This window comes from Lathyrus oleraceus, chromosome 6 (assembly GCF_024323335.1).
Source record: "Lathyrus oleraceus cultivar Zhongwan6 chromosome 6, CAAS_Psat_ZW6_1.0, whole genome shotgun sequence".
NCBI lineage: Eukaryota > Viridiplantae > Streptophyta > Magnoliopsida > Fabales > Fabaceae > Lathyrus > Lathyrus oleraceus.
This window is the reverse complement of record NC_066584.1, coordinates 73,930,171-74,002,259: the sequence shown is the minus strand read 5'-3', so window position 1 is coordinate 74,002,259 and position 72,089 is coordinate 73,930,171. Positions and strand designations below refer to the sequence as shown.

The 72,089-nt window shown below is 40.0% G+C and overlaps 1 protein-coding gene across 1 annotated transcript; it reads left to right on the top strand.

Moving 5' to 3' along the window:
- The first annotated feature begins 45,813 nt into the window (after positions 1–45,813).
- On the top strand, positions 45,814–46,335 carry LOC127094093 (uncharacterized). Its single transcript, XM_051032961.1, has one exon. It carries the CDS (start codon positions 45,814–45,816, stop codon positions 46,333–46,335), a length of 522 nt encoding a protein of 173 aa, XP_050888918.1.
- Positions 46,336–72,089: the final 25,754 nt, after the last annotated feature.

Here is a 72,089-nt window from a genome sequence, read left to right as displayed (position 1 = left end):
TAAAACCCAGGCCCGAGTATACACCTAGGATTAGTGTGGTCTCACGTTCCTCACATGTTGGTTGGGCATGTTGTTGCGACGTGACATACCACAAGCCGGACGAGGTTCATCTGAGAGTACTCTTCCTCAACGGGGTTTTCCACTTTGGTTGGGTTACCTCTTTTGAGCTATTGACTTCGGTGACCGATCATTTCCCGGATCTTTGGTTTAGACGATCTCAAGGGAGCTACAATGGCACACCCGAAAGGGCAAACCCATTGAGTATCTCTGCCCGATTGTCGAGACTATTATCCGCCTTAGGATGACCTGATTAGAATTTACCTGTGAGGGGAGGGTGATTCTTTCAGATGCATGTTCTGTTGGTGATTTTGATGGTGACTATTGGTTCTGTGGATCAGAGTCCTATTTATAAGTCGGATTTATGGACCTTTGTGTCGGAGACGCCGGAGTTCTGTCCGTGTTATTTATCAGTGGGGATCCGTTTATTTCAGGATTCCCCGGGCCGATTCAGAGGATTGTGGGTATCTGTTCAGAGATTGTTTGATGATGATGGTGATGTATCTTCCGTTTATTTCGGAACCCTCGAGTTGGATTTGTGGTTACATATTCTCGCAGATGGTTGTGATCAGTTCAGAAATCAGGGTTTCAGTGCAACAAATGATCAGACGACTTGGAGGATGGCACAATGCATTGCATTCATTCATCAGCATCATCACATTCTGCATTTATCTGCATCTAACACATGTTTATCCATATGCAGGGACATTTTTGATCGAGATCCTGGTTGAAAGACTTCTTAGACATGAGGAGGCCCGGTTTAAAGGACGATGTTGCATATAGCTTCTTTGACCCAGAGATCAGTGTGCTGAAGGATATGATAGCTTTGATTACACCCGACCATGTGGGGATGTTTCGTGAGGCATATGGGGGTATTCTGAAGATGGTTTTCAAACTCACAGACAGTGACAGAAGCGCCATTCATACTCTTCTCCAGTTCTATGACCCGGGTTTGAGATGCTTTGTGTTCCCGGACTATGTGTTAGGGCCTTTGATGGAGGATTATGCTGGTATATTGGGCATTCAGATCAGAAATCAGGTTCCTTTCTATGCTACTAAGGAAGAGCCTGATATTGGAGGGATTTCCCGTGCTCTTTATTTGAGTCCGGAGATGGTTAAGGGGAGTCTGAAAGAGAAGGGGAAGTTGCCTGGTTTTCATATGAGTTTCCTAGAGGCTAAGGCCAAGGAGCAGGCGGAGTTGGGTAATTGGGAAGCTGTTTGTGCTTTGATTGCTGCGGGCATTTATGGGACCATTCTGTTTCCTAATCAGAAGGGCTTCGTGGATATCAATGCCATCCGTTTGTTTGTTCACAGGAATCCCATTCCTACTCTGATTGGAGATGTCTATCATTCGGTCCATAACAGGAACGAGAAGCGGCGTGGGGGATTGATTCGATGTTGCACTCAGTTGCTATACAAGTGGTTTATGGGATATTTGCCTACCAGGGGTGCTTTTGTTCTTCTTGGCCAAAATGTCAATTGGGCGACCAAGCTGATGGGTTTGAGGGACATAGCTTGGACTCACAGTAGTGGGGTTGGACAAGACTTCATTTGCAGTTGTGGGGGTTTTCCCAATGTGCCACTTATAGGAGTTCAGGGTTGCATTAATTATAACCCGACACTTCTGAAGAGACAAATGGGATTCGTTATGGAGCTTCCTCCGTTCAAGAGTGAGGTTCAGGAAACTTTGTACTTCCCGGTTGAAGGCAATCAGGCCAAGTTAAGACAAGTATCTGAGGCATGGCGCCGTATTCAAAGGAAAGGCAAGTTTTCTTGGGGCAGAGCCAATAACAGGTCTTTTCCTCCGTTTGATGACTGGCTCAGTAAGAGAGTGGAACTCACTTGTCTACCGTTTCCTATGGTTGATCCTTGGTATCCGTTGATTGAGGAATCTCCTTCTTCTGTTGGTATGGAAGAGTTCCTGGAGATGAAGCGGGAGAGAGATCAGTTGCTTGCGGAGAAAACGGAATTGGAGATGAGTGTCGCTCGGATTCAGACGGCTAATCAGGAGATCAAAGTGAAGATGGAAGATCAGGACAAGCGACATGCCTTGGAAGCAAAGCGCTTTGAGATGGATACTGCCTACTATGGGAAGGTCAGTCAGGCTTTGGAATCTTCAACAAAGGAGCACGACATCACCAAAGAGAGATTGGCTAGGGCTTCAAAGGTCATTGAAGATCAGAAGAGGAGGCAAATTCTCGTGAAGGATCAAAGGGATGACAGAGTCAGAGTTCTCATTGCTGAGTGGGAGGCAAAGCTGAAGATCAAGGAAACAGAGAATGTGAAGATCATCGCCAAGAGAGATCATTACATGGCTGAGAGAGATCATTACTTCAGGCAGATGAAGATTCATCAGAAAGAGGTGGGGAGATTACAGTAGGAGAACACCGAGCTCAGGTTCGCCGCAGAGTTCGCGAAGATGGTTGATGAGATAGGGCCGTCTGGGGGACCCTCATCAGGCTAGCTTTATCATTTGTGTGGATTACCGTCAGGCTTGTTGACGGAATTCATTTTGCTTGTATTTCTTTCCCGATTCTGGAAGATTGTATCTGATTTGTATTAGCTTTGATGTATGACTATGGCACTCTTGTGCAATTTTGCTATGTGATGGTTATTTTCATTCAGTGATCAATCTTCAAGCTTTATTTGCTTTACCGTATGCACTCACACAGCACACACATGGTTGGGTGGTATTTTGCTAAATCATATATCTCCGATCTGTATGATGAAATCGAATGCTGAATGTCAGAATATTGCTGCCGGATTATCATTTGTCTCGATGAAACCAGGATCGAGAGACAAAGTGTTCCTCATATGGATAAATACTGCATTCATGCATGATCACAATGGCGTGTTTTTATTTTGCAGGTATCAGTTCTAACGTGCTTGATTGTTTCAGGAATCATTGCTCGCGCTCGTAGAGTTGTACCTTTGCACTCAACCCGTCCTCACAGATACTTCACGCGACGCAATACTCCCAGATTGATGGATCTCCCAAATTCAGATATCCTCGAGTTGAAAGACAAGATGACCGAGCTGATCAACATCATGCAAGGTTTTGTAGTTGGTCAGAAAGCTCTAGCTGACAAAGTCGAGAAGCTCGAGCGGGCTTTAGCGGCAAATAGTGGTGTCAACCTGGATGGTGTCTCCAACCAGGGGCTGGGTGGTTCCAGAGATGGTGGAAAAAGAACAACCGTGGGTATAGTGAATAACGCTGCTGGTTTTGGTGCTGCTGGTGGTCAACCTGGGCAGAACTTGAAGGACAATCTGTTCCCGCCTTTCTTCGGGGTTGATGACGACAGAGAAGAAGACAGAGAGGCTGATCAGTTCTCGATGCACAATGAACCGTTTGGACAGTACGGTGCCCCACCACAGAACAAAGAGATTCAGCTGCTGGCTGAGAAGATCCGAGCTTTGGAGAGTTATGCCACTCCTGGGGTGGTCAACATGTCAAATATGGGGCTAGTGGAGGGGATCGTGATCCCGCAGAAATTTAAAGCGCCCACATTTGATAGGTACAATGGGAGTTCCTGCCCCGAGACTCATCTGCAAGCGTTTGTCCGTAAGATCTCTGCATATACCATGGACCAAAAGCTGTGGATGTACTTCTTCCAGGACAGTCTGTCCGGAGGCTCACTGGAGTGGTACACCAAGCTGAAGTCCTCTGATATCAAGAATTGGTAAGATCTTGGGGACGCTTTCTTTAAACAGTATCAGTTCAACGCTGATATGGCTCCGAGTAGTACCCAGCTGCAGGGTATGTCTCAGAAGAATAACGAAGGGTTTAAAGAATACGCTCAAAGGTGGAGGGAGTTGGCGGCCAGAGTGCAACCTCCACTGGTGGACAGAGAGATGTCTGATCTCTTCATGGGGACCCTACAGGGGGCATTCGCCGAGAGAATGGTTGGTTGTCCGGTCACCAATTTCTCAGATATAGTTGTGGCTGGTGAAAGGATAGAGAGCTGGCTGAAGCTCGGGAAAATACAGGGTGGCAATGCTTCGTCGTCTGGGTCGAAGAAGCCTTTCAGTAATGGCCAGAGAAAGAAAGAGGGTGATACCAGCGCGGTTTATGCTCAAAGAGGACCCAGTAGGGATCGTTACTTTCAGCACACTGCTGTGGTAACTATTCCTGCTGACAATCAACCTGCACAGTAGCAACAACAACAACCTCAACAGCAAAGACAACCCTTTCAGCAGAGGCCTCAGAGGGCTGGGTACCAAGTCAGGGGGAGAATGAACGACCGGCAGTTTGACAGGCCTCCTGTAACCTATTCCTTTTTGCTGAAGAAGTTGATGGATTTGGGGCTGGTACAACTCAGGACTTTGGCACCGTTGAGACCTGATCAAAGGCCAGCCAATTGTGATGAGAGTGCAAAGTGCGAATTCCATTCGGGTGCTCCCGGACATAACGTAGAGAACTGCAAAGCTTTTAAGCACGTGGTTCAAGACCTGGTGGATTCGAAAGTTATCAACTTCGCACCATCTCCCAATGTCAATGCTAATCCCATGCCCGCGCATGGTCAAAGGGGGGTGAATGCTATCTCTGAGGAGAACCGAGTGGGGATGTGGTCTGTTGATCAGTTGAAGACTCCTCTGGCTGAGGTCAAGCGGCAATTATTGTTGAATGGGGTTTACCCGGGCTGCGGTGTTGATTGTGCTGAGTGCACTGTTACCCCTGATGGGTGTGAATTATTGAGGAGGACTGTCCAGGGTTTGATGGACGATGGAAGTATTCTGATTGAGAAGAAGGCTGATTTGGGGAAAGATGAAGTCTCCACCATAACAATTTATTTTGATCCGGTGGATTTGTCTACTCTTGCTGAGGCGGCTCCAGTTACCATCACGGTACCTGGACCAATTCCGTATGACAAAGATGATGCCGTGCCTTGGCATTATGGTGGAGAGGTATATTGCAATGGAGAGAGAGTAGAAGATCAGACTGCAAGTGAAACCACCGTTTCAAAGGTGGATAATGCCGGTCCCAGCGGTTTCACTCGCAGTGGAAGATTGTTTGCTCCTGATGCGTTGAGGAGAGAAGAAGGAGAGAAGGAGAAAAAAGAAAAGGCCGAGGCTTTAGCCAGGGCGAAAGGGAAAGTAGTGGTGAGTGATGGTACTCCAGTGGTGACACCGACGCCTGTTGGGTCGGAAGAAAAGCTTGATGATGATGCAGAGGAGTTCTTAAGGATCATCAAGAAGTCTGAGTATAAGCTGGTGGACCATCTGCAGCAGACTCCTTCCAAAATTTCGATTCTATCTTTGCTGTTAAGCTCTGAGGGGCATAGAGAGGCTCTGTTGAAGATTTTGAAAAAAGCCTATGTTCCTCAAGAGATAACCATTAACCAGTTGGAGACGGTCGTGTCTAATGTGCATGCCAGCCATGGGTTGGGTTTTACCGACATGGACTTGACTGTGGATTGGAGGAATCATAACCGGGCATTACACATCGCAATGGAGTGTAAAAGAGCTGTGCTTTCGCATGTGTTGGTTGATACCGGCTCCTCTTTGAATGTGCTGCCAAAGAAGGCTCTGGCTAAGCTAAATTGTGACGGGTTGATCCTGACTCCCACCGATCTGATAGTGCGGGCATTCGATGGGTCGAAGCGGGCCGTGTTTGGAGAAGTTGAGCTTCCTGTGAAGATAGGCCCAGAGGTGTTCAAGTCAACTTTCTATGTCATGGATATTCAGCCGGCATACAGTTGCCTGTTGGGTCGTCCATGGATCCATGCTGCTGGGGCAGTGACCTCGACTTTGCACCAAAAGCTGAAATATATCTGGGAAGGACAGGTTGTCACAGTCTGCGGAGAAGAGGACATCTTTGTCAGCCACCTGTCCTCATTCAAATATGTTGAAATGGACGGTGAGATATGGGAGACGCCGAGTCAAGCGTTCAAAACCGTTAAGGTGGAGAATGCTCTGTTTGCAAAGGAAGAGGAAAAACCGTCCATTGCTTCGTACAAACAGGCCGCCGAGGTGGTGAAGAATGGAGAGGCTCCTGGTTGGGGTAGAATGATGGATATCTCCGCAAAGAAGGACCGCTTCAGAGTGGGGTATCAGCCTGGAAGAGGCTCATCTGGACAAGGAAGAGGACGCCGTACGTCCGTCACCTTCACTAGTGCCGGAATGCTGGATCCGGATCACATCTGCATGATGAGTGGGGAAGCTGATAGTGACTGCGAAATTGACCGATGGATAAAGCCGTGCGCACCAGGGATGGGAATCCAGAACTAGAAGGCTGAAAAGATCATCACGGTCACTCTGCTGGAAGAGTAATATTTTTCTGTTTTTGATTTTATATGCATGAAAGCCATACGTGTTGCCCGGCACGTAATGGTTCATTGTAAGGGCCACCTCATGTTTAAATTTGCAAGTTTGCATCATTAATAAAAGGATGTTTTTCAGTTAAAAGCGGTGTTCCCTGTTTTTCATTTATTTTTGCAGTTTAAAAATAAACAAAATAAAAATGGCAATGTTTTCGTTTTTCTTTTTCGATTTGACTTGTTCCGGTTCTAAGCAATGCATGAATCCACATTCATGCAGATGCGATCACTCTCCGGATCTCATTGATAACAATCCTGTTACACCCTCATATGACTTCGACAATCCAATCTATCATGCTGAAGAAGAAGACGAAGAAGATTGTGAACTGCCAGGGGAATTAGCCAGGTTGTTGAAACAAGAGGAGAAGGTGATTCAACCGCATGAGGAATCGATTGAGGTTGTGAATCTGGGTACCGACGAGGTCAAGAAAGAAGTGAAAATCGGGGCTGCTTTGGAGGAAAGTGTCAAAAGCAGAATGGTGGCGTTGTTAAAAGAGTATGTCGACATCTTTGCCTGGTCTTATCAAGATATGCCAGGGTTGGATACCGATATTGTTATGCACAAGCTACCGTTGAGAGCAGATTGTCCTCCGGTGAAGCAGAAGTTGCGCAGAACCCGACCTGACATGGCGATGAAGATTAAAGAGGAAGTGCAGAAGCAGTGGGATGCTGATTTCCTTGCGGTCACGAATTATCCGCCATGGGTCGCAAATATCGTGCCGGTCCCGAAGAAGGATGGGAAGGTGAGAATGTGTGTGGACTACCGAGATCTGAATAGAGCTAGTCCGAAAGATGATTTCCCACTACCTCACATTGATGTGTTGGTAGACAATACAACTCAATTCTCGGTGTTTTCCTTCATGGATGGCTTTTCTGGCTATAATCAAATTAAAATGTCGCCAGAGGATATGGAGAAAACAACGTTCATCACACCATGGGGCACCTTTTGTTACAAGGTGATGCCATTTGGTCTCAAGAACGCCGGTGCAACTTATCAGAGAGCCATGGTGACTTTGTTTCACGATATGATTCATCATGAAATTGAATGCTATGTTGATGACATGATAGCAAATTCCCAAACAGAAGAGGGGCATTTGGTAGATCTGGCCAAGTTGTTCGACCGGCTGAGACAGTTCAGACTGAGGTTGAATCCGAACAAGTGCACGTTCGGAGTGCGGTCCGGTAAATTGCTGGGGTTTATTGTAAGTGAGAAAGGAATCGAGGTTGATCCTGCTAAAGTAAAAGCAATAAGAGAAATGCCTGAACCGAGAACAGAGAAGGAGGTTCGTGGTTTCTTAGGTAGATTGAATTACATTTCACGGTTCATATCTCACCTAACAGCCACGTGTGAACCAATATTTAAGTTGTTGAGAAAAGATCAAACGGTCAGGTGGAATAATGATTGCCAAGCGGCATTTGAAAAAATAAAAGAGTATTTGCAGGAGCCTCCGATTCTGATGCCTCCTGTGGAGGGAAGACGGTTAATTCTGTACTTGACGGTCCTCGAGGGGTTTATGGGGTGTGTATTGGGGCAGCATGACGAGTCTGGTCGAAAAGAGCATGCCATATACTACCTTAGCAAAAAGTTTACCGACTGTGAAACAAGATATTCACTGCTCGAGAAAACTTGCTGTGCTTTGGTCTGGGCTGCTCGCCGACTAAGGCAGTATATGCTGGTTCATACCACTTTATTGATTTCCAAGATGGATCCAATCAAGTACATTTTTGAGAAGCCAGCATTGACCGGACGGGTTGCGAGGTGGCAAATGATTTTGACAGAATATGATATACAGTATACCTCTCAGAAAGCAATCAAGGGGAGTGTATTGTCTGATTACCTCGCCCAGCAACCCATTGATGATTATCAACCGATGAAGTTTGAATTCCCTGATGAGGACATCATGTTTCTCAAATCGAAAGATTGCGAGGAACCAATCCCGGAGGAGGGGCCTGACCCTGAATCCGAATGGATTCTGATGTTTGATGGGGCCGTTAACGTGAATGGTAGCGGTGTTGGTGCTGTTTTGGTTACGCCGAAAGGATCCCACATTCCTTTTGCTGCCCGGCTAACATTTGAGTGCACCAACAACGTGGCTGAATATGAAGCTTGCATATTGGGGATTGAAGAGGCGATTGATTTGAGAATCAAGAACCTTGTCATATATGGAGATTCAGCTCTGGTGGTAAATCAAGTTAACGGAAAATGGTATACGCATCAATCTCATTTAGTTCCATACCGGGATTATACGAGGAGATTGTTGACGTTTTTCACCAAGGTGCAGTGGTGGAATCAGTTCCCCAATGTCGAGGTGGGTCGTCTGGATAGACCGGCTTATGTGTTTGCTGTTGATACAGTGCCTAATGATGAGAAGCCGTGGTATTACGATATCAAGCGCTATCTGGAGACGCAAGAGTATCCTGAGGGAGCATCGAAGAAGGACCGAAAGACTCTGCGGAGGTTGGCCATGGTGTTCTACCTGAATAAGGATGGGGTTCTGTACAAGAGGAATTTCGATTGGGTCTTGCTCAGATGTGTTGATGATAAAGAAGCAAGCCAATTGATGAAAGAGGTTCATGAAGGATCGTTCGGTACCCATGCCAGTGGGAATGCGATGGTGAAGAAGCTGCTGAGGGCAGGTTATTATTGGATGACAATGGAGGCCCAATGTTTCAATTACGTGCGGAAGTGTCATAAATGCCAGATTTATGCTGACAAGGTGCACGTACCTCCAAACCCGTTGAGTTTGATGTCGTCTCCATGGCCGTTTGCTATGTGGGGCATTGATATGATTGGAAAGATAGAGCCTACGGCTTCGAATGGGCACAGATTCATATTAGTGGCTATTGATTACTTCACCAAGTGGGTTGAAGCAGCCTCTTATACGAATGTGACGAAGCAGGTCGTTGCCAGGTTTCTCAAGAGAGACATCATTTGCAGATATGGGGTTCCCGAGAGAATCATTACTGATAATGGTTCTAATTTGAACAATAAGATGATGGCAGAATTATGCCGGGAATTGAAGATTGAGCATCACAATTCTTCTCCCTATCGTCCGAAGATGAATGGGGCGGTTGAGGCAGCCAATAAGAATATTAAGAAGATTGTGCAAAAGATGGTGGTGACCTACAAAGACTGGCATGAGATGTTGCCGTTTGCATTGCATGGGTATCGAACGTCGGTGCATACATCTAGTGGGGCAACGCCTTTCTCCTTGGTATATGGAATGGAAGCGGTGCTACCAATTGAGGTTCAGATTCCCTCTTTGAGAGTCCTGATGGACGTGAAATTGCAAGAGGCTGAATGGGTAAGGACCCGATATGAGGAGTTGAGCCTGATTGAAGAAAAGAGGCTGGCAGCCATTTGTCATGGGCAGTTGTACCAGCAGCGAATGAAGCGTGCTTTTGACAGAAAGGTACGACCTCGGGTATATCACGTAGGTGATATGGTGTTGAAAAGGATCCTTCCTCCTCAAAACGATCGTAGGGGCAAATGGACACCCAATTATGAAGGTCCATTCGTGGTCAAGAAGGTTTTCTCTGGCGGAGCCTTGTTGTTAACGACCATGGATGGCGAGGATTTTCCATCCCCTGTGAATGCGGACGCAGTTAAAAAATACTTCGTATAAAGAGACCCGCTGGACGAAAAGAATAAAATAGTCCAGGCAAAAATGGGCATCCCGGCGAACCAAAAAACAGAAAGAAAGGTTCGGGCAAAAATTAGGGATAAGAAAGAAGAATGTACACCCAGCAAGTCGAAAACCTGAAAAGGCGACTTGGGCAAAAAAGGGTATCCCGGTGGACTGAAAACCCGAAAGGGCGGTCCAGGCAAAAGAGGGATTGAAACGAACAACTGCGTCCAGCATGATCGTTTGTGCTTTGGTTATGGCATCATGGATAATACCCGATAGGGATCAATCAGAAGCGTCTTTTTCAGAAGGCAGAAAGCACGGAGAGTCTGAGGACATATGGGGTGTAACCGAGTTGGAACTCGATGAGATCACGGGTTTCACATTGCCATTAGGATAGATTTTTCCTTTTGTGCGCAATTACCTCTTTTCAGGAATTGCTTCCTTTGTATTGCTCAATTTGAGCCACACTTTTCAATCAATAAAATGCATGTTCAGTCAAATAATTTTGTTTTTGTTTTTCATTACCGCTTTGATTGCAAAAACATCCGATTATTTTGATAACGAATCTTTGCATTTTAAGACATACAGGTCCCTTCCAATGCATGTTTATAAGATTGAAAGCTTGAAATCTTATTTGGAAGGATGAGTGACCCAAGTGTTGAAATCTTGACACGCCTGGGGCACGGTTTCATCTAACGATCTTTTTTGCAGGAACTGTTAGGTATTTTCCCTCACTTGCAGGTTGTGATGTGGAAGCTTTTGACGAAACAAATCCCCATGGAGTCCAATCGGGGACGAATGAATAGAAGAACGGTGAAAAGACGGCGAGACGTACGACGATCCTGAGAATTAATCAAGAAGACTCTTCAAAGTCGGAAGATTGGAAAGTCTGTATAAATCCCAGGAGTTCGTTCTCCGTCGAGTACGGAGCGGTTTGGAATACAAGATGATGGAGCAGAAAAGTCCAGACGAGTCTGGGAGTTCTCAAAATTGGAAAGCTGACATGGGAGTTGGATATGAATACCAAGGGGTCGACGAGTCAACGGGTGTTCGGTATCAGATTTTCCTCATCTCTCCAAGCAGAGTCGTGAGGGCTAATTCCCCAGCAGATCCAAGGTCTGTGGCTTCCCTAGCAGGGTCAGGATGGTTATCCCCAGCAGGTTGCAGATTGATGCTTCCCCATTCGTCAGGCCTGAAGGTTGCTGTTTCCCAGCGGAGATATCTGTGTGTGGTGCTATTCATATCGACAGGTTCACAGTGGATTGAATAGGGGCAGCTGTAACACCTCAAAATTTGCCCTCCTCTCTTGGGATTAGCTTTGCATTTTTGCATATCATTCTTAGGTCATTAGGCATTGCATATTTACATATCATATGGCTACATTGAGCAAGTCATCCTCCTAAGTCTTGGTCAGAAGATAAGAGGTTGAGATTCAAGCCTGAGGGTTTATTGGGCTGATCACTAGCCATCTGAGGATGTGTGGTACAAATTAGGGTTTCTTGGTTGTCAAGGAGATTAAGCTTGATCTTGGTTGCAATGATGCATCATCATCATCATGGTCTTGATATCATCCAAGAGATTGATCAGATACCTTGGGATTAGGGTTTTGACCACTGCTCAACCCTAATCAGTTGAATCATCTGCATTGGGCCAATCAGGGCTTGGCAAGGAGATGAGGTTTTCAATGGATATGGGGATCATTTTATGATTGTATTGAGCTTATGGAAGCTAGGGTTTCATCATTGAGCCATTTCATCAGGATTTTGAGGCTCAACTTGATCAGTGCATAGCCAGATTCATCTATCAATCAGAAAAGTCAACTGTGGTCAACTGTGCCTAAATTGATGGATTTGGAGGTAGGAGAGGGTTAGAGACACTTCATTCATGGCTAAGCAAGTTTCATTTGGCATTTCAAAGATCAAGAATGAAGAAAATAAAGTCAGATGGAAACTTTCCAAAAATAGCAGGTGACCTGTAATTGGAAATTGCCAAAAATGGAAAGTTTTTCACCTCAAAATTACGTGTCCAAAAATGCTTCAAATGAAATTTTGTCGAACATGAAAGTTGTAGATCTTGCTCTCACCTTTCCAAAAAGTCCAAGAACACTCATTTCTCATGTGTGGTTGGCAAGTTATGATCAAATCATTTTCAGAAAATGTTGATATTCAAAGTGCCATAACTTTTGAATGGAATGGCCAAATTGGGTGATCTTTCTTTGAGAAAACCACATTTGATGTGTACTTTCATGATGCATTATCACATCTCATCAAAAATCATCATAGCAAAAAGTCATTTTTCAAGTGATTCATTTTGAAAATTGGTGGGAAAAAAGGTGATTTTGTGAAATACATGGTTTTTGCATACAAGACCAATTCCAACACATTCCAAATGACAAATATGACTTGTTCCAACTGGTTTTGTACTGTTACATTGGCTGAATTGGAAAAGGACATTTTGGCCATTTGACATAAAACTCACTTTGCTAATATCACTTGAATTTGCTAATTGTGATTAGCACTTGGATTAAGGCATGGTATAAAACATTAATCATAACAGAAAATGCATAATCACAAATCACAATTTCAGATCTAACAAACTTTTTCATCAAAAACCTCTCAATTTCCTTCAAACTTTTTCAAACTTTTTTCCACAATTTCCATTGAAATCATCATCTATTGTGCTGTTTCTTGCTAGATCCTTCTTCTGCAGGACCTTGTGTACATCTGTTTCAACAAAATCGTGGCCATAGCATTGAGGAATTGGACTGTTGAAAGCTTGATCATCCATGGCAAATTGAAAGTTCTTCGAGCTGGAGTTGCTTTGAGCTACAAGAACTCTTCCATTCACCTTCCTAAGCATCAAGCATCATCTGTTTTGGCATTTTGGACTTGGAAACACACTGATTCATCACTGCCATCATCATAAGGTCAGATTTCGATTTCAGTAATTCTCTAAATCATGATATGGCTTTGATAGATCTCCTAGTGTAGAGTGTAACACCCCGATAAAAAATAAGATAATTATTTAATTTAAGTTAATATTATATTTATTAATTTAATTAAATAATTGGAATTTTTGGATTATTATTATTATTATTATTATTATTGGAATAATAATTATTGGAATATATATATAAGTTGGAAATAAGGAAAAAGAGTTCCATTTTGGTAAAAAGGGTTTCACGTGAAAAGCAGAGAAGCGGCTGAAAAGAGGAAAAGGGCAAAGAGACAGAGCAAGAGGAAGAAGGTTGGAGAAGAGAAAAGCTTGGAGCTTAAAGATTTCCGGATTAATTCAGGTAAGGGGGGTTTATCGTCGTTTAATGGGTATTATGGATTAACATGTAATGGGTAGTGATAAGCCGTTGATTTGACCCTAATTGGGATGTTGAATGCTGAAAAATTGTGATGAATAAACTATGTTAAAGCCGTAATTGAATCTGTAATTGGATGGGTAGTGATTTTCCGAACGTATAGCTTTTTACGGAATCGGAATCGGAGGTCCGGAAGTCCTCCAACGGCGGAAAATGCGGAGAATTCTGCATTCTGCTTCGTGTTAGCGCAGAAACAACTTTCTGTCTTGCGTTAACCGGTTAACCCAGGGTGTTAACCGGTTAACACTGTTAGGAATTGTGAGGTATTGCTGTTTTGCTTGCGTTAACCGGTTAACCCAGGGCGTTAACCGGTTAACACTGTTGTGAGTCGTGAAAATATTGCTGTTCTGTCTGCGTTAACCGGTTAACCCAGGGCGTTAACCGGTTAACACTGTTGAGTTTTGCCAGAAAGCGTGTTATGTGTTGCGTTAACCGGTTAACCCAGGGCGTTAACCGGTTAACACTGTTGGAAATTGGAAAAATTGATATTTTAATGTTGTGAACATAATTGGTGATTGGCCTATATCGGTGTGTGATATAGTAGGGATTATTTCCCGTTGTTTTGAGTAGGATAGGTATTAGTAGAGTGTGCTAATACTGTGATTGAATTATTTGGCATGACATGATATGATTATGTGATAAATATGCTGATGATGTGTGAAAATATGCATAATGTCGTGAATGTATATATTATGTATGTAATTGTGGATGGACTGTTTTATGGCTTAGAGTGTGAGCATATGTCCATTGTGGATTGTTGTTGATGTTGCATTGCTAGGTGAATTAGCATGCATATTGTGGCCTTTATGGTGGTAGCTAATTCCCATGGTGAGGAATTAGTGAGTGAATCATTGTGGATTGTTGTTGATGTTTGCATGCTAGGTGATTAGCGTGCATAGCATAGCCCTTGGGGTGGTAGCTAATTCCCGTGGTGAGGAACTAGTGAGTTGGTGGTAGCTAATTCCCGTGGTGAGGAATTAGTGAGTGAGTCACTAGGTCTCAAATGAGTGGGACTAGTGGGCTTGGTAGCCGTATCTGGATTTGATCGGTGAGGTGAACTATATGTTCACGAATAGTCGGTACCGCATGCATGGAGTCTCATTGCATAATGTATGTATGACGTATAATATGAATGGATGTATTCCAATATTATACGTGTGTTTGTGTTGGCATTGGGTATGAGTATGAATTGTGTTGGTATTGAGTATGCCATTTGAGTTGATGTGCCGTTACCGAATGTGTGATATGATTAGGGTGATTAATGTGTTAAATTACTTAACATTGCATGATATTTTATAATGCTTATTATATCGATTGAGGAACTCACCCTTACAACTATTTTTCAGGTAACGAGCAGTGATTGAGTAGGAGCTAGTGCTTGGAGTCTAGTGTAGTTCCTTAGTGGGTCATGCTCTGGTAGATGTAACATCGGGATGGGATGTTTTAATTGTTTTATTGTTGGTTGTTGAACCAGTTTACATGTAATGTGTTACATGTTTTGCATGATTGATTTGATTTCTATCCGCTGCGAATTATGCAATGTTTATTTTGATTAAATAAAGAGCATGACAGTTATTTTGGTGAATGGTGTGAAGTGATTGTGTGACACCCTTAATTGCATATCTACTCTGATATATATTTGTTGTTTTAATTAAATATTTGGGGTATTTTAGAAGGGTGTTACATTAGTGGTATCAGAGCATAGTCGGTCGAGTCGAGTCGTAATTATTCTGTTCCCCTGTACGTGATAGGTGTTGTGTAACCCTATCAGTACTTATTGTTTTAGCTTGTTGGGTTTTCAGAATAGAGATGGCTGGAAGAGGTAGAGATGATGCTGCGATTGCTGAGGCTCTGGGTATGCTAGCTGGAGTACTTGGAGGGAATCCGAATGTTGTGGGAATGGGAGCTGCTCGTCAACTGAGTGAGTTCCAGAAGAACAATCCTCCAATGTTCAAGGGAGCATACGATCCAGATGGTGCTCAGAAGTGGTTGAAGGAGATCGAGAGGATCTTCCGAGTGACTGAGTGTGCCGATAACCAGAAGGTCAGGTTCGGTACGCATATGCTGTCAGAAGAAGCAGATGATTGGTGGGTTGCTACCCGCACTGAGTTGGAATCTGCTGGGAATGCTGAGATCACTTGGGCTGTGTTCAGAGAGAGATTCCTGAGGAAGTATTTTCCAGAGGATGTTAGAGGAAAGAAAGAGATAGAGTTCTTGGAATTGAAGCAGGGCAACCGGTCTGTTACTGAGTATGCTGCTAAGTTCACAGAGCTGTCAAAGTATTACACTCCCTATGATGAGGCTACTGGGGAATTTTCAAAATGTGTGAAGTTTGAGAACGGGTTGCGTCCCGAGATCAAGCAGGCTATTGGATATCAGCGGATTAGAGTGTTTTCTGATATGGTTGACTGTTGCAGGATTTTTGAACAGGATACCAAGGCCAGAGCGGAAAGCTATCAGCAGAGGGTTGATAGGAAAGGCAAGAATCAGAATGATCGTGGGAAACCGTATGCAGCTGGCAAAGGTTTCCAGAGACAGAGTGGAATGAAGAGGCCTAGTGGGGGAGACTCCAGTGCCCCTGCTAAGTGTTACAGATATGGTCAGGCTGGACATCGTGTCCATGAGTGTACCAGTGCTGAGAAGAAGTGTTTCAAGTGTGGCAAAGGTGGTCACTTGGCTGCAGAGTGTCGGTTGAAGACTGTGACTTGTTTCAACTGTGGAGAGGTGGGTCATATCAGTCCACAATGTCCTAAGCCGAAGAGAGAGAACCAGTCGGGAGGCAAGGTCTTTGCTTTATCGGGTTCTGAGACTTCTGCAGATGATCGTTTGATCCGAGGTACGTGTTATATTAATGACTTTCCTCTTGTAGCTATTATTGACACAGGTGCGACTCATTCCTTTATATCTTTGGATTGTGCTGTGAAACTTAAGTTAGAGATATTTGAGATGCATGGAAGTATGGTGATTGATACTCCTGCGAAGGGTTCAGTGACTACTACTTCAGTTTGTTTAAATTGTCCTTTGAGTATTTTTGGTAGAGACTTTGGGATGGACCTAGTGTGTCTTCCACTAGTGCAGATTGATGTTATTCTGGGTATGAACTGGTTGGTGTCTAACCGAGTTTATATCAATTGTTTTGATAAGACTGTGATCTTTCCTGAGATTGAGGAAGGGAAGAGTTTGTTTCTATCAGCAAGGCAGGTGAATGAGGAAGTAACAGATGGGGCAGAGTTGTTTATGCTGTTAGCGACTTTGGAGGCTAAAGATAAACTGGTGATTTGCGATCTAGCTGTGGTGTGTGATTTTCCTGATGTGTTTCCTGAAGAAGTGAATGAATTACCGCCAGAGCGTGAAGTTGAGTTCTCGATTGATTTGGTACCTGGTACTAGGCCGATGTCGATGGCTCCGTACCGTATGTCTGCTGTTGAGTTAACTGAATTGAAGAGTCAGTTGGAAGATCTGTTGGATAAGAAATTTATTCGTCCGAGTGTGTCACCGTGGGGTGCACCAGTGTTATTGGTTAAGAAGAAAGAAGGTACTATGAGGTTGTGTGTGGACTACAGGCAACTGAATAAAGTGACGATCAAGAATCGATATCCTTTGCCGAGGATTGATGATTTGATGGATCAGTTGGTTGGTGCGAGTGTGTTCAGTAAAATAGATTTGAGATCGGGGTATCATCAGATACGTGTGAAAACTGAGGATATTCAGAAGACTGCTTTCAGAACAAGGTATGGACATTATGAGTATTCTGTAATGCCTTTTGGTGTGACTAATGCGCCTGGAGTGTTTATGGAGTATATGAATAGGATTTTCCATCCGTACCTAGATCAGTTTGTTGTGGTGTTTATTGACGATATTTTGGTGTATTCGAAATCTGAAGAAGAGCATGCTGAGCATTTGAGAGTGGTTTTAGGAGTTCTACGAGAAAAGAAGTTATTTGCTAAACTGTCTAAGTGTGAATTTTGGTTAGAAGAGGTTAGTTTTCTTGGTCATGTGATTTCAAGAGATGGTGTTGCTGTTGATCCTTCTAAGATAGAAGCGGTATCTAAGTGGGAAGCTCCGAAGTCAGTTTCTGAGATAAGGAGTTTTCTTGGTTTGGCTGGTTATTATAGGAAATTCATCGAGGGATTTTCTAAGTTGGCGTTACCGTTGACGATGTTGACTAGAAAGGGGCAAGCGTTTGTTTGGGACTCAAAATGTGAAGAAGGTTTCCAAGAGTTAAAGAGAAGGTTAACTACTGCTCCTATTCTGATATTACCGAGTTCGTCGGAATCATTTGAGGTTTACTGTGATGCTTCATTGTTGGGTTTGGGTGGTGTGTTGATGCAGAATAAGCAGGTTATAGCTTATGCTTCGAGACAACTGAGGGTTCATGAGAGGAACTATCCGACACACGATTTAGAGTTGGCAGCTGTGGTTTTTGTTCTGAAGTTATGGAGACATTACTTGTACGGGTCAAGATTTGAGGTTTTCAGTGACCATAAAAGTTTAAAGTATTTGTTTGATCAGAAAGAGCTGAATATGAGACAGAGGAGATGGTTAGAGTTTCTGAAGGATTATGACTTTGGTTTGAATTACCATCCGGGTAAAGCAAACGTAGTGGCTGATGCATTGAGTCGGAAATCATTGCATATGTCTATGTTAATGGTTAAGGAATTGGATTTAATTGAGCAGTTTAGAGACTTGAGTTTGGTGTGAGAGTACTCACAATAGTGTTAAACTGGGAATGTTGAAGTTAATGAGTGGTATTCTGGATGAGATTAGAGAGGGTCAGAAATCCGATGTGCTTTTGGTGGACAAGTTGACTCTAGTGAATCAAGGTTAAGGTGGTGAATTCAGAGTTGATGAGAATGGTGTTTTGAAATTTGGTAATCGGGTGTGTATTCCGGATGTTACCGAACTTAAGAAGAGTATTCTTGAGGAAGGACATCGTAGTGGCCTGAGTATTCATCCTGGAGCTACGAAGATGTATCATGATTTGAAAAAGTTATTTTGGTGGCCGGGAATGAAAAGAGAAATTGTGAGTTTTGTTTATTCTTGTTTGACTTGTCAGAAGTCAAAGATTGAGCATCAGAAGCCGTCTGGGCTAATGCAACCGTTGGCTATTCCAGAGTGGAAGTGGGATAGTATCAGTATGGATTTTGTTTCTGGTTTACCGAGAACGATTAAGAATTTTGAAGCTATTTGGGTGATTGTTGACAGATTGACAAAATCGGCTCATTTCATTCCGATCAGAATGGATTATCCGTTAGAGAGATTAGCCGAGTTGTATATCGAGAAGATTGTAAGTTTGCATGGTATTCCGTCGAGTATTGTTTCGGACAGAGATCCTAGATTTACATCGAAGTTCTGGGAAGGTTTGCAGAGGGCTTTGGGAACTAAGCTGAGATTGAACTGGACAAGGATGACACAGTCTATGCCTTGTGTTCAATATAGACATAAAGGCAAAAGGGTAATTATACACATAAGTATTATCACAGAAGGATTTGTCAGATCACATGACATTTTCGTGTCTTGGGTAGCAGTGATGTGTTGCTAGATATTGCTCACTGTTTATTATGTTAAATGCGTGATTTAATATAATTGCCAATGTCGCGAAAACCTACAGGGTCACACACAAAGGACGGATTAATGAGAGATAAAGTAACTAAGGAACACCGTAAGGTACGGTGCACTTAAGTGAATTGTAAAACATTGTAAGGTACAGTGTACTTAAGTAGAATGCGAAATATGGTAAGGTACCACAAGCTTAAGTGATATTGGCATATTATAAGATATGGGCCACATACACTTGAGTGGGCTTTTTAGCTTGCAGCCCGCACAAGTGGTTCTATAAATAGAACCCTTGTGTAGAAGCATTTGAGCAGTTGCAATTTCGTTTCTCTCTCTCTCACTCAAAGCCTTCATTCGTAGCAGCTAGCACTGAGATTGAAGGAATCCGTTCATGTGGACTGAGTAGAGGCATTGTCATTGTTCAACGTTCGTGATCGCTCCATAGATCTGCATCAAAGGTTACAATCGCCACAAGAGGTAACTATTCTATCACTGATCATGCCCATTCGTAAGGATCATTAAAGGAGAAATCTTAAATTCTGCTGCGTTTTGGATCGCCCTTCTCTTTCAGTGGCATCGGAGCCACTTACGAAACCATGCATCTGATAGCTGTTTATTTTCTCCATTTTCTGTATTAATACGATTAAAAGACAGAATGAATCAAAGAATAAACGAGTAATTAAATTGAGATCGATCAAGTTATATATATGATATAAGTAATCCTGATGCAAAATACGGTATATATGATATTCTGTTTCTGTTTCATTCATTCAAACACTTAATGGTTGTTTTCCTTTGAGCGATCAATGGTCGTTTGCTTCTTGATCCGACATTAGTATGGTGAAGCAATGACGTATTGATCAATCATACTGAATCAACAATCGAGATGTGTTTGATGGTATGAAATTGGTGCATTAGGGTTAATGACGGCACAAGGGTTGTGTTGTCAAAGAGTTATGCGATTAGGGTTGTGACTGCGCAAGAGTTGTGCTTTAAAGTATCAAGTGTTGATGCGAAAAACGACGTCGATTTCAAATGATACGGGCAGCGGACCCCCGGCTAACTCTGCATAGTGTGATCGGTCGCCGAAATTTAATTTGGTTTTAATTAATTAAAAGAATTAAAATTAATAATAATAATGTGTTTATTATTATTGTCTTGTGGTGATCAGTTATGGCCTTAGTTTTCCTTTATTTTGTTTTGGGTTTTAAAATACGACCTGCGTGTCGTGCCTCTCTTTTAATCTCTTAATGTAACTTATTTTCTCATCTCACTCCCTCGTATGTAAAAAGAGTTTCTTTTATGTAATGTAATGTTATGAAGAAAGAGAAGAATTCAATATCAAAGGAGGACAACCTTGAAGATCTTGCTTGGAGAAGCTTAGATCGTTATTACGTTAGCTTAGGTTCTCTCATTGGCTTGGGAGAACAATTGCGCTAGGAGCCATAACTATTTCATTATGTATGTATGTATGTTGATGCATGTGAATGTATGTCGATGCATGTGAGAGACGATTTATATGATAAATAAGCCGGTGAGATAAGAATAATTGCAAATTCCCTCAAATTAAATATTAAGTTTATGCTTTCCAAGTTTTAGCACTCATCAAGACTAGTATCAGATAATGTAGGTTTCTCCTACGCGAGGTGCATGTTCTATATTAGTAAGGTGCGATGGGATAATTGTAATATCCAATTGCTAAAACATTGTGTCAAACTTAACTAAACAAATTATAATAAGATTATATATCTTTAGAAGCAAGAGTTGGAAATGATCCATGTGATGGATTGGAATAAGGAGTTATTCACCCAACTAAAATATTCGAGAGTTGTATTAGATACAATTGGAAGGAGTTCCTACCTAAATAACCTAGTTTTGTGTAATCCTCCTACGCGGACTTAAAAAAAAGTGAAATATGGATCCCGACCCACTAGAAAATATTCCAACAGGATTTTCCGAATCAAATGGCGAGGGTCATTTGTTTTGAGTAAAATAGTGGGAGCATATTTAATTAAAGGCCTAATTAAATATATTATTGATACTTATATTTTCATTATTTTCATGTAGATTACCATGACAACAAACACCTCTAACAACATTTTGCGATCAATCCTTGACAAGGAAAATTTGTCTGGGACAAATTTTCTGGATTGACACCGAAATCTGAGGATTGTCCTCAAACATGATAGAAACCTGTATGTCTTGGAGAAACCTGTTCCTGAAGAGGAACCTCCAAGTTCTGCACCTAAGGCAGAAAGATATGCTTATAAGAAGCATGTCGATGATGCCAATGAAACTGCTTGTCTCATGCTAGCTACCATGACCTCAGAGTTGCAAAAGCAACATGAGAACATGACAGCGTTTGATATGATCGAACACCTCAAGATGCTCTATCAAGAGCAAGCAAGGCATGAAAGGTTTGAAGTTTGAAAATCCCTTTTTCAAGGCAAGTTAGCTGAGGGAGCCCCTGTAGGTCCCCATGTGCTCAAGATGATTGGGTATGTGGATAACCTTGAGAGGTTGGGTTTTCCCCTAGAAATGAACTTGCGACTGATTTAATCTTGCAATCGTTGCCAGATAGATTCTGTCAATTTGTCCTAAATTTCAAATTGAATGATATGGACAAATCTCTTTCTGAACTGCTAGCCATGTTAAGAACTGCTGAGAAGAATCTAAAGTCAAAAGGGAAGTCCATTCTGATGATCGGAAATGGAAAGAGACAGAACAAAAGGCCCACCAAGCAGGGTGATAAAGGGAAAGGCAAGGAAGTTGCCAAACCCAAACCCGCTGTTGCTGCTTTGAAGCCTAGTGGAGGCATAACAAAAGAAGGCACCTGCTTCCATTGCGGTAAAACCGGACACTGGAAGAGAAACTGCCCAAAGTACCTAGAAGATAAGAAGAATGGAGTAGAGACTTCAACTTCAGGTATTTTTGTTATTGAAATTAATTTATCTATTTTTGCATCATGGGTATTAGATACTGGATGCGGTTCTCACATTTGTACCAATTGGCAGGGACTAAAAAGGAGTAGAGATTTGGCAAAAGGTGAAGTTGACCTACGAGTTGGCAATGGAGCAAAGGTTGCTGCTTTAGCCGTAAGAACTTATGTATTGACTTTACCTAGTGGTTTAATAATTCAGTTAGAGAACTGTTATTATGTACCTGCAATTAGCAGGAATATTATTTCCATTTCTTGTTTGGAAAAGTTTGGTTTTTCATTTATAATAAAGAACAAGTGTTGCTCCATTTATTTGAATGATATATTCTATGCTACTGCACAAATGAACAATGAACTATATGTCCTTGATCTTGAAATGCCTATTTATAACATTAATACTAAAAGGATGAAACCTAATGAGTTAAATCCAGTTTACCTTTGGCATTGTCGATTAGGCCACATAAACGAGAAACGCATTTCCAAAATCCATAAAGATGGACTGTTGGACTCTTTTGATTATGAATCATATGAGACATGCAGATCTTGTTTAATTGGAAAGATGACAAAGTCTCCATTCACAGGAAAAGGTGAAAGAGCTAATGATCTTTTGGCCCTCATACATACTGATGTATGTGGACCACTGAACATACCAGCCAGAGGAGTTTTTCAGTACTTCATCACATTTACTGATGATTTCAGTAGATATGGTTATGTGTATTTAATGAAACACAAATCAGAGTCCTTTGAAAAGTTCAAGGAATTCAAGAATGAATTACAAAACCAAATAGGTAAGAATATTAAAACTCTTCGATCAAATCGAGGTGGTGAGCATTTAAGCCTAGAGTTTGATGACCATCTGAAAGAGTGTGGGATCCTATCCCAACTTACTCCTCCTGGAACACCCCAATGGAATGGTGTATCTGAGAGAAAAAATTGAACCATGTTACACATGGTCCGACCCATGATGAGTCACGCCGATCTTCCAAACTTCTTTTGGGGACATGCACTATTGACAGCAGCTTACACGCTTAACTGTGTTCCATCCAAAAAGGTTGAGAAGACACCATATGAGATATGGAGTGGTAAGAAACCACATATGTCTTACATGAAGATTTGGGGTTGCGAAGTTTATGTGAAACGAAAAATTTCGACTAAGCTTGCGCCCAAATATGACAAATGCTTATTTGTGGGGTATCCTAAAGAAACAAGAGGGTATTACTTCTACAATCCTTCTGAGGGTAAAGTGTTTGTCGCTCGAACTGGAGTTTTCCTAGAAAAGGATTTTATTTCCAAAGGAATCAATGGGAGGAAAATAGAGCTTGAAGAAGTTCAAGAATCACAAAGCATCGATACACCTATGGAGGAATTAGAGAAGGAAACACAAGTAGTTGTGGAAGAGCAACCTGCTCAAGTAGAACAAGACCAGCGTAGGTCAAGCAGGATACATCACCAACCTGAGAGATATGGATATCTCATAACTGATCAAGGTGATGTATTACTCATGGATCAAGATGAGCCTGTGACCTACCAAGAGGCCATAACTGGTCCCGAGTATAAGAAGTGGCTAGAAGCCATGAAATTTGAAATGGATTCCATGTACACAAACCAAGTTTGGACCTTGGTAGAGCCTCCTGTAGGAGTTAACCCTATAGGATGCAAGTGGGTCTTCAAAAAGAAGACTGACATGGATGGTAAGGTACATACCTATAAGGCAAGACTGGTTGCAAAAGGATATAAACAAATTCATGGGGTTGACTATGATGAAACCTTTTCACCAGTTGCAATGCCTAAATTTGTTCGGATTTTACTTGTTATCGCTGCATATCATGATTAGGAAATATGGCAGATGGATGTCAAAATTGCTTTCCTTAATAGGAATCTTCTTGAGGATGTGTACATGACACAGCCTGAAGGATTAGACATACCAGAAGAAGCCCAAAAGATATGTAAGTTACAAAGATCAATCTATGGATTGAAGCAAGCTTCCAGAAGCTGGAATCTTCATTTTGATGAAACAGTAAAACAATATGGATTCATCAAGAACGAAGATGAGCCTTGTGTCTACAAGAAGGTTAGTGGGAGCATGATCGTTTTCCTGGTATTATATGTAGATGACATATTACTCATTGGAAACGATGTCCCTACCCTGTAACAAGTAAAGTCTTGGTTGGGGAAATTCTTTTTTATGAAGGACCTAGGTGAAACAACCTATATATTAGGAATCATAATCTATAGAGATAGATCATAAAAACTGCTTGGCCTAAGTCAGAGTACGTACATAGACAAAGTGTTGAGACACTTTAATATGCATGATTCCAAGAAAGGATTCATACCTATGCAACATGGCTTGTGTCTATCAAAAACACAACCCCCTTCAACTAAGGAAGAAAGGGACCGCATGAATAAGATTCCATATGCAATTGCAATAGGATCTATCATGTATGCCATGTTATGTACTCGACCAGATGTCTCGTATGCTTTGAGTGCAACGAGTAGGTACCAATCTGATCCTGGTGATGCTCATTGGGTAGCTGTCAAGAATATCCTTAAGTATTTGAGAAAGACTAAGGACTCATTCTTGATATTTGGAGGTCCAGAAGAGTTGGCTGTAATTGGATACACCGATGCTAGCTTCCAGACAGATAAGGATTACTTTAGATCGCAATCTGGTTGTGTGTTTTGCTTAAACGATGGTGCTGTGAGCTGGAAAAGTTCAAAGCAAGATACAGTTGCTGATTCTACAACCGAGGCCGAGTATATTGCTGCCTCAAGTGCAGCAAAGGAAGCTATTTGGATAAAAAAGATCATTAGTGAACTTGGCATAGTTCCTAGCATTGTGGATCCCATTGGTCCCTATTGTGATAACAATGGTGCTATCTCACAAGCTAAGGAGCCTAGATCTCACAAACAATCCAAACACATACTTAGGCGTTATCACCTCATTCGAGAGATAATAGATAGAGGAGATGTGAAAATATGCAGAGTACCTACACTTGACAATATTGCTGACCCACTGACAAAGCCTCTTGCGCAGTAGGAGCATGATGGCCATACTAGATCTATGGGCATTATGGGTATGCCTGATTGGCTCTAGTGCTAGTGGGAGATTGTTGGTGTAAGCCCTAGAGGCCAATACTTTTGGTACTTGTATCAAATTATTTATTAATAATAAAAGGCTTTTTCTTTATTATGTTTGTTTAATAGAGTCGCTAGAATAGCTAGTACGTCTTATGTATCAAGTATGACCTAATCATGAGATCACATTAAACATAAGGACACTATTCTTAAAGTATCTGTAGTCGAGCTTTATTGTGAAGTGGGATAACATTAAAGCATGAAGACTATTATGTTTATAGACTGATGATCACATCTCATGGATCATGGATAAGGAGTTATCAAGTCTTAAACATAGGTATGAATATTAAGAGTAATATTTATACTGGATTGACCCGCTATGAGAATACTATATAGAATGTTATGCAAAGTGTCATAAGTTATTTTCATGGTGATAATGGTGTATACCACCCTTCGACCTGAAACCATTATGGACCCTAGATGTAGAGTCGAGTGCCTTATTGCTGATCAAACGTTGTCCGTAACTGGATGACCATAAAGACAGTTGATGGGTACTCCACGAAGCATGCTAAGGGACATGAGTGACCTAGATGGAATTTGCCCATCCTGCGTAACAAGATAAATGTCTATGGGCCCAATATTGAACTGGACAAGGATGACACGATCTATGCCTTGTGTTCAATATAGACATAAGGGCAAAAGGGTAATTATACACATAAGTATTATCACAGAAGGATTTGTCAGATCACCTGACATTTTCATGTCTTGGGTAGCACTGATATGTTGCTAGATACCTCTCACTGTTTATTACGTTAAATGCATGATCTAATATAATTGCCAATGCCGCGAAAACCTACAGGGTCACACACAAAGGACAGATTGATGAGAGATAGAGTAACTAAGGAACACCGTAAGGTACGATGCACTTAAGTGAATTGTAGAACATCGTAAGGTACAATGTACTTAAGTAGAATGCAAAATATGGTAAGGTACCCCGCGCTTAAGTGATATTGGCATATTATAAGATATGGGCCATATACACTTGAGTGGGATTTTTAGCTTGTATCCCACACAAGTGTTTCTATAAATAGAACCCTTGTGTAGAAGCATTTGAGTAGTTGCAATTTCGTTTCTCTCTCTCTCTCTCTCTCACACACACACACACACACTCAAAGCCTTCATTTGTAGCAGCTAGCGCTGAGATTGGAGGAATCCGCTCGTGTGGACTGAGTAGAGGCGTTGTCATTGTTCAACGTTCGTGATCGCTCCGTAGATCTGCATCAAAGATTACAATCGCCACAAGAGGTAACGATTCTATCACTGATCATGCCCATTCGTAAGCATCATTAAAGGAGAAATTTTAAATTCCGCTGCGTTTCGGATCGCCCTTCTCCTTCAATATGCACATCCTCAAGAAGATTCCCATTAAGGAAAGCACTTTTGACATCTGTAACACCTCAAAATTTGCCCTCCTCTCTTGGGATTAGCTTTGCATTTTTGCATATCATTCTTAGGTCATTAGGCATTGCATATTTGCATATCATATGGCTACATTGAGCAAGTCATCCTCCTAAGTCTTGGTCAGAAGATAAGAGGTTGAGATTCAAGCCTGAGGGTTTATTGGGCTGATCACTAGCCATCTGAGGATGTGTGGTACAAATTAGGGTTTCTTGGTTGTCAAGGAGATTAAGCTTGATCTTGGTTGCAATGATGCATCATCATCATCATGGTCTTGATATCATCCAAGAGATTGATCAGATACCTTGGGATTAGGGTTTTGACCATTGGTCAACCCTAATCAGTTGAATCATCTGCATTGGGCCAATCAGGGCTTGGCAAGGAGATGAGGTTTTCAATGGATATGGGGATCATTTTATGATTGTATTGAGCTTATGGAAGCTAGGGTTTCATCATTGAGCCATTTCATCAGGAGTTTGAGGCTCAACTTGATCAGTGCATAGCCAGATTCATCTATCAGTCAGAAAAGTCAACTGTGGTCAACTGTGCCTAAATTGATGGATTTGGAGGTAGGAGAGGGTTAGAGACACTTCATTCATGGCTAAACAAGTTTCATTTGGCATTTCAAAGATCAAGAATGAAGAAAATAAAGTCAGATGGAAACTTTCCAAAAATAGCAGGTGACCTGTAATTGGAAACTGCCAAAAATGGAAAGTTTTTCACCTCAAAATTACGTGTCCAAAAATGCTTCAAATGAAATTTTGTCGAACATGAAAGTTGTAGATCTTGCTCTCACCTTTCCAAAAAGTCCAAGAACACTCATTTCTCATGTGTGGTTGGCAAGTTATGATCAAATCATTTTCAGAAAATGTTGATATTCAAAGTGCCATAACTTTTGAATGGAATGGCCAAATTGGGTGATCTTTCTTTGAGAAAACCACATTTGATGTGTACTTTCATGATTCATTATCACATCTCATCAAAAATCATCATAGCAAAAAGTCATTTTTCAAGTGATTCATTTTGAAAATTGGTGGGAAAAAAGGTGATTTTGTGAAATACATGGTTTTTGCATACAAGACCAATTCCAACACATTCCAAATGACAAATATGACTTGTTCCAACTGGTTTTGTACTGTTACATTGGCTGAATTGGAAAAGGACATTTTGGCCATTTGACATAAAACTCACTTTGCTAATATCACTTGAATTTGCTAATTGTGATTAGCACTTGGATTAAGGCATGGTATAAAACATTAATCATAACAGAAAATGCATAATCACAAATCACAATTTCAGATCTAACAAACTTTTTCATCAAAAACCTCTCAATTTCCTTCAAACTTTTTCAAACTTTTTTCCACAATTTCCATTGAAATCATCATCTATTGTGCTGTTTCTTGCTAGATCCTTCTTCTGCAGGACCTTGTGTACATCTGTTTCAACAAAATCGTGGCCATAGCATTGAGGAATTGGACTGTTGAAAGCTTGATCATCCATGGCAAATTGAAAGTTCTTCGAGCTGGAGTTGCTTTGAGCTACAAGAACTCTTCCATTCACCTTCCTAAGCATCAAGCATCATCTGTTTTGGCATTTTGGACTTGGAAACACACTGATTCATCACTGCCATCATCATAAGGTCAGATTTCGATTTCAGTAATTCTCTAAATCATGATATGGCTTTGATAGATCTCCTAGTGTAGAGTAGAATGAAACTTGAATCGTGCATTTTGGTTGAGTATTAAGGAAGAAATCTGGAATTAAAGTTTGGTGTTCGAATGTTGTTTTGCTCGATCCGTGAAGTATGATTAGAGTAAGGTCAAATGCTTGTTAGTTCCATGATCTAGGTTGAAAGACGAATCCAATGATATAAGGCACGATGATTTTGGTTGAGATTTGTCCATGTTGAGTTTCTGGAAATTCTGATTGATGAACATGAGGAAGAACGATGCCAAGACGCGTTTTGATCCGAATTTGTCCATTTCATTTTTGAATTGGTGTTTCCCGCTCCCATAGGCCAATCAGATGGCGCCACCGCGTTTAATGAAAACGCGGCGTTTTACCCTGGCTTCTCAGAATTACAAAATTGCCATTGTGACATTTAATTTGTATTATTTCATTTTTCTTTTTTCCATTTTATTTCACTTTGATCATTCATCTTAAAAAATTCATAAGTAATTCATTTTTAATCCAAATTTGATGAGACTTTTTTCACCATTCTCCTTGTGATGTGTAGTTTTTTATGGTGATTTTTAATATTTTTGTGCACGTGTGGAAAAATAAAATGCCTAGGGTTTGATTGAATGTGTCATTTGTGTGTATGTTTTGCCATATTGATCATGAAATAATGATGCCTTATCCAAAATTGGTGAAATTTTACATGCATATTCTTGACTCTTTTCTGGTGATTTTGATGTATAGTTTGCTAATTTTGCTTTTCTGGATTGAAAGATATGATGTGATCAAGTTGAGTGTGACAATGTGTGTCACACTATGTTATTCCATGTTCATGAATTTTGTTTCCATGCCTATGCTATGTCGTTTGCCCTGGATTTTTGCATGTGATTCCATCTGTATGTTAGGTTTAACCATGATTTTTTGTAGGATTTGTTGATACATTTCCTATTTGATTGGTATTTTTGTTTGCTGTTTAGTCATTTTAGGGTTTTTCTTGAGTGATCAACTTACATGACTTGTAAAATTCTCATTCCTTATCATATGAAGATGAAATTTGGTGGATTGGTTCTTAACATGTTTAACTTCATCTTGGCTTTGGTCCCATTCATTTATCATTTGTTTCCACTGTTTGGCATTCATTTGAAGTTGGCACATGATTTGTGGTCTTGTTTGAAGTTGTATTTGCATACCATGACTTCCTGATTTTAATTTCCCTACTTCCACTTGTCCAAATAGCCTGAAATTTTATATGCTACTCATTCAATGTGTTCTGTTTAGGCTTGAATTTTTGTAGAATTTATTGAGCTGTTTTGATATTGATTTGATTGTGATCATTCTGTTTTCTCCAATGTGTTTCCAAAGTGCATAGTTTGGCATGTTTTGTATATGAAATGGATTTGGTGCATAGTTTTGGTGTGAGACCAATTGGATTCTCTTCTTGCTTGATAAATCTTGGTTTTGATCAATTTTTAGTTGCTTTTTTGAATTTTTCATCTCCTTTTGACCCTAGGCTTGTCCTAGTGGTCTTGTTTCTCACGTTTGGATGTGATTTTCAGGTTGAAGAAGCAAATGCTTTGAGGATGTTAATTCAAGTTGATTGAATTTGGTTAATTGTTGTGAACTAACTTGTGTGTTTTGTAGGATGCTTGGCTCACTTGCTTTGAGCTTGTGCTTGGCTCACTTGAGTTGATTGTGCTTTGCACATTGCATTGTTTGATTGCACATTGTCTGTTGGTTTTTATACTGTTTGTTTTGACTTTGTGATTGGTATACTGACTGTATTTGATTGATTTCAGGTACATTAGTTGCTAATAGTTCTTTGAGAACTTGTTGTGCTGCTGCTTGGTTGTATAAACCAATTGAGGTAGACTCTCTTGTCTCCATGTAGTCTGGAAGACCTGGCTTGTTATTTAGCCAGGCAACTGTCTGAAGTCCTCCTTAAGAGGCGATGTTTGTGATTGTTTAACTTTGTCCCCAAGCAGGAAAAGACCTTGATTAAGGCAATTGGCAGAACCCAAGGGATGTCCAATCCATCCCCTGCTATTCTTGTTGAGTCGTCCCTCTGCTCACACCACTGTGTTGATGCATTGGGACATTAACCCAAGATCAGTTGAGTCAGAGTCATGAGTGTAGAAGGGTTCCTACTTTTTGAACCCACACTCCTTTGTCTGAAGCTCTCCCTGGCCAGGGATAAGAGCTGTGAAGTCTAATCTTCACTCACCTTTCATCTGGCTTCACCCTGACTCTCAATGTCAGGGTTAAGAGCTAATATCACCTGACACAGTTGTGTTGCTTTTGCAACTTAACCCTTGATTGAGCCCACCTTGTCTGGATATAGCGTGTGCTAACTGTGAATGTTTGATTTGTTTTGTTGATGCTTGCATGCTTTGCTTTTTCCTGGTTAGGATTAGCTTGCTGTTGTGCAAGTAGATAGAAACCATAACATAGGGCAAAGATGCATGATAACATCTAGGCTCGAGTCCAGCTCCCTAGTAGTGTGTCTCCCTTTGTATCTGGTTAGAATTTCTTTCCCATCCAGGGGAACTACGTCGCCCTGATCCTCATACCAGATGAGGTACGTAGGCAGGAGACCGTGCGAGGTCTCTCTGGGCACTTTTTTCTTTCTTGTGTGTGTTTGCTTGTTAACCCTTTTGTGTGTCAGGACATGGATGTAAGCCCAGCGATTGGCTGTCCGTATCCTGAGTGTGTTTGTTTGGTTCGGAAGCCGATGTAAGTCCAGCGATTGGCGTTCGGGTTCCAAGTTTGCTTGTGTTTGTGTGTGTCCTGTTTGGCGTGCGTGAGCCGAACTACGGCAGCTCTGATTCTCGTTCCAGATGAGATACGTAGGCATAGGATACGATATCCTAGCGAGCCCTCTTCCCTCCCTCCACCTGTGTTGTCTCCTGTGGTGTGTGTGTGTGATGTCTGTTTTAGCAACCTTTTTCTATCTTTGAGCGTGGATCCCGTCGAGTACGACGGACGTGAGGGGTGCTAATACCTTCCCCTTGCGTAACCGACTCCCGATCCCATTCTCTTTGGTCGCGAGACCATGCTTTTTCCAGGTTTACTTCGAGCGTTTCCTTTCCCTCTTTTGGGATAAATAACGCACGGCGGCGGCTCTGTGTTGTGTTTGTTTCAGCCCGCCGGTTGTTTTTCGCGGATGCGACAACATCCATCTTCCATTTTCATAATCGTGTTATGCAACGATAGCAAGTAAAGTCTGAACAGATTGAAGCATTGCAACTGGTGAAAAGGTTTCATCATAGTCAACCCCATGAATTTGTTTATATCCTTTTATAACTAGTCTTGCCTTATAGGTATGTACCTTACCATCCATGTCAGTCTTTTTTTTAAATACCCACTTGCATCCTATAGGGTTAACTCCTACATAAGGCTATACCAAGGTCCAAACCTGGTTTGTGTACATGGAATCCATTTCAGATTTCATGGCTTCTAGCCACTTCTCATACTCGGGACCAGTTATGGCCTCTTAGTAGGTCATAAGCTCATCTTGATCCATGAGTAACATATCACCTTGATCAGTTATGCGATATCCATATCTCTAAGGTAGGTGACGTATCCTTCTTGACCTACGCTGGTCTCGTTCTACTTGAGCAACTTGCTCTTCCACAAACTACTTGTGTTTCCTGCTCTAATTCCTCCATAGGTGTATCAATGCTTTCTGATTCTTGAATTATTTTCAAGCTCTACTTTCCTCCCACTGATTCCTTTGGAAATAAAATCCTTTTCTAGGAAAACTCCAGTTCGAGCGACAAACACTTTGCCCTCAGAAGGATTGTAGAAGTAATACCCTCTTGTTTCTTTAGGATACCCCACAAAGAAGAATTGTCAGATTTGGGCTCAAACTTAGTTCAAATTTGTCGTTTCACATAAACTTTGCAACCCCAAATCTTCATGTAAGACATATGTGATTTCTTACCACTCCAAATCTCATATAGTGTCTTCTCAACCTTTTTGGATGGAACACGGTTAAGTGTGTAAGCTGCTGTCAATAATGCATGTCCCCAAAAGGAGTTTGGAAGATCGGCGTGACTCACCATGGATCGGACCATGTCTAACAAGGTTCAATTTCTTCTCTCAGATACACCGTTCCATTGGGTTATTCCAGGAGGAGTTAGTTGGGATAGGATCCCACACTCTTTCAGATGGTCATCAAACTCTAGGCTTAAATACTCACCACCTCGATCTGATAGAAGAGTTTTAATATTCTTACCTAGTTGGTTTTGTAATTCATTCTTGAATTCCTTGAACTTTTCAAAGGACTCTGATTTGTGTTTCATTAAATACACATAACCATATCTACTGAAATCATCAGTAAATGTGATGAAGTACTGAAAACCTCCTCTGGCTGGTATGTTCAGTGGTCCACATACATCAGTATGTATGAGGGCCAAAAGATCATTAGCTCTTTCACCTTTTCCTGTGAATGGAGACTTTGTCATCTTTCCAATTAAACAAGATTTGCATGTCTCATATGATTCAAAATCAAAAGAGTCCAAGAGTCCATCTTTATGGAGTTTGGAAATGTGTTTCTCATTTATGTGGCCTAATCGACAATGCGAAAGGTAAGTTGGATTTAACTCATTAGGTTTCATCCTTTTAGTATTAATATTATAAGTAGGCATTTAAAGGTCAAGGACATATAGTCCATTGTTCATTTATGCAGTAGCATAGAATATTCATTCAAATAAATTGAGCAACACTTGTTCTTTATTATAAATGAAAAACCAAACTTGTCCAAACAAGAAACGGAAATAATATTCCTGCTAATTGCAGGTACATAATAACAGTTCTCTAACTGAATTATTAAACCACTAGGTAAAGTCAATATATAAGTTCCTATGGCTAAAGCAGCAACCTTTGCTCTATTGCCAACTCGTAGGTCAACTTCACCTTTTGCCAAGTCTCTACTCCTTTTTAGCCCCTGCACATTGGTACAAATGTGAGAACCGCATCCAGTATCTAATACCCATGATGCAGAAGTAGATAAATTAATTTCAATAACAAAAATACCTGAAATTGAAGTCTCTACTCCATTCTTCTTATCTTCCAGGTACTTTGGGCAGTTTCTCTTCCAGTGTCCGGTCTTACTGCATTGGAAGCATGTGCCTTCCTTTGCTATGCCTCCACTAGGCTTCAAAGAAGGAGCAGTGGGTTTGGGTTTGGCAACTTCCTTGTCTTTCCCTTTATCAGCCTGCTTGGTGGGTCTTTTGTTCTGTCTCTTTCCTTTTCTGATCATCAAAATGGACTTCCCTTTTGACTTCCGATTTTTCTCAGTAGTTCTTAACATGGCTAGCAGTTCAGGAAGATATTTGTTCATATAATTCATATTGAAATTAAGGATAAATTGACTGAATCTATCTGGCAAAGATTGCAAGATCAAATTAGTCGCAAGTTCCTTTCCAAGGGAAAAACCCAACCTCTCAAGGTTCTCCACATACCCAATCATCTTGAGCACATTGGGACCTACATGGGCTCCATCAGCTAACTTGCCTTGAAAAGGGGCTTTTGAAACTTCAAACTTTTCATGCCTTGCTTGCTCTTGATAGAGCATCTTCAGGTGTTCGATCATATTGAACATTGCCATGTTCTCATGTTGTTTTTACAACTCTGAGTTCATGGTAGTTAGCATGAGGCAAGCAATTTCATTGGCATCATCGACATGCTTCTTATAAGCATCTCTTTCTGCCTTAGGTGCAGAACTAGGAGATCGCTCTTCAGGAACAGGTTTCTCCAAGACATACAACTTTCTATCATGTTTGAGAACAATCCTCAGATTTCGGTGCCAATTCAGAAAATTTGTCCCAGACAATTTTTCATTGTCTATGATTGATTGCAAAATGTTGTTAGAAGTGTTTGTTGTCATGGTAATCTACATGAAAATAATGAAAGTATAAGTATCAATAACATATTTAATTAGGCCTTTAATTAAATATGCTCCCACTATTTTACTCAAAACAAATGACCCTCACCATTTGATTCGGAAAATCCCGTTGGATGATTTTCTAGTGGGTCGAGATCCACATTTCATTTTGTTTTAAGTCCGTGTAGGTGGATTACACAAAACTAGGTTATTTAGATAGGAACTCCTTCCAATTGTATCTAATACAACTCTGAATATTTTATTTGGGTGAATAACTCCTTATTCCAATCCATCACATGGATCATTTCCAACTCATGCTTCTAAACATATATAATCTTATTATAATTTGTTTAGTTAAGTTTGACCCATTATTTTAGCAATTGGATATTACAATTATCCCATCACACCTTACTAATATAGAATATGCACCTCGCGTAGGCGAAACGTACATTATTCGATACTAGTCTTGATGAGTGCTAAAACTTGGAAAGCATAAACTTAATATTTAATTTGAGGGAATTTGCAATTATTCTGATCTCACCGGATTATTTATCATATAAATCGTCTCTCACATGCATCAACATACATTCACATGCATCAACATACATAATGAAACAATTATGACCCCTAGCACAATTGTTCTCCCAAGCCAATGAGAGAACCTAAGCAAACCTAACAACGATCTAAGCTTTTCCAAGCAAGATCTTCAAGGTTGTCCTCCTTTGATATTGTATTCTTCTCTTTCTTCATAATATTGCATTATATAAAATAAACTTGTTTTACATACAAGGGAGTGAGATGAGAAAATAAGTTACATTAAGAGATTAAAAGAGAGGCACAACATGCAGGTCGTATTTTAAAATCCCAAAACAAAATAAAGGAAAACTAAGGCCATAACCGATCACCACAAGACAATAATAATAAACACATTATTATTATTAATTTAAATTCTATTAATTAAAATCAAATTAAATTTCGGCGACCGATCACACTACGCAAAGTGAGCCGGGGGTCCGCTGCCCGGTCAGCGGACAGGGGTTAAGCGGGAAGCGCCCCCTTGTGGGGTTGTTAGGGGCAGCGCCCCGACGCAAAATATTAATGAATAATTCATTTGAAATCGACGTCATTTTTCGCATCAACACTTGATACTTTAAAGCACAACTCTTGCGCAATCACTATCCTAATCGCACAACTCTTTGACAACACAACCCTTGTGCCGTCATGAACCCTAGTGCACCAATTTTAGACCGTCAAACACACCTCGATAGTTAATTCAATATGATTGATCAACACGTCATTGCTTCACCATACTAATGTCGGAATAAGAAGCGAATAACCATTGATCGCTCAAAGGAAAACAACCATTAAGTTTTTGAATGAACGAAACAGAAATAATATATCATATATACCGTATTTTGCATTAGGATTACTTATATCATATATATGACTTGATCGATCTCAATTGCGTAACCTATGGACGATGGATGTATCACTGCTTCACCATACTAACGTCGGATTCAGAAGCATGGTCAACATCAATCATCCAAATCATACACACATGATGCCAAATTTAATTACTCGTTTATTCTTTGATTCATTCTGTCTTTTAATCATATTAGTACATAAAATATAGAACATAAACAACTATCAGATGTATAGTTTCGTAAGTGGCTCTGATACCACTGAAGGAGAAGAGCGAGCCAAAACGCATCGGAATTTAAAAATTTCTCCTTTAGTGATCCTTACGAATGGGCATGATCAGTGATAGAATCGTTACCTCTTGTGGCGATTGAAACCTTTGATGCAGATCTACGGAGCGATCACGAACATTGAATGGTGACAACACCTCTACTCAATCCACACGAACGGATTCCTTCAATCTCAGTGCTAGCTGCTACGAATGAAGGCTTTGAGTGTGTGTGTGTGTGAGAGAGAGAAATGAAATTACAACTGCACAAATGCTTCTGCACAAGGGTTTTATTTATAGAACCACTTGTGTGGGCTGCAAGCTAAAAAGCCCACTTAAGTATATGTGGCCCATATCTTATAATATGCCAAAATCACTTAAGTGCATGATACCTTACCATATTTCGTATTCTACTTAAGTACATCGTACCTTACGATGTTCTTCAATTCACTTAAGTGCACCGTACCTTACGGTGTTCCTTAGTTACTCTATCTCTTATCAATCCGTCCTTTTGTGTGTGACCCTGTAGGTTTTCGCGGCCTTGGAAATTATATTAAATCACGTATTTAACATAATAAACAGTGAGCGGTATCTAGCAACACATCACTGTTACCCAAGATACGAAAATGTCATGTGATCTGAAAAATCCTTTTGTGATAATACTTATGTGTACAATCACCCTTTTGCCCTTATGTCTATATTGAACACAAGGCATAGACCGTGTCATCCTTGTCCAGTTCAATATTGGGCCCGTAGACATTTATCCTGTTACGTAGGATGGGCAAATTCCATCTAGATCACTCATGTCCCTCAACATGCTTCGTGGAGTACCCATCAATTGTCTTTATGGTCATCTAGTTATGGACAATGTTTGATCAACAATAAGGCACTCTACTCTACATCTAGGGTCCGTAGTGGTTTCAGGTCGAAGGGTGGTATACACCATTATCACCATGAGAATAACTTATGACACTTTGCATAGCATTCTATATGGTATTCTCATAGTGGGTCAATCCAGTATAAATATTACTCTTAATATTCATACCTATGTTTAAGACTTGATAACTCCTTATCCATGATCCATGAGATATGATCATCAGTCTATATACATAATAGTCTTAATGCTTTAATGTTATCCCATTTCGCAATAAAGCTCGACTACGGATACTTTAAGAATAGTGTCCTTATGTTTAATGGGATCTCATGATTAAGTCACACTTGATACATTAAACGGACTAACTATTCTAGGGACTTTATTAAACAAACATAATAAAGAAAAAGCCTTTTATTATTAATAAATAATTCAATACAAGTACCAAAAGTATTGGCCTCTAGGGCTTACACCAACAATTTGGGGTGCTAATAACTTCCCCTTACATAACCGACTTCCTTACCCAGTATATCTCTTTCCCCCGGGTTTTATCGATGTTTTTCCTTCCCTTTGGGGATAAATAACGTTCGATGGCAACTCTGTTGTATGTTCGAGCGTGCGATACGTTCGGGTATATTTCTGCTAGCCTCAGCTGGAGACTCTGCTGGGGATACCTCGCTACTTGGAGTACTTCCTAGTCGCTAAAAGGAGTCGAGCCTAGTTTTGACGGCTTATCCGTTAGTTTAGGTCTTTACCTTTACGTTTACTCGCTTCTATTTATCGCATTTCTTATTGCTTTATATTATGAATATCATCTGTTATGTTGTTGTTGGGATGAGATAGACTACATGAGAGGAAATCTCTATAAACCGAGTTTAGTATACACATAGGTTAGACTCTTGGATAGTCGTGTATGCTTGCGTTTCGCGCGTTGGGTTGTCACGAGAGCAACACCCAGACTAGATTCACTTGGAAGTACTTTTGTCCGGTGAGTATTCACTACGGAAAGGTATTTCCATTTCGAGTGGATGACTCTGGGAGACTTTCTAGGGACCACCTTGGAGCATAGTCCACACCTGTGAGGGGGATATGGGTTTTTATTGCCAGAATCCATAGACTCTACCTACCTTGATACTAATGTTGCATCAAACTTTTGAACCTGCAACAAATGGCATATACAAATTGTTCAAAACATATCAGAGTTTTGAATCTGTGTGACTTATATCATCTCATCATTACATTATCATTGATCACGACAAATTTTTTGCATATGCATTTCTTTTCCAGGAATCCAAGAGTACAGTTTGTTGACTAAGCATTCGAGGCAAAACATGAATTCCGAGAGAAAGAACATTCACAATTACAAGTTTGTGGAACCTCAGCTGGCTGTCTTGAGAGGACTGGGGGCACGTCTAGATCTTGGACACAAAGATGATTTCAAGACGTCTTATGGTAACCTTTTGGGAATCCTGAACACCGAAGTCAATACCACTGTCGTTCACACTCTGGTGCAATTCTACGATCCTCCACTGAGATGCTTTACATTCCAAGATTACCAGTTGGCACCCACATTGGAAGAATATTCACAAATTCTGGGTATTAGGATCAAGAACCAAGTGCCTTATGTTCGCACTAAGGAACTTCCCAAATATCAAGATCTTGTTGAAGCTCTCCACATAGGGAAGAAGGAAGTGGAACTGGACTTTAAACCTAAGGGTGGAATTCATGGCTTCACCTCAAAGTTTCTAGTAGACAAATCTATTGCCTTTGCTGAAGCTGGGAGTTGGACGACCTTCAACGCCAATCTAGCTCTACTAATCTATGGGATCGTACTATTTTCGAACATGGAAGAATTCGTAGATCTGGCTGCTATTCATATCTTCCTAACTCAGAATCCTATCCCCACTCTCCTTGCTGATACTTACTATTCCATCCATGTGAGGACCCAAAAGAAGAAAAGAACCATCGTCTGCTGTACTCCTTTGTTGTATAGATGGTTTCGCATCTACCCAACAAAGGTCCTTTTATGGAAAACAAAGACAACTTGATGTGGTCCCAGCAGATCATGTCCTTGAACACCGAAGACATCTATTGGTATTCTCGAATCTACAACAGCGTCAAGCTCATCCTAATTGTGGTGATTTTACTAATGTACCTCTTCTTAGTACTAATGGGGGAATCAATTACAATCCGAGGTTGGCACTACGACAGTTGGGATACCCCATGGTAGACAAGCCTGATCTCAAGAGTGTGGAAGGTTTCGTCTTGTATGAAGGGGTTGAAGATCCAGAACTAGTCAAGAAGATTGTCAAGGCTTGGGGAGCAATTTGTCCGCAAGGGAGAGCAGAAATGGGTAAGAAGAATTGCGTTGCCAAGGAAGCTTACACAAAATGGGTCAAAGACAGGGTTAGTGAGATTTTGTTGCCATTTCCGCCCGAACCATCCATGAGTGTCAAACCTCTTGAACCAGTAATCCATCAAACTTCTGAAGCCGGTGAATTGAGAAGAGTTATCAAAGCCCTAGAGAAAGAGAATGCTGATCTCAAATCTAGACTTGGTAAGATCTCCTTAGAGAAAAAAACTTTGAAGTTTAATCTGAATCAGAAGAGGGATAGGGTGCGCCAAGCAGATGATGAGGTGCAAGCAGAGGTATTCAAAAGTATCAAAATGGGTGACACACTCAAGGGAACTTATGCCAGTTTGACAACCAAGAAGAAACAATTAGCCGAGACTCAATACCACGCTTGCAAAGAGGAGCTTAATTATAAAGAACATACCAAGAAACTCCAAAGTCTGCTAGAAGCTTGCAAGAAAGAGCTGAAGGATGAGCAAAGCCGCACCAAGCGGCTAGAAGTCACTCTTCGCCAGAATCAGTACGAGATAAACCAGAGACTTGAGGAGATATGCGAGCTAAAAGAGCAATCCCATAAAAGCATGGAAGACACTAGCCTACTGCCACAAGTGAATGGACATCCTAAAGATCTCCCCAACCAGGAGAAAACAGTTGTGAGAAGCATTTCAAGTGAACATGATCACGACCGACCACCTGAAAAGAGTACAATGTTGGGAAGATGGGGCACATGCCTGTCCCCAATTTCTCAGACTTATTACGAGGAGTTGTTGTCAAGATGTTTCTGGTTATTTCTCTTTAAACTTGATTTGTAATTCACTATTGTTTCTAGGTTGATATCTGATAGGGTCGATGTTGAGACTCTTGTAGCCCAGCGGGCAACTCATTGATATGTACTTGTATTCTGTTTTCTTGATATATGAATAAAGAGTTTCTTGGCTATTGGCTTCATAAATTGTATCTCTTTATGCTTCGTATTTGCTTATGCTGATAAACAAACTCAAGAATTCCTTGGAAATGTCTTCCTTTACAAAAAATGAACATAACATAAATAAATATGCATATAAATCTTTTTGCATACATGCATGCATTCACGCATTTATTTGTCATAAGCCTCTAGAAAACAAAATGCTTACTCTCGCCATCTTTCTATAACAAAAATGATGACTCGTCATCACTATTTCACTCGCATAAACAAAATCAAGATCATGGCTGACTTTGAAGCTGATAACGCTGCTGTCGGTGAATCACTCGCCCAAGTCCATGGCCGAATGGACCTGTTCCAAGGAAACATGGAGGCCATCTTGGAGCTCTTCCAGACTCAGAGAGCTCCTACCTCTACCAACAGTACTGATGACAACGCCACCCGTGATACTGGGTGGCCAATCTTGTTGTTACCGTCGGTACTACTGTCGAAACTCCGGTGAAACTGTGGTACCAGCCGCTGAAAATTGCCAACTGGTTCCTGCTGACATGAATAGGCTTGTTGCTGCCTATCCTTGGGGAATGCCCCAAAATTTCGCTGCTCACTTCACCAATGGGGGAGCCTTCTTCCCTCATCCAACTCTCACCGCCACTGCTGCTGGAAACCCTACCTTCTTGTGGGGCATCCCGAATGTTCAGACCCCTCCGGTTGATGTTGCCAACCCTGAGGATAATCAAGGTCATGTTCCTCATGAAACTCTTGACGTTGAGGGTGAGTATCGAGGCCCACGCCTCCACTTTCAGATTCCTTCCCAAGCCGCTCAACCTGCGAGCGCCCATCCTACTGCTCCCTTCAGTTATCCCCGGGCATCCTCTATGCCCGTGATGACCTACGCACCTGCCAATCCTGCACTCCGATATGGGCAGACAGGGGCACCTCAGGCCCCTAATGCTCAGGCTGGAGGACAATATCTTCACTTGGTGCACGCCGCTCAGACAGTGCCTTCGGGTTTCTCATACCCGCCTCAAATGTTGTTGGCTCCGAACATGCCTACTCAGATAGCCCCTGAAACCTCTCGACCAGCCAGTCAGGTCGCTCATCCCGCTGTTGATCCGGCCAGACCTACGGATTATCAGCTCTTGGACGATAGAATAAGGGCCATCGAGGGTTTCTCCACCTTTGATATCGACGCTCGAGACCTCAGTTTGGTTCCGAACGTGGTACTCCCGCAAAAATTCAAGGTGCCTGACCTCCCGAAATACAAAGGCCTTAGCTGTCCTCGTAGTCACATCACCATGTTTGTAGGAAAATGGCATCGTATATCGACAATGACAACCTCCTGATCCATTGCTTCCAGGATAGTCTGTCTGGGGCTTCCCTGGATTGGTATATGGGTTTGGAACGTACAAAGATTCGTTCATGGAGGGACCTATCTGAGGCATTTTGAGACAACACAAGTACAACCTTGACATGGCTCCGACAAGGCTTCAGTTACAGAATCAAGCACATAGATCTAATAAAACCCTCAAAGAGTACGCTCAACATTGGTGCAGAATGGCGTCTAGGGTCCGACCAACACTATCTGATAATGAACTGGTAGATATCTTCATGGGTACACTCCAAGGGTTGTACTATGAGAAGATGATTGGGAGTTCGTCCACAAATTTTGATGATATGGTAACTATTGGAGAGCATGTGGAAAATGGGCTGAAATCGGGGAAGATCACAGATACAACCGCTCCGCGGACAATGAACAAGAGGCTGTATGGGGGCTTCACAAAGAAGAAGGAGGGGGAAACAAACGATGTGACGGCGAATGCCCGCCCCCAATATCAATTTATGATGGCCCCTATGCCGTACTATCCGTATCCATATGTCGCTGCTGCTTAGTATCAACAACCGCCTTTTCAGTATCAACCACAGAAAGGCAATCAACAATCAACACCCGCTCAGAAAAATCCAAACCAATAATACAATCGTGACAACAAAGGACAAAGTTGAGGGTAGAACAACAGAAATAGTTTTGGTAATCGTCCCCAGATTGACAAGATTTAGGTACCGTATTCAGAATTGGTGCCCTATCTGATTCATGTGGGGGCTATCGTACCAAAAGAAATACCTACAACCACTCCTCCATTCCGCCCTAAACATGATCCTAACGCTTCATGCGCTTATAACGCCGGATTCATAGGGAATTCTACAGAAGATTGTTGGGCACTCAAGTACAAAATCCAAGATTTGATCAATCAAGATATCCTGACCTTATCTGAAGAAAAACCCAATGTGAAGACAAATCCTTTGCCGAATCACGGTGACACAACAGTCAATGTTGTAGTCGAAGAGGAAACTACTTAACCCATACTAAGGGCCGAAGAGGTAAAGACTCCGATGTCAGTTGTGTTACAGAGACTTGAGCAGTTTGAGTTTCTAGCAGGTATACATGATGATTGCACAGTATGTGAGTTCGATCCGGACAACTGCGATAAGCTGAGGGGTTGTGTACAAGAACTGATGGACCAGGGTTTGATACAGTTCTCCAAGTCTAAGGCAACATAAGAGGTGGTAGTAATTGAACCAATAAAAATTGTGTACAGAAAAAAGAAGGTTGAAGCTCCTCCCAAGAGGATTCAACCAATTCATTTCCGGGCTCCCAGTCCGTTTCCGTATCAGAACGTTCACCAAGGCAGTGCCTTGGAATTATGAGACAACTGTGTATTTGGGAGGAAAAGAAATCCGTATTACTGACACTAAAATCGTCAACATCGCTGGAGCGGGAGGCATGACTCGTAGTGGCCGTGTATTCGCTCTAAAATACACTCCTAGGGTGTCTCCATCACCCACAATTACCCCGCCTAAGGAGAAGGTCATTCCTACTCCAACTCCGCAGGCAGGGGCAACTGTACCTGCCACTCCGAACATGACAACTGCTCCGGTGGTTGAGACAGAATAAGTTGAAGATCACAAAAAGAGCATCACTTTTGAGGAAAGCCAAGAATTCCTCAAATTGATCAAGAATAGTGATTTTAAGATTGTCGACCAGTTGAACCAGACTCCCTCCAAAATCTCCATTTTATCTTTGCTATTTAATTCGGAGGCTTATCGCAAAGCGTTGCTGAAAGTTCTGAATGCCGCTCATGTGATGCAAGATATCACGATCGATCAATTTGACGACGTGGTTGCTAATATCACTACCAGTAGGTATTTGGGATTTAATGAAGCAGAGCTACCTCCTGAGGGAAATTCCCATAATAAAGCATTACACATTCCGGTCACGTGCACAAACTCTCTTCTATCTCGAGTCCTTGTTGACACTGGTTCTTCACTTAATGTATTGCCAAAATCTACATTAAGCCTATTGCAGTTTAAAGGGCCCGAGATGAGGACCAACACACTAATTGTCCGAGATTTTGATGGCTCCCGAAGGCAGGTTATTGGGGAAGTCGATCTTCCTATCTGTGTTGGACCCCACCAATTCAGCATTACCTTCCAAGTCATGGATATCAACCCAACTTACAGTTGTTTGTTGGGTAGGTCGTGGATTCACGCCGCTGGGGCAGTCACCTCTATGTTGCACCAAAGGCTGAAGTTCTTAATTGATGATAAACTGGTAATTGTGTGTGGTGAAGAAGATTCGTTGGTTAGCGAACTCTCCTAATTCAGATATGTTAAGATAGATGAAGGGATTGTTGAGGTTCTGCTCCACTATTTAGAATTTGAAGAAGTCAGTTCCGCTACCACCAGTCATAACCAATCATCCGCTACCATTCTATCCTCAGTGAAGTGCCAAGAAAATGTTGGAGAAAGGCCCACTTCACGGTTGGGGTAAGGTTGTCAATGTGGCAGAGAAGCACGACAAGTTTGGTATCGGTAATCACCTAGTAGCACGCAAGGCAAGCCCAAAGAAAAAGCAGTTCAACCCAGTCAAATTCAGCAGCGCCGACTTTCAAAATAAGCATATTGTGGCAGTTATTGGAGAGTCCAACGACAGCAAACCAGGGGCATCCAGCCTCATACGCATATGTCCTCCAGGGCTCAAGCTTCCCAATTGGACGGCTACCGTGATTCCCATAGTGTACTCGGAAAAAACATAATGCATTTTGTTTTCTCAGTCCCTCGTCCTCGCCCGAGATGAGAGGATAGCTTGTAAGGGCCTCCATGTTTAAAAGTATTATGTGAATAAATGAAAAGTACTTTTTTGCATGCAAAACTTGTGTCCCCTTTTCTTTCAGTTATTTTCCTTTTTCACTAAAAACAACGAAATGGCGAAAGATTTCTCTTTCTTTTCTCCATTTTTCTAAAAAAAAGCATACTAAAATAAGCTCATCATATGCAGAGCAAACAAAACTATTGATTACGACATGGCTAAAATCAACTGTAAATCTGGATTTCTAATCAACCAAGTTGAAGACGACAATGAGGAAGATTGTGAATTACTAGATGAACTAGCACGTCTCCTTGAGCACGAAAAAAAGAGATTCAGCCATTCAAAGAGCCAATGGATGTTATTAACTTGGGTTCTGAGTTGACAGAAAAGAAGTAAAAGTTAGGGCATCTCTTGCCAAGCATGTACACTCCGAGTTGGTGGAGTTATTGCGTGAATATGTTGACGTCTTCGCTTGGTTGTACCAAGATATGCCAGGATAAGACACCAACATTGTTGAACATCACTTGCCACTCAAGCCTGAATGTCCTCCAATCAAGCAAAAGCTCAAAAGGACTAGACCCAACATGGCACTTAGGATCAAAGAAGAGGTTAAGAAGCAACTTGGTGCTAGCTTCTTGGCCATTTCCGAGTATCCGCAATGGGTTGCTAATATCGTTCTAGTTCCGAAGAAAGATGGTAAAGTCAGAATGTGTGTAGATTATTGAGACCTGAATAGAGCGAGTCCAAAGGATGACTTCCCTTTGCCTCATATTGATGTTTTGGTTGATAATACAACTCATTTTTCTGTCTTTTCTTTCATGGATGGTTCTCCGGGTACAATCAGCTAAAGATGTCGCCAGAAGATATGGAGAAGATAACTTCCATCACACCCTGGGGAACTTACTGCTACAAAGTAATGTCGTTCGACCTGAAGAATACAGGGGCAACATATCAACGTGCCATGGTAACTCTCTTTCACGACATGATTCATGAAGAGATTGAGGTTTATATGGACGACATGATTGCCAAATCCAGAACTGAAGAAGATCACTTGAAGAACCTGAGGAAATTGTTTGTCAGACTCTGAAAGTTTAAACTGCGCTTGAATCCAGCTAAATGTACTTTTGGGGTCCGATCCGGTAAACTCTTGGATTTCATAGTCAGTCAGAAGGGCATTAAGGTTGATCTAGACAAAGTTCGAGCCATCCAAGAAATGCCAGCTCGCCGAACAGAAAAAGAAGTCTAGGTTTCCTTGGGAGACTCAATTACATCTCCAGATTCATATCACACTTAACGGCTACCTGCGAACCAATATTCAAACTATTGAGAAAAAATCAATCGATTGTGTGGATTGACGTTTGCCAAGCGGCATTCGATAAAATAAAAAGTACTTGCAAGAACCACCAATCCTTATACCACTGATTCCTGGTAGGCCTCTCATTATGTAGCTTACAGTACTCGATGAATCCATGGGTTGCGTTTTGGGTCAACATGATGACACATGCAAGAAAGAACATGCTATTTACTATCTCAACAAGAAATTCACTGAATGTGAGACCAGTTACTCACTTTTAGAGAAAACTTGTTGTGCTTTGACTTGGGCTGCTCGACGCCTGAGCAATATATGATTTGCCATACCACTTTATAGATATCTAAAATGGATCCGATAAAGTATATCTTCGAAAAGCCTGTTGTTACTGGTAGAATTGCCCAGTGGCAAATGTGTTGACCGAGTATGATATTCAGTATGTGACCCAGAAAGCTATAAAAGGGAGTGTCCTGTTTGACTACCTTGCTCACTTACCTATCGAAGGTTATCAACTGTTGAGGTTTGACTTTCCAGACGAAGACATTATGTTTATCAGAGACTTCACTATGTCAGGCTTCGAGGAAGGCCCCGAACCAGGATCGCGATGGACACTCGTGTTCGACGGTGCTTCCAATGCTCGAGGCCACGACATAGGTGTTGTTATCACTTCTCCAACCGGCTTCCACCTTCCATTTATCGCTAGATTGTGTTTTGACTGCACCAACAATATGGCAGAATATGAAGCATGTATCTACGATTTAGAGGCGGCAATCGACTTAAGGATCAAGGTTCTTGAGGTATACGGTGATTCAACTCTGGTAATCAGTCAAGTAAAAGGTGATTGGAAGACTCGGGATAACAAGTTGATACCTTACAAGGAGCATATCAGAAAACTGGTACCTTACTTTGATGAAATCTCTTTTCACCATATTTCTAGGGAAGAAAATCAGTTAGCAGATGCTCTAGCCACATTGGCATCTATGTTCAAAGTCAAATGGAAGAACGAAGCACCATCCATCCATATTGACCACTTAGATGAACCGACACATTATCTAGCAATCAAGGCCGATCCTGACGATAAGCCCTAGTTCTATGACATAAAGACATTTCTGGAAAAATGACAATATCCCGAGGGTATATCCATTACCGATAAGAAGGATTTGAGAAGGTTCTCTTCCAAGTTCTTCCTAAACGGTTATGTGTTATACAAGCAAAATTATGATTCTGTATTACTCAGATGCATGGATAGACACGAAGCTAGTACGGTCGTAAAATCCATACATGAAGGTTGTGAGGGTGTACATGCGAAAGGTCTGGTTATGGCCAAGAAGATCCTCCGAGCTGGGTATTATTAGACAACAATGAAGGTTGATTATTACAACTTTGTTAAAAGATGTCATAAATGTCAGATATATGGCGACAAGATCTTTGTGCCACCGACTCCGTTGAATGTTTTGACTTCTCCATGGCCCTTTTCAATGTGGGGTATTGATATGATTGGGATGATAGAGCCTAAAGCTTCCAATTGTCATCGATTCATCTTGGTCGCCATCGACTACTTCAGAAAATGGGTAAAAGCTGCTTCATATGCTAATGTCACTCGACAAGTGGTTACCCGATATATCAATAAAGAGATAATCTGCCGCTATGGGATACCTAGAAAGATCATCATTGACAATGCAAGTAACCTCAACAACAATAAGATGAAGGAGTTATGCTAAGAATTTAAGATCGAGCACCACAACTCTTCACCATACCGGCCCAAGATGAACGACATCATGGAAGTAGCTAATAAGAATGTCAAGAGAGTCGTCCAGAAAATGGTCAAGACATACAAAGACTGGCATGAGATGTTACCTTTTACTCTGCACGGTTACAGGACCTAGGTCCACACATCCACTGGGGCAACTCCATACTCGTCGGTATACGGGATGGAGGCTGTCTTACTGATTGAAGTTCAGATCCCATCACTCAGAGTCATCATGGAGGCTGACCTCGATGAAGCTGAATGGGTTCAATCACGGTATGACCAACTGAATCTGGTCGAAGAAAAGCGTTTGACGGCCATATGTCATGGTCAGTTGTACCAGAGACGTCTCAAACGAGCTTTTGACAAGAAAGTTATTCCTCGTGAGTACCATGCAAGGGAACTCGTGCTCAAAAGGTTTGCCCATTAAGTGTTTGAATGAACGAAACAGAAACAGTATATCATATATACTGTATTTTGCATTAGGATTACTTATATCATATATATAACTTGATCGGTCTCAATTGCGTAACCTATGGACGATCGATGTATCGCTGCTTCACCGTACTAATGTCGGATTCCGAAGCATAGTCAACATCAATCATCCAAATCATACACACATGATGCCAAATTTAATTACTCGTTTACTCTTTGATTCATTCTGTCTTTTAATCATATTAATACAGAAAATAAACAGCTATCAGATGCATGGTTTCGTAAGTGGCTCTGATACCACTGAAGGAGAATAGCGATCCAAAATGCAGCAGAATTTAAAATTTTCTCCTTTAGTGATCCTTACGAATGGGCATGATCAGTGATAGAATCGTTACCTCTTGTGACGATTAAAACCTTTGATGAAGATCTACGGAGCGATCACGAACGTTGAACGATGACAACGCCTCTACTCAGTCCACACGAACGGATTCCTTCAATCTCAATGCTAGCTGCTACGAATGAAGGCTTTGAGTGAGAGAGAGAGAGAAACGAAAATTGCAACTGCACAAAATGCTTCTGCAAAAGGGTTCTATTTATAGAACCACTTGTGTGGGCTGCAAGCTAAAAGCCCACTTAAGTGTATATGGCCCATATCTTATAATATGCCAAAATCACTTAAGCGTGTGGTACATTACCATATTTCGTTTTCTACTTAAGTACACCGTACCTTACGATGTTCTACAATTCAGTTAAGTGCATCGTACCTTACGGTGTTCCTTAGTTACTCTATCTCTCATCAATCCATCCTTTTGTGTGTGACCCTGTAGGTTCTCGCGGCATTGGCAATTATATTAAATCACGTATTTAACATATCAAACAGTGAGCGGTTTCTAGCAACAAATCACTGCTACCCAAGACACGAAAATATCATGTGATCTGACAAATCCTTCTGTGATAATACTTATGCGTATAATTACCCTTTTGCCCTCATGTCTATATTGAACACAAGGCATAGTACGTGTCTTCCTTGTCCAGTTCAATATTGGGCCCATAGACATTTATCCTGTTACGCAGGATGGGCAAATTCCATCTAGGTCACTCATGTCCCTTAGCATGCTTCGGGAAGTACCCATCAACTGTCTTTATGGTCATCTAGTTACCGACAACGTTTGATCAGCAACAAGGCACTCAACTCTACACCTTGGGTCCATAGTGGTTTCAGGTCGAAGGGTGGCATACACCATTATCACCATGAAATAACTTATGACACTTTGCATAACATTCTATATAGTATTCTCATAGCGGGTCAATCCAGTATAAGTATTTCTCTTTAATATTCATACTTATGTTTAAGACTTAATAACTCCTTATCCATGATCCATGAGATGTGATCTTCAGTCTATATACATAATAGTCTTATGCTTTAATGTTATCCCACTTCACAATAAAGCTCGACTACGGATACTTTAAGAATAATGTCCTTATGTTTAACGTGATCTCATGATTAAGTCATACTTGATACATTAAACGGACTAGCTATCCTAGGGACTTTATTAAACAAACATAATGAAGAAAAAGCATTTTATAATTAATAAATAATTCAATACAAGTACCAAAAGTATTGGCCTCTAGGGCTTACACTAATAATCTCCCACTAGCACTAGAGCCAATCAAGCATACCCCTAATGCCCATAGATCTAGTATAGCCATCATGCTTCTGCTGCGCAAGAGGCTTTATCAGTGGGTCAGCAATATTGTCAAGTGTAGGTACTCTACATATTTTCACATCTCCTCTATCTATTATATCTCGAATGAGGTGATAACGCCTAAGTATGTGTTTGGATCGTTGGTGAGATCTAGGTTCCTTAGCTTGTGCAATAGCACCATTGTTATCACAATAGAGACCAATGGGATCCACAATGTTAGAAACCATGCCAAGTTGACTAATGAACTTTTTGATCCAAACAACTTCCTTTGCTGCACTTGAGGCAACAATATACTCGGCCTCGATTGTAGAATCAGCAACTGTATCTTGCTTTGAACTTTTCCAGCTCACAGCGCTACCGTTTAAGCAAAACACATAACCGAATTGCGATCTAAAGTCATCCTTATCTGTCTGGAAGCTATCATCAGTGTTTCCAATTACAGCCAGCTCTTCCTGACCTCCATATATCAAGAATGAGTCCTTAGTCCTTCTCAAATACTTAAGGATATTCTTGACAGCTACCCAATGAGCATCACCAGGATCAGATTGGTACCTACTTGTTGCACTCAAAGCATACGAGACATCTGGTCGAGTACATAACATGGCATACATGATAGATCCTATTGCAGATACATATGGAATCTTATTCATGCGATCCCTTTCTTCCTTAGTTGAAGGGGATTGTGTTTTTGAAAGACACATGCCATGTTGCATAGGTATGAATCCTTTCTTGGAATCATGCATATTAAAGCGTCTCATCACTTTGTCTATGTATGTACTCTGACTTAGGCTAAGCAGTTTTTGTGATCTATCTCTATAGATTCTGATTCATAATATATAGGTTGCTTCACCTAGGTCCTTCATAGAAAATCATTTCCCCAACCAAGACTTTACTTGTTGTAGGGTAGGGACATCGTTTCCAATGAGTAATATGTCATCTACATATAATACCAGGAAAACGATCATGCTCCCACTAACCTTCTTGTAGACACAAGGCTCATCTTCGTTCTTGATGAATCCATATTGTTTTATTGTTTCATCAAAACGAAGATTCCAGCTTCTGGAAGCTTGCTTCAATCCATAGATTGATCTTTGTAACTTACATATCTTTAAGGCTTCTTCAGGTATGTCAAATCCTTCAGGTTGTGTCATGTACACATCCTCAAGAAGATTCCCATTAAGGAAAGCAATTTTGACATCCATCTGCCATATTTCATAATCATGATACGCAGCGATAGCAAGTAAAATCTGAACAGATTTAAGCATTGCAACTGGTGAAAAGGTTTCATCATAGTCAACCCCATGATATTGTTTATATCCTTTTGCAACCAATCTTGCCTTATAGGTATGTACCTTACCATGTATTCCAGTCTTCCTTTTGAAGACACACTTGCATCCTATAGGGTTAACTCCTACATGAGGCTCTACCAAGGTCCAAACCTGGTTTGTGTACATGGAATCCATTTCAGATATCATGGCTTCTAGCCACTTCTCAGACTCGGGACCAGTTATGGCCTATTGGTAGGTCACAGGCTCATCTTGATCCATGAGTAATACATCACCTTGATCAATTATGAGATATCCATACCTCTCAGTAGGTGACGTATCCTGCTTGACCTACGCTGGTCTTGTTCTACTTGAGCAGGTTTCTCTTCCACAACTACTTGTGTTTCCTGCTCTAATTGCTCCATAGGTGTATCAATGCTTTGTGATTCTTGAATTTCTTCAAGCTCTACCTTCCTCCCACTGATTCCTTTGGAAATAAAATCCTTTTCTAGGAAAACTCCAGTTCGAGCGACAAACACTTTTCGCTCAGAAGGATTGTAGAAGTAATACCCTCTTGTTTCTTTAGGATACCCCACAAATAAGCATTTGTCAGATTTGGGCTCAAGCTTAGTTGAAATTTGTCGTTTCACATAAACTTCGCAACCCCAAATCTTCATGTAAGACATATGTGGTTTCTTACCACTCCATATCTCATATGTTGTCTTCTCAACCTTTTTGGATGGAACACGGTTAAGTGTGTAAGCTGCCGTCAGTAATGCATGTCCCCAAAAGGAGTTTGGAAGATCGGCGTGACTCATCATGGATCGGACCATGTCTAACAAGGTTCGATTTCTTCTCTTAGATACACCATTCCATTGGGGTGTTCCAGGAGGAGTAAGTTGGGATAGGATCCCACACTCTTTCAGATGGTCATTAAACTCTAGGCTTAAATACTCACCACCTCGATCTGATCGAAGAGTTTTAATATTCTTACCTAGTTGGTTTTGTACTTCATTCTTGAATTCCTTGAACTTTTCAAAGGACTCTGATTTGTGTTTCATTAAATACACATAACCATATCTACTGAAATCATCAGTAAATGTGATGAAGTACTGAAAACCTCCTCTAGCTGGTATGTTAAGTGGTCCATATACATCAGTATGTATGAGGGTCAAAAGATCATTAGCTCTTTCACCTATTCCTGTGAATGGAGACTTTGTCATCTTTCCAATTAAACAAGATCTGCATGTCTCATATGATTCAAAATCAAAAGAGTCCAAGAGTCCATCTTTATGGAGTTTGGAAATGCGTTTCTCATTTATGTGGCCTAATCAACAATGCCAAAGTTAAGTTGGATTTAACTCATTAGGTTTCATTCTTTTAGTATTAATGTTATAAATAGGCATTTCAAGATCAAGGACATATAGTCCATTTTTCATTTGTGCAGTAGCATAGAATATATCATTCAAATAAATTGAGCAACAATTGTTCTTTATTATAAATGAAAAACCAAACTTGTACAAACAAGAAACGAAAATAATATTCCTGCTAATTGCAGGTACATGATAACAGTTCTCTAATTGAATTATTAAACCACTAGGTAAAGTCAATACATAAGTTCCTACGGCTAAAGCAACAACCTTTGCTCCATTGCCAACTCGTAGGTCAACTTCACCTTTTGCCAAATCTCTACTCCTTTTTAGCCCCTGCACATTTGTACAAATGTGAGAACCGCATCCAGTATCTAATACCCATGATGCAAAAGTAGATAAATTAATTTCAATAACAAAAATACCTGAAGTTGAAGTCTCTACTCCATTCTTCATATCTTCCAGGTACTTTGGGCAGTTTCTCTTCCAGTGTCTGGTCTTACCGCAATGGAAGCGGGTGCCGGCTTTTACTATGCCTCCACTAGGCTTCAAAGCAGCAACAATGGGTATGGGTTTGGCAACTTCCTTGCCTTTCCCTTTATCACCCTGCTTGGTGGGTCTTTTGTTCTGTCTCTTTCCATTTCCGGTAATTAGAATGGACTTCCCTTTTGACTTCAGATTCTGCTAAGCAGTTCTTAACATGACTAGCAGTTCAGGAAGAGATTTGTCCATATCATTCATATTGAAATTTATGACAAATTGACTGAATCTATCTGGCAACAATTGCAAGATCAAATCACTCGCAAGTTCCTTTCCGAGGGGAAAACCCAACCTTTCAAGGTTTTCCACATACCCAATCATCTTGAGCACATGGGGACCTACAGGGGCTCCCTCAGCTAACTTGCCTTGAAAAAGGGATTTTGAAACTTCAAACCTTTCATGCCTTTCTTGCTCTTGATAGAGCATCTTCAGGTGTTCCATCATATCGAACGTTGCCATGTTCTCATGTTGCTTTTACAACTCTGAGTTCATGGTAGCTAGCATGAGACAAGCAGTTTCATTGGCATCATCGACATGCTTCTTATAAGCATTTCTTTCTCCCTTAGGTGCAGAACTAGGAGGTTCCTCTTCAGGAACAGGTTTCTCCAAGACATACAACTTTCTATCATGTTTGAGGACAATCCTCAGATTTCGGTGCCAATCAAGAAAATTTGTCCCAGACAATTTTTCCTTGTCAAGGATTGATCGCAAAATGTTGTTAGAGGTGTTTATTGTCATGGTAATCTACATGAAATTAATGAAAATATAAGTATCAATAACATATTTAATTAGGCCTTTAATTAAATATGCTCCCACTATTTTACTCAAAACAAATGACCCTCACCATTTGATTCGAAAAATCCCGTTGGAAGATTCTCTAGTAAGTCGAGATCCACATTTCACTTTGTTTTAAGTCCGCGTAGGCGGATTACACAAAACTAGGTTATTTAGGTAGGAACTCCTTCCAATTGTATCTAATACAACTCTCGAATATTTTAGTTGGGTGAATAACTCCTTATTCCAACCCATCACATGGATCATTTCCAACTCTTGCTTCTAAACACATATAATCTTATTATAATTTGTTTAGTTAAGTTTGACCCATTGTTTTAGCAATTGGATATTACAATTATCCCATCGCACCTTACTAATATAGAACATGCACCTCGCGTAGGCGAAACCTACATTATCCGATACTAGTCTTGATGAGTGCTAAAACTTGGAAAGCATAAACTTAATATTTAATTTGAGGGAATTGCAATTATTCTGATCTCACCGACTTATTTATCATATAAATTGTCTCTCACATGCATCAACATAAATTCACACGCATCAACATACATTCATAATGAAACAGTTATGGCCCCTAGCACAATTGTTCTCCCAAGCCAATGAGAGAACCTAAGCTAACCTACTAACGATCTAAGCTTCTCCAAGCAAGATCTTCAAGGTTGTCCTCCTTTGATATTGAATTCTTCTCTTTCTTTATAACATTACATTACATAAAAGAAACTCATTTTACATACGAGGGAGTGAGATGAGAGAAGAAGTTACATTAAGAGATTAAAAGAGAGGCACGACACGCAGGTCATATTAAAAAAAAAACCCAAAACAAAACAAAGGAAACCTAAGGCCATAACCGATCACCACAAGACAATTATAACAAACACATTATTATTATTATTAATTTTAATTCCTTTAATTAATTAAAACCAAATTAAATTTCGGCGACCGATCACACTATGTAGAGTTAGCCGGGGTCCGCTGCCCGGTCACAAAACAGAAACCCCGAGAATTCTGACTCTGTGAATGTGACGACCGTCACAAAGCATGTTACGACCGTCACGTCCAACTTGTTACGACCGTCATAGGCCCATGACGAACGTCACGCGGCCAGCGATAAAATCTTTGATGAAGATCTACAGAGCGATCACGAACATTGAACGATGACAACGCCTCTACTCAGTCCACACGGACAGATTCCTTCAATCTCAATGCTAGCTGCTACGAATGAAGGCTTTGAGTGTGTGTGTGTGTGTGTGTGAGAGAGAGAGAGAGAGAGAGAGAGAGAGACGAAAATTGCAACTGCACAAAATGCTTCTGCACAAGGGTTCTATTTATAGAACCACTTGTGTGGGCTGTAAGCTAAAAAGCCCATTTAAGTGTATGTGGCCCATATCTTATAATATGCCAAAATCACTTAAGCGTGTGGTACATTACCATACTTCATATTCTACTTAAGTACACCGTACCTTACGATGTTCTACAATTCAGTTAAGTGCACCGTACCTTACGGTGTTCCTTAGTTACTCTATTTCTCATCAATCCGTCCTTTTCTGTCTGTGACCCTGTAGGTTCTCGCGGCATTGGCAATTATATTAAATCACGTATTTAACATAACAAACAGTGAGCGGTATCTAGCAACACATCACTGCTACCCAAGACACGAAAATGTCATGTGATCTGACAAATCCTTATGTGATAATACTTATGTGTATAATTACCCTTTTGCCCTTATGTCTATATTGAACACAACACATAGACCGTGTCATCCTTGTCTAGTTCACTATTGGGCCCATAGACATTTATCCTGCTACGCAGGATGGGCAAATTCCATCTAGGTCACTCATGTCCCTTAGCATGCTTCGTGAAGTATCCATCAACTGTCTTTATGGTCATCCAGTTACGGACAATGTTTGATCAACAACAAGGCACTCGACTCTACATCTAGGGTCCATAGTGGTTTCAGGTCAAAGGGTGGCATACACCATTATCACCATGAGAATAACTTATGACACTTTGCATAACATTCTATATAGTATTCTCATAGTGGGTCAATTCAGTATAAATATTACTCTTAATATTCATACCTATGTTTAAGACTTGATAACTCATTATCCATGATCCATGAGATGTGATCATCAGTCTATATACATAATAGTCTTATGCTTTAATGTTATCCCACTTCACAATAAAGCTCGACTACGGATACTTTAAGAATAGTGTCCTTATGTTTAATGTGATCTCATGATTAAGTCATACTTGATACATTAAACGGACTAGCTATCCTAGGGACTTTATTAAACAAACATAATAAAGAAAAAACCTTTTATTATTAATAAATAATTTGATACAAGTACCAAAAGAATTGGCCTCTATTTCGAATGCCAGCCAAACCAAGTCCAACTTGACCTGCTGCAATACAAAGTTGTAGATCACGTGCATAATTATTTCGAATGCCAGCCTAACCAAGTCCAACTTGACTTGCTGCAATACAAAGCTGCAGCAAACACCATAAACCTTGGCCTAAGTCAATGCAGCAGCCAACAACATATACACACATACCACAATGGACAAGGTTGCTGAATTAAAAATTTCATTATGTGTCAGGTCAAACCACAGGTGAGGCAGCATGACTATCATATGGACCAACAGGTGACAAGTTACTCGATTCTGCAACAAAACAGATGCCAAATGGACTTGCTTATACTACAAACAACAATGCCACACTACATACTATAAACAGATCATGAATGCAATGCAAACTTAAGGCATGAAATGGATCACCAAGGAGTGCATACCATGGGCAAACCAAGCCACCACATGGGACTTCAACCTAGAAGCACTTCACAAGCCAGTGTTGCACGCAACAACAACCTGCAGCTCATGTGCATTCTAACTAACTCAAAACCTTATCATAACCTGCAAGGAACCTTCAGAATCAGTTACACTCTTGGCCTCATGTTCCCAATAAATGCATAACTGAATCTAAAAAGATCCCATATCGACTAACCCCTAACAAAAATGAAGATTACAAGTGAAGTAAAACTTACCACAAGTTCAGTAGGTCGTCAGCCTAAGTCCACATGGTTTCAATCCAAACACCACCTGCAATGACCAGTTGTGAGCATTCACTTGGCACTCCCTGCTCCCATAATTGCCCTGCAGCAATAATACCATAATAGCTTAACAAATGAGCAAAACACACATCACACAAACATTCACATGCCAACCAACACAATGCCAACTCAAAGCCAACTCAAACCTGATGTAAGCTTCGGGCCATACTTACAGTATTCTTGTGCCTCACAAGCCAAATCATGACCATACTGCACCACTGGAAGGTTGACCTCATATCCAACTTGCCATGATGTACCTAAAACCCAGCAGTGTGGCTCCATCACCTTGGCTCAGTGAATTTCCTGCTATGCAAATTGTATTAGGGGAGAAACTATAGTCAATACTTGGAACCTCCACTTCAGAAGGTGGCAAACCTTTGCCACTAGTACCAACATAGGGTTAGGATTATCCTGCAAAACCATGAGCTGTCACCTGTAGCAGTAGGAAAGCATTAACATAACTTGTTAGTAACATGACAAACTAAGCCTAAGCTAACTGTGCATCTAAAAGAAGGGGTCAAGTTATTAGTCAAACCTTTGCAAGTTGGTTCCCTTTAGCTAATTGCTATGGCTTTTAAAAATGAGAATATTGAGAATCCCAAACTCTTTGCAACAAGGTCATCATAACAAAAACTATGCAAGACATCCACCATGTGCCTACCTCATGTTGCAACCTATGGATATGACCCTGGTGCATAACACAAACCCATTACTGTGCAGAATTGATAACAAACATGACAGGAAAGGAAAAATAACATCAAGTAGTGCTAACCATTTGCTAAACCTAACATTGCTTACAATTCACTAACCCAAACTAACTAAGCGAAAACCTGTTCAACAGGTCATCACTCCAACCACTAAGACATTTCCATTTAAGTGATAACCTACATTATCCAGTCAACATAGACAAAACTCACTCATTCACCAACTAACATAACCACTCCTAACTAACTGAGTCAAGCACAACTAACTGAGTTAACTACTAACTCAGTGAGCCAATGCCAACTAACTCCAAGCCTCCTTTAACAAAACCCTAACCTGATTCCGAGCCTAACCAAATCCCAAACTTCATCCCTATTTAAACAGATTCATCACCATCATTTCATGGCTTTGGCATTACCTACAAACTCACTCTCACTCTGCAACAATCTCTCCCTCACCATTCACTAAGAGCTCTCTTTTCTCCTAAGCCATTGAAGCTTCGCATTGAAGCTTCAAAATGCTTGAGCTAGACCTCATTATTCATTGTCCATCGTTCCTAATTTCCAGAAGAAAGAAGAAGAAGAAGAAGAAAAAAGGAAGAAGAGAAGAGGACGAATCGTGCAGTAGAAATCAGAAACGCACTTGACAAATTTTCTGGTCTCCTTCTTCGGTAAGTCAATCTACAATCTTGGCTTTTTCATGCTTTCAAGTCACCAGAGCGTAGAATCTAGGGAGAGGAGTTGAAGCCCCATGGTGGTAGATGCCAATTCACCTTAGATTTCATTTAATTTGAGCATAATGACTTAAGGTTCTTCCACGAAATCCCTCGATTTGGCTTACACAAAAATAATCTCACAAAACTACCCCCAAATCCATCTCCAGCGCAACCTTGTGCATCTGATGATGGTTTCAGTTGTAGCTTAGGGCACCACCGTCGTCGGAGGCAGCCGTCGGCACAGTGGTCTACGGTGGTTGGCCGATGGACTGAATCTGAATGAGATGGGAGATGGCGCGCACACATTTGCTTTCAAATATTATTGACTTAGATAAGTCAAATTTGGCCATGGTTGACTTTGATTGGGCTTAACTCCTTTCAGGCCCACTGAAACCTATTTTACACGCCCACATTTCTTATGCACTCCCTGTGAATATTAAGTGAGCGTGATTGTGGGATTAGTGGAAAGCCCACACTAGTTTTGTGTTTATCACTCCGTTTTTGGACACCCCCCCTGTAACTAATAATCCAGACTTGGTCTTGGTCTGAAGCCCACATAACAATTTCAGCTTCTCACCCCCTCTCATGATTCACACCTCCCAACCAAATTCAATTTTTATTTTATTTTTTAATTGATTTTTAATTTTGTAATTAGCTTAACTAGATTAATTAGGTTAATTTTGGTATTAGGAAATTAAAATCTTGATTTTAGAACATTAGGTTAGTATGATTTTAATTAGGTAAAAATTAGGTTTAATTAGAAATAGTTAGATTTTGATTAAATTTAGGATATAGTGCAGTTTCCACATTAGGTTAAAATCAAACTTTAGGACTTAATCAAATTTTTAGGCCATAGTTAGAATGTGATTTGTGATGATATTTGGACATATTTTGCAAATGACAATTTTTCCCTTTAGAGGAATTTTAGGCATTTTATCCATTTAATAACATGATCCCTTAGGACTAGAAGTTGACATTAGAATTTTAATCGATTCCTAACAACTGTATGTTCCCTTAGGGCTTGTACTTAGAATTTTAGTCAATTTTAACCAACAATGCATGATCCCTTAGGATAGTTTCTAACAATTACTAACTTCTAGATTAGGATTAACCTAGTTCCCTAAACCAAAATAAACCCATGATTAAATTGATCAAAAGCAATTTTGATCAATTAAATCCTTTGAACTTGTATAATCCCACAGTCTAATTTGAGTGACCAAAAGACCCCTGGTCACTTAATAAGACTTTTCTTCTAAGTTGTGGAGCTCAAAGCCTCAAGTCAAGATCTTCAATTAAGGCATCCTCAGTCATACCAAGCAGCGGATTATATAAGTTATTCAAAGGTGGCATCTTCAAAAGCTTGACAAGTCAATGTTAGAAGTGTGTGGCACGAGCCTTAAGTAATGGAGAAGGAGTGGGACTGGAGTATTCCTACCCCCATTCTGAATATCTTTGGGTATGGGACGTATGACCCAACATTCATCGTATTCACCTCTATTCATAGACTTTAGCACAATTCTAATCATACGATTGACAAGTCTCTCCCTCTCTCTCTTCACAAAGCAATACAATAAAGCAAAGACTACATCAACAACTTATCAATCATGAATCAAGTTGCACGATACGAGCCTTAAGCAATAGAGAAGGAGTGGGACTAGAGTATTCCTACCCCCATTCTAAGTATCTTTGGGTATGGGACGTATGACCCAGTGCTCATCGCATTCACCTCTATTCATGCCTACCTCTGACTTTTAGATGATGGTGGTCGAATTTCCCCAACCAAATCTAAAGCCCAGACTCAAAAAGGCCACGATTTGACTATATAATGTAGTTCTCTTACAGGGACATGTTGTATTCCTGCACGTACCTGACACTCTTGGCATCCTTTAGAAAATTCGACGCAATCTTTTAACATGGTAGGCCAATACAACCCTTGGAAAAATAATAACCACTTCATCTTATGGCCAACCTGGTGTGCCCCACATGCTCCACCATGGATAGTCGAAAGGGCTATATATGCCTCTAATTCACTAAGCAATTTGAGTAAAACTCCCTCTTGAGTCTTTTTGAATAACTCATTACCCAAAAGAACATAACTTAAAGCTCGATACCTGGTTTTCCATTTGGTAGACGTTGTTGGATTCTACAAATACTCCACTACTGGTTTTCTCCAATCCTCATCTGTCAAGCTATCTACTGCCAATATTTTGAAGCTCTCTTTGTCGGTGTATCCTAGCTTTGTCGTTTCCAAGTCTAATGGGGCTAATCTGGCCGACATAAATCTTCCTCTTACTTCAATGACTTTTTGCAATTTCTCTTTTAAAATTTTATACCCAGATGCAATTTGAGCCAAGTCATTAGCCACTTGATTTTCCAATCGAGGTATGTGTCGAATATTATCCATCTCGAATCTTCTTAACAATCGACTGGCTATTATGAAGTATATGATGAGATTCTCTTTAACACATTTGTACTCTTTTGTGATTTGTTTTATAACTAACTCTGAGTCACCCATTATTCGACTCGAGTTGCCCCCAATTCCAACAATATCTCAAGTGCGGCTATCAAAGCTTCATATTCAGCCTCATTGTTCGAGCAAAGGCCTTCCACTTTATATTGGAATTTTGTTGGAATTTTATTAGGAGAAATAATTAGAACCCATATGCCTGTTTTGTCTTTGTGACTAGACCCATCGAAGTATAACTTCCAGGACTCTAATTCTAGATAAGTCACTACGTTGTCAGTTATAGAATGGTCGACTATAAAGTCTTCTATCACTTGTCCCTTAACAACTTTTAAGGGCATGTAAGTTAAGGAATATTCAGTTAAAGCTAGTGCCCTTTTCCAATTCGACTATGCAAAATTGGTTTAGACAACATATTTTTAATAACATCGAAATGCGATGAAACATAAACGTCAATAGGTTTTATATAATGCTTCAACTTTGTACAAGAAAGATACAAGCATAAACATAATTTTTCAACTATGCTATACCTAGTTTCTACATCATTTAAGACCCTAATGAGGTAGTAAATGGCTCTTTCAACACCATTATCATCCTCCCGAGCCAACATGCTCCCTAAAGTCTTGTCATATGTCGATATGTACAACCTCATACTCCTATTCCTGCAAGGCGGTATCAGAATCGGTGGATGACTCAGGTATTCTTTGATCCTATCGAAAGCTTATTGTTGAGCTTGCTCCCATTCAAAGCCTTCCTTGTTGAGTAAAAGAAGAGGTGATAAGGCTTGCGTTCTTCTGCTAAGGTTCGAGATGAATCTCCTCAAGAAATTGATCTTGCCTAACAATGACTGTAAATCCTTCTTAATTGATGGCGCTTTCGCCTCCATTATGGCCTTGGTCTTGTTATGATTTATTTTGATTCCTTTTTTGTGGACCACAAAGCCTAAGAAATCTCATGCCTTCACACAAAACACACATTTGAGAGTGTTCCTTTTTAGACCATGTATCCTCATCCTTTCAAAAGACAATCGAAGATGGTCCAAATGGCTCTTCACTGAAACAGACTTAACAACAATATCATCAATGTAAATTTGCATAAAAGTCTATATGAAATCATGGAAGATCGAATTCATTGCTCTTTAGTATGTTTCCCTAGCATTATTTAGACCAAAAGGCACGACTACCCATTCATTGGTGCCTAAGGCTCCAGGGCATCGAAACGTTGTTTTTGGGACATCCTCCTCAATAATGAATATCTAATTATATCTAGAATATCCATCAAGCATGCTAAGATACTCATGGCCCGTGGCATAATCGACTAACATCTCCACCACAGGCGTTGAATACTCATCCTTTAGGGTCATAGTATTTGAGTCTCTAAAATCTATACAAACCCTCAAAGTACCATTTTTCTTAATGACAAGTACAATATTTGCCAACCATTTGATGTACCTGGCTGTACGAATGAATTTACAACGAAGAATCCTTTTGACCTCCTTTTTAATCTTTGAGAGAATTTCAAGTGCAAATCGCCTCAGATTCTGCTTAATGGGCTTCTTCCCAGGCTTGATTGGCAACCTCATTTCGATCAGGCCTTTGTTTAAACCAGGCATCTCATCATAATCCCATGTGAAACAGTCCTTGAACTCTTTCAGCAGTTGGATCACTTCGACTTTGAGTTGAGGGTTGATATTAGCAATAATGTAAGTTGGCCTTTTTGTCGATCCCTCTCCTAAGTCGATTTCTTCAAGTGGATCTTGAGCCAACATCTTGATGTTTGTTGTCAGCGGATCCTTCTCGAAACCCAAAGGCTCGTCATCATAAATGGCGTCGAGCCTTTGGCCTTCATCTTCATCCTGAACCTTATCAGGTAGTTCTGGATCAAATTCCTTCACAAGACCATTTTGGTGAAGCTCCTTGTTGGCTTCGACAACCCAGTGTTTGTCTTCAGCCTCTAAGGCCGCTTGCTGTTTATTTTCGGCTATGTAAGCCAAAATTCTTTTTAGTGCTTCAAACTCAATCATCATCACATAATTCACTTCCCTAACCTGTTGGATCAACTCCTGACGTTCCTATGTACCCAAAATCATCTTCGACCACTACTTCACGATCCCATTGAAAACCATTAGTGGGGTGTAGATACAAAGAACAATATGCATTATCGTTTGGAGTGAATGCAAAGCTGGCCAGATCGCATGGATCAATATTGGCCAAATGTTTGTCAAACTGGCGTCTATCGACATGATTGATTGGAGTCTCAAAGTAGCCCTGGTCTGCTTCTACATTCTCCATAATACCGTCTAGGTGCTGTAAGACCCCAATTTTGACCCTAAGATCCCTCATGCAATTTCATCATATGCATTAGCAATGGGATTATACCTTGGCATCCTCCTTACCCCTCTTTCATTGGGTTTGTTTTGGGAGAGATCACCAAGCACCATGTGATTGTATCATACTTATATTTTATCATTTTACTATTTAAAATACAAAAAATATGTCTTTGTATTTACCTAAGTCTTTTGTAGGTAGGGCATGATCACCATTGATATATCAAGTTCATATCTAGGGTTTGAGACCCTCATGACAAAGATCACAACCATGAATTGATCCAAGAATGGTTATGAGCATCATATATGATTTCCATTGATCTCTACATGTCATATTGATCAAGTTTTCTTAAAGAGTTTGAGGGTGATTTGCCTTGGAAACCCTAGTTTGACTGGGTATCTTGAGTAACTTCTCCAACAAGCTATCTCACCAATTGATCAAAATTTTCAAAGGAAACTTCAAAATTCATCATCTTATGCATATATGGTCTACCATGAGCCAAAAAAGTCAAGAGAATTGAAGGTTATCAAGTTGGTTGATGGTGGTTGGCCAGATGAATTCATCTGATCAAAACTGGGTCTCCATAGACCCTATCTCCTACACTTTTCACCATATAAAAATTATTTCAAGAGAAACATTACTCTAAATGACAGTCCAAACAACTTTCATGTTGAGACCTAGAGCTAGTTTTGCTTGTAAAATCACCTTCTATGTTGAAACATTATAGGTCACTTTGTCTAAACCCTAATTTGAAAGTCAACTTCCCAAGGCCATAACTTTCTAAATTTTTATGAGATGAAATATTTACAAGTTTCACAATCAAATTCAATATGTCTACTTTAACTTTGATGTTTGTAGTGGAAGCAAATTCAACTTTTATGAGCATGTGATATGAGGATACGTTATAGGTCATTTTTGACCTATACCATTGAACAAGTGATTTTTCCAAACTTCAAAAATGCATAACTCTATCATTATAAATCCAAATGACATGAAATTTGTAACCATTTTGAAGTTCTTTGAAAGAGCTATAACTTTGATGAAGACACTTTTCTCATTTGAAGCTCACATAAAAAGTTAAGTAAGGTGGAATATTGAGATATATGACTTTACACTTAGGAAAATTTTCAACATGTTGAAATTTCCAAACTTCCACCTCAAAATTCACCATGATCCAGGCTCCAAATGAAAAAGTGTTAAACATCAAACTAGTACCCCTTGATCCAAGCTTTCTAAATAACTCAAGTTCATGCATTTTGGATAAGGTTTGCTAGGGCTGCACATGGCTTTAATAAAGTTGCATCATTGGAGGAAATCAAATGTACAAACTTCATTTTACATTGCCTTGCCAATCAAGCTTCATTCAGACTTCAACATGATTGATTTTGGACCTTAATGCATTGCCTCATGGGCCTGTACATGCCCATACACTCGTGCCATTCACATTGCTAAATTTGGACAAAATTTCAAGTGTGCAAATATCACCCCCTCATGCTATAAATACATGACCTCCGTGCTCAATTCAAACACCCCTTGCGTGCCAGCTTTGCCCCCCAATTCAAACCCTCTCATTCTAAAGAAAAACCTGAGAATTTTCAATTTGAAAATTAAGTTTGAATCTCAACTGTTGGAGATTCAAAAACTCCAGGATCCAAAGCCTTGCACCCTTGCTAATCACTTCCTGCAAGCTTCTCAAGTGTGATCAGATCGTGTTTGAAGCAAGCAACATCAAGTTCTGCACAACATTAAAGGTAATTTCAGAAAACTTAATCTCTTCGATTCTCACTCAATTCTCATCAATTCTCTTGGATCTTCGGTTGTCTGAAGTCCTACCAATGTAGGCAAGAAGATTGAGTTGCTTTGAGGTCAAATCGAAGCAACTCAGTTGACACACCTCAAAATTCAACTGCTCATATCTTTCTATATATGTGGAGTTAGTTAAAATTGAGGTGATATTCGTGATCTACACCATTTTACCTTTCAGATCATGTCCTCCTTTTTCATTTATGTTATGGTGATGAAAGAACCAGTCCGGCCAGGGTCATCGGAGAAAATGACCGACATTTAACTCCGGCGATGAGCTGGAAGTGTTCTGAGCCATTGGATGGATTTAAAATGTTTTAATCAGGGACGTTGCTTGTAATGACCAAGTGTGTGGCGCGCTGACTAACGTGTACCATGGAATGCACGTTTCTCACCACTTGATCTGCCACCTCAATTAATGAGGCAGATCAAGTGGCCCACATTTTTTGGTATTTTCTGATTTTTCTTTTATTCCTTTTATTTTCATTAATTCATATTAATTTTAATATTGATCCAAAAAATATGAGAGTTTCACCAAAAAATTTCAAATAATTTCCTCTTTCATATTTTGAATTAAAATTATTTTTTGGATCATTATTAATATTGTATAAAAATAATTTTAAGTCTTTAAAAATTCTGAATTTTTTTCTCCAAAGACCTTTGACCTTATTTGACCTATGATAAATCTCATGGCCATTTCTTTGGGGTTTTGATGAGATTTTAGGAATTTGATAAACCATATTTAATTTAATGTATTATTTTAGTATTTTTAATTTGAATAAATGTCAATTAATTGTGTTAACCTATTGTGATGACTTGTATAAGTTTGACTCTTGTTGTTGGGCCTTGTTCAAGGTTGATTTGACTTTGTCAAGTTAATATCATTGGATTTAGGGGATTGATGGAATGTACATTCCATCTCCCAAAATGAATGGGTGATATTAGGCCCCCCCTCTTCATCTCATTCCCATTCTTTATGCATTCATCTCATTTGGCCTATGATGTCTCTAAGTCCTACGGCTAGTTGATTGTAAAATCAACATAAGTATGGATGATATTAGGCCACCTCTTTTGCATATCCTTTTTGTGTGTGGTATGTTTCATGAGCATAATCCATTATACTATGTCTCTAACATGCATTAACACCAAAATTCTATTGCCCGACCTCAAATAGTTGTGACTTCTACATAAGTCCAATTACGATTACTTAATATAACGCTAAATTTAAGACACAAAAAGGCATAACATTCTAGTTAGTGAGATTGTAAGTCTCCCCTCTTTCATGATATTGTGTGGAAACTTGGCATTTTTTCCTTCCTTTGGAAGATGTCTTGGTTCAAGGATCCATACTTGTGATAAGTGGGTTGAGTGTTCTCCAAAGAATGACTTAAAATGAAAAGCAAGAGCAAAACAATACTAACTTCTAACTCATTAACAACTAACATTTAATTTCAAGTCCTTTATTTTTAATGCAATTTAATTTTAGTCTTTATTCATTTACCATTATCCATACCATTCTAATTGTTTATATTAATGCCATTTTCACTTTGTCTATTTGGACCATATTGTGTGATATATCTTGCTTGTGTATATTTTGTTTGTTTGTGTGGTCTTGGACCATTAATGTACATAATAAGAACAAAAACCCTAAAAAACTTTTGTGTGGACTGTTGACTTGATCTTGGACAAATTGGACTTAGAATTTAGGCAACCTCCCTATGCTAAAGGACTTGGCCAATGCCAACTTTTGTGAAACCAAGTGATTGCAATTTGAAACTTCATCTGATACATCATTCAAGATCCCTTTGAGTTCATCTGCAACATGATCATTATGAAGCTGTTATTTTGAGCCTGTGACTTATGGCATTGTGAAATTCATCTGCTACATGGGTAAATTTGAAGAAGATCATGGAGTGGCTAAAGCTTGGACGTGGCTATCTTTATTTGATGCCTTGCTCTTCAATTTAATATTGTATGCATTGTTTGTTGCTTAATTCTAATATCCAAGGGAATTTGGGGTTTCTATATGGCATTCTTGCCTATTGGATTGCTACCATCGGTCCTATCTTTTTAACTCTTAACTTTTAATTTTGTGCATAGGATTAGTCTCTTCATCTCCTCCCCATCTCTTTAATTTCAAAATCTCTCCCTCTTTTTAAAAGCTTCTTTGTTTGAACTTGTTATTTTTCTAAATTTTGACCACTTTGCAAACTAGAAACTTTGGCCTTATGCCATTGCATTTTCAAACTTCTTTTCTTACTCAAACTTGTAAATAAACTTAACTATACTTGACCTAAACTTTCAAAATCCAAAAAAAAAGTAACTCATTCAAACCATTTTTAGGCCTTTGTGCCTTTCAAACTTAATTTTTGATAAAAGCAATGCCTTCACTTTGAAATTTGTATCACAAACTACGAGGTTTTGATCCCTCAGTTTTATGTTGGTACGTAGGCACAAGTCCGAAGGTCTTGTCAAACACAAAAATATAATTAATGAATTCTTTTCTCATCCCCTCACTCTATTTGTTTGTAAACATCATTTTTATACAAAACACATATGCACACAAAAAAGAGCTCCTTAGGAGTACCTAGGACACTTTGGGTGCTAACACCTTCCCTCTGTGTAACCAACCCCCTTACCTGTAATCTCTGACATTTTATTACTTTTGATTTGAAAACTTCTTACTTTTGAGTTTTGTTCATACTTTTTCCCTTTTCCCTGGGAAATAATAAAAGCGTGACGACGACTCTGGTTTTATTGATCTCTAGCTTATCCATAGCTTGATGATCATGAATTTACCGCTACAGAAATTAAGTGGCGACTCTACTACGGAGTAGTCTCCAGTGGGTTTAGCCTACTTTTTTGTGTGTATATAATTGTATATATGTGATGTATGTATATCTATTTGTATGATATAATATGCTTGTTGTGCTTGGTGATCTCTGAGTGGTGAGATAAGTTCTAACCCGAACTTGAGTGCAATTAAGATAGGAGGATGGTATAGTCATGTACGACTTGTGTGGAGTAGTCCTTAACAAGTTGGCTTGAGATCCATCTGCTCAGTGGAGACTCCTTTGGATTTGGAAATGTCACACAAGTATTTGTGGTTAGGCATTACTATTTCTAATTGGGTCTGAGAAGCTGAGGACCTTACAACACCTAACCCGTCTTGGTCTATTTAGGACGTAGTGCGGAAACTGTTCAGGTGTAGACTTGATAACAATTGTTACGCGATACTACACTCAGACGAGCTTCTCTTGAGAATATTATGGGTCGATGAGTCAGTCATCTTAACCTATAATACCCGATAGATGGAATTAAGACTCTGGGAACTTTTTAGAACATGATCTACAGGTTTTTATCCTTAGTTCACTCCTTTGGGATGTTTCTTACCCAGACTCCATGCTTGTGACTTGCAAAAAACCCTTGATTCTCGGTTGATCCAATCAAGTCTTGTCAATATCAATGGAACTTGGGTGTCGATAAGGTGTAAACCATAATCCCCCAAAATGGATGATTGATCTTGATAAAGACTTGATTCATCCCTTGACCTTTGATTGTTTGCCTTGTGTGTGATACCTTATTTGTGATTGTTGCATTCATGCATTCATGCGCATCATAACATTTATCACACGAAAATTTCAAGGAACTGAGGTATTATTTGTAAAAAATTTCAGACCATGGATTGTGGACGAAGGAACACTAAGAAGTACAGTTTCAGATGTCCCGACTTGAAAGAGTTAAGGAAGCTAGCATCTTTTATATTAGATCCCTTGGACTTCAAACAACGTCATGGGAAGCTTCTATCTATCTTGTCTACTGATGTGGTTGAAGGACTCTTGAGTGTGTTGGTGCAGTTCTATGATCCTCTCTACCGTTGCTTCACTTTTCCGGATTATCAGCTTGTGCCTATGTTGGAGGATTATGCCCACCTCTTGGGAATACCTGTTTCTAGCAAGGTACCTTTTAGTGGATTGGAAGAGAATCCCATATCTCATCTTATTGCAAAAGCTCTTCACTTGAAGAAGTCTGAGATAAAGGCTCATTGGGTGAAGAAAGGAGGATTGTTTGGGTTGCCATCTGATTTCCTCATCAAGGAAGCTACTGCTTTTGCTCAAGCCGTTAGTGTGGAAGCTTTTGAAGCTATCTTTGTGTTTCTCATTTATGGATCATGTAAGACCCCAATTTTGACCCTAAGATCCCTCATGCAATTTCATCATAAGCATTAGCATTGGGATCATACCTTGGCATCCTCCTTCCCCCTTTTCATTGGGTTTGTGTTGGGAGAGATCACCAAGCACTTTATGATTATATTACACTTATATATTATCATTTTACTTACCAAAATACCAAAAATGTGTCTTTACATCTATCTAACTCTTTTTGTAGGTAGGGCATGATCTCATTGATTCATTGATCACATCTAGGGTTTGAGACCCTCATGAACAAAGAGCACAACCAAGAATTAATTTAAGAATGGTTATGAGCATCATATATGAGTCCCAATGATCCTTACATGTTATATTGATCAAGTATTCTTCAAGAGTTTGGAGTTGGCTTGCCTTGGAAACCCTAGTTTGACTAGGTATCTCGAGTAACTTCTCCAACAAGCTACCTCACCAATTGATAAAATTTACCAAGGGGCACTTAAAATTTCATCATCTTATGCATATATGATCTACCATGATCCAAGAAAGTCAAGATAATTGGAAATTAGCAAATTGGTTGATGGTGGTTGGCCAGATGGATTCATCTGATCAAAACTGGGTCTCCCTAGACCCTATCTCCTACATTTTTCACCATATGAAATAGATTCCAAGAGAAAACTTACTCTTGATGACATTAAAAACAACTTTCATGTTGAGACCTAGAGCTATTTTTGCTTGGAAAATCATTTTCTATTTTGAAACATTATAGGTCATTTTGTCTAAACCCTAATTTGAAAGTCAACTTTCCAAGGCCATAACTTGCTCATTTTTTATGATATTAAAGATTCATAAGTTGAACAATCAAATTAAGTATGTCTCCTTCAAATTTTATGTTTGGAGTGGGATAAAATTCAACTTCTTTGAACATGTGATATGAGGCTACATTATAGGTCACTTTTGACCTATACCATTGATCAAGTGATTTTTCTAAACTTCAAAAATGCATAACTGTATCATTTCAAATCCAAATGACATGAAATTTGTGACCATTTTTAATTTCTTTGAGAGAGATACAACTTTGATGAAGACACTTTTCTTATTTGAAGCTCCTATAAAAAGTTAAGCAAGGTGGAATATTGAGACATATGGCTTGACACTTAGAAAAGTTTTGATATGTCAAATTTTTCCAAACTTCCACCTCAAATATCTCTAAGTTCCAAGCTCCAAACGAAAAAGTGTTCAACATCAAACTTGTTCCTATTGATCTCACCTTTCCAAAGAGCTAAATTTCATTCATTTTGGATGAGAAATGCATAGGCTACGCATGGCTTAAACAGGCTGATATCATTTGGCATGGAACACATGTACCTTGCAATACAATCCATCTCCAAAGCATCTGATCATTCATTTGGACTTTCAAACCATCATTTCATGGGCCTATGTGCGTCCATGCACCATCCTTTCATCATTTTTCCAAAATTGGAAAGTGAAAAGAGTGTGCAAATATCACATGGATTTGGCTATATATACAGCTGCATTTGCTCAGAAATGACACACACATTGCGCCAGCTTTGAATCCCCATTGAAAACCCTTCATTCTAAGAGGATAAGCCTGATAAATTTATTTGAATTTGAGCTTGAATCTCCACTGTTTTGGAATTCATATCTCCAGGAGTCCATTGATTCTAAGCCTTTCCATTCCTCTCCTGCGAGCAATTGAAGTGAAGCCAAGCACGATTCAGATCAAGCTCTAGCAAGCTCAGACCTCCATTGAAGGTAATTTGATGAAATTTTAAACTCTTCGATTCTCCTTGATTCTTGCTCAATTCCATTGATTCTTGTGTTGTCTGAAGTTCTACCAATGTAGGCAAGAAGATTGGGTTGCTTTGAGGCCAAATCGAAGCAACTCAGATCATGAACCTCATTTTTCAATTCCACATATCTCTCAATATAGTTGGAATTGGATGAATTGGAAGTGATATTCGTGCTCAGTGATGTTTTCTCTTTAAAATCACGTCCCTATTTTGCATTTTGGTGATGGTTCATGTTGACCAGTCCGATGAAGCTCACCGGAGAAGACAACCGGAGCTCTGGCTCCGGTGATGATGTGTCTTGAGTCTGAACCGTGTGATCCATGTTCCACGTTTTAATCATAACCGTTCCTTGTGATTACTCATGTTACAGCGCGTTTGACTAAGGTGTACGTGGAGCGCGCATTTTAGATCATCAGATTTGCCACCTCAATTAATGAGGGAGATCTGATGGTCCACGTATTTTAGCATTTTCTGAATTTCCATTTAATTCCATTTTCTTCAATAATTCATAATAAATTTAATATTGATCCAAAAATTATGGGACTTTCACCAAAAAATTTCAAATATTTCTCTCTTTCATATTCTGAATTAAAATTATTTTTGGATCATTATTAATATTTTTCATGAACTAATTGATTTTTCATTTGCTTTTAATTGTTTAAAAATATTTTCAAGTGACCAAAAATTATGAAATTTTTTCTCCAAGGTCCTTTGACCTTGTTTGACCTATGATAAATCTCATGGCCATTTATTTGGTGTTTTGATGAGATTTTAGGATTTGGACAAAACATATTTGAATTCAATGTATTATTTTACTATTTTTAATTGAATAAATGCCATTTTAATTGTGTTGACCATTTGTATTGACTTAATTGAGTTTCTCATTTGTTGTTGGGCCTTGGTCAAGGTTGATTTGACTTTGTCAAGTTAATATTATTGGATTTAGGGGATTGATGGAATGTACATTCCATCTCCCAAAATGAATGCATAATATTAATTTGGTAAAAGTCCTCATTTGACCAATTTGTGATCTCATTCATCGCTTTCCCTCTTCATCCAATTCCCCTTCTTCATCCATTCATTTCAACTGGCCAATGACATTTCAAAATCCTAATGCTAGTTGTTTGAAGGATTAACATGAGTATGGATGAGATTAGGCCACACCTTTGCATATTTTGTGTGTGGTATGTTTAATGAGCATAGTTGATAATACTATGTCTCCAACATGCATTAACACCAAAAGTCTATTGCCTGACCTCAAATAGTTGTGACTTCTACATAAGTTCAATTACGATTGCTTAACATAGCGCTAAATTTGTGACACAAAAAACATAAGCATTCTAGTTAGTGAGATTGTAAGTCTCCCCTCTTCCATGGTATTGTGTGGAAACCATGCCTTCTTTCCTTCCTTTGGAAGATGTTTTGGTTCAAGGATCCATGCTTGTGGCAAGTGGATTGAGTGTTCTCCAAAGAATATCTTGAAATCAAAAGCAAAACAAAACTAACTACTAACTTACTAACCATTAACTTTTAAATTCAAGTCTTTACTTTTATGCAATTTACTTTTAGCACTTTATTATCATTTTCCATTATACATATCATTCTAATTGTTTGTGTTAATGTGATTTTCACTTTGTCCACTTGAACCATATTGTGTGATATACTTTGTTGCTTTGTTTGTTTGTGTGGTATTTGACCATTAATACACTTAATAATAACAAAAATCCTAAAAGACTTTTGAGTGGACTATTGTTTTGATCTCCCCCAATTGGACTTAGAATTTAGGCAACATTCCTTTGCTAATGGATTTGGCCAATGCCAATTTGTTGAAAAAACAAGTACTTGCAATTTGAATTCATCTGATACATCATTCAAGATCTCTCCAGTTCATTTGCAACATTGATCAT

What these genes read in the sequence shown, in the direction of transcription:
- LOC127094093 (XM_051032961.1), top strand. Translation starts at nt 45,814, where the DNA reads ATGTCAGGCTTCGAGGAAGGCCCCGAACCAGGATCGCGATGGACACTC.